The 72,089-nt window shown below is 45.6% G+C and overlaps 1 protein-coding gene across 2 annotated transcripts; it reads left to right on the top strand.

The window, feature by feature from the left end:
• The first annotated feature begins 21,904 nt into the window (after positions 1–21,904).
• On the top strand, positions 21,905–32,517 carry LOC117848459 (uncharacterized). Of its 2 annotated transcripts, none has more exons than XM_034729890.2 (13): positions 21,905–22,418; positions 22,533–22,630; positions 22,704–22,790; positions 22,887–23,031; positions 23,128–23,505; positions 26,112–26,251; positions 26,329–26,520; positions 26,806–26,896; positions 26,977–27,124; positions 28,205–28,321; positions 28,425–28,515; positions 31,286–31,362; positions 32,162–32,517. In XM_034729890.2, the coding sequence occupies exons 1-12, from the start codon at positions 22,239–22,241 to the stop codon at positions 31,320–31,322; spliced, it is 1,704 nt and encodes a 567-aa protein (XP_034585781.1). In that variant the 5' UTR covers positions 21,905–22,238; the 3' UTR covers positions 31,323–31,362; positions 32,162–32,517. The 2 variants fall into 2 exon arrangements, with proteins under 2 accessions (XP_034585781.1, XP_034585774.1); XM_034729883.2 differs by having other exon boundaries at positions 23,122–23,505.
• Positions 32,518–72,089: the final 39,572 nt, after the last annotated feature.

Here is a 72,089-nt window from a genome sequence, read left to right as displayed (position 1 = left end):
ACTCAATATCGAATATGAAGAGATTCTGAAGACAAGAAGATGGGCGGCTGATCCAGCACGCGTGCTTACAAGCAAGTAGCGAAAGCTAAACTTGATCTAAACAAAACCCGAGTGTTCCTAGTGGTGGCTAAGGGGTATAAGAACGTGGAAGGATGACCACAAGGGTGTTGGGGTCGTGCTCCAACCCTAGGATGTGTCCCTAATGGACCCAAACTTGATACAGGGCCCATTGGGTTAAAATAAGGCGACGCAGCACCTTGGATAGGAAAACCTCTTGGTAGTAATTTGATCATTACGGCCGCCTCATAATAGATACGGACAAGAGTTCAGATCCATATGAAAATATACTTCATAAGGATTCCATGAAGTACTTGAACGCCCTAATCCAAGTTCGTACGCGATCATGGTGACCATCACAAATTGGTGTTGTTCTGCAGTCTGAATCGAGCCTGCGCGAATCCTTTTCCCTTTCGATCTTCTCCCTAGTTCCTAAGCAAAACAAGAGTGCACGTGTCTCCATGATCTAAATATGATGGAGATGATCTCAAGAGTGTACTCACCTGATGGTTGAGTTGACGAGCACGAGCATGAGTAATGGGACTAGAAATTGGTACTTGTGTCAGCGTGGATGTATCGTTGGTGTTGATGTCCTCATCATACAGAGCTTTCTACTACACAACAATGTCATTTAGGTTGAAAAACGCAGGCGCCACATACCAACAGGCAATCCAGGAGTGCTTCAAGAAACAGCTACACCGCAATGTCGAAGCGTATGTGGATGACATGGTCGTAAAAACCAGAAATCCCGACAACTTGATCGTTGACCTAGAAGAGACCTTCGCCAGCCAGCGAGAATTCTGGTGGAAGCTGAACCCGACAAAGTTTGTCTTCGGAGTGCCATCTGGAAAACTACTCGGTTCAATCATCAGTCACTAAGGAATCGAGGCGAATCCGGAGAAGATTACCGCCATCACCGATATGCATGCTCCGTCAAGCATCAAGGGCGTCCAGAAGGTGACTAGATGCTTGGCGGCCCTCAACAAATTCATATCAACGCTTGGAGAATAGGGCCTACCCTTCTTCAAACTACTCAAGGGGCAAGATAAGTTCCAGTGGACCGAGGATACAGACAAAGATCTACAACAACTGAAGGACTTCCTGTCAAAGCCACCGGTTCTCACTACCCCAACCCCAAATGAAGACTTACTGCTTTACATCACCACGACTACTCACGTCGTCAGCACGGCGATCGTGATTGAGAGACTACAACTAGACCATGTATTTAAAGTACAATAGCCTATCTACTTCGTTAGTGAGGTGCTGTCAGATTCCAAGACTAGATATTCGTCGGTCCAGAAATTGCTATACACAATACTACTCACCTTGTGGAAGTTAAGACATTACTTCCAGGAGCACAAGATCTCCATCATCACAAATTTCCCTCTCGAAGAAATCCTCCACAATCAGGATGCAATAGGTAGAATATCTAAGTGGGCGGTAGAACTCGGAGCATTATCCCTGGAATTTAAGTCGAAAACTGCAATCAAGTCCCACGCCCTAGTCGATTTCATGGCAGAGTGGCGGGAGAATCAACTACCAACACCAGCGGAGTGTCCAGAGCATTGGGTCATATACTTAGATGGAACACTCAAGCTCGAAGGCGCCGATGCAGGAGTACTCTTGATATCCCCCAACGGCGAACAACTCAAGTACATCCTGCAAATCTTTTGGGAGGTGTCTAACAACGAAGCTGAATATGAAATGCTTTTGCACGGGCTCTGCCTGGCAGTCTCACTAGGAATCAAGCATTTGTTGGTCTACGGCGACTCATTGGTGGTGATCAATCAAGTCAACGATGAGTGGGATCTCCACAAGAAAAAAATGGATGTGTACTGTCTGGAAGTACGCAAGTTAGAGAATAAATTCATTGGCTTAGAATTCCACAATGTAGTCTGAGACAATAATGTTGCTGCAGATGTTTTGTCGAAGCTCGAATCTACCCAAGCTCAAGTACCAGCAGGGGTCTTCATCCATGAACTACACAAGCCATCCATAACAGAGCTGGCACCATCACCAACCACTGATCAAGGTGTTACTACACCATATCAGGAGGTCCTAACGATTGACATAGACTGGACAGCGCCCTTCACTGACTACATTAAAGAGCACAAGCTACCTCCTGACAAGAAGGAAGCAGAACAAGTCTTACGGCATAGCAAGAACTATGTTGTAGTTGAAGACAAGCTATATAGAAGAGGCGCATCATCAGGAGTGCTCATGAAGTGCGTCTCAAGGCAAGACGATAATGACATACTGGAGGACATCTACAAAGGCATCTGTGGCAACCACGCGTCCTCACGCACAATCGTGGGTAAAGCTTTCAGATCAGGGTTCTATTGGCCTACAGCTCTCGCTAACACCGAGGAACTAGTCCGTCGATGTTAGAGGTGCCAATTCTTTGCCAAGCAGCAACACGTCCCTGCCTACAAGTTGATCACCATACCACCCTCTTGGCATTTCGCATGTTGGGGGCTCGACATGATCGGCCCATTACCAACAGCGCCGAGAGGGTTTAACCAAGTTCTGGTGGCAATCGACAAGTTCACGAAATGGATCAAGGTCAAGCTAATAACCTGCCCCAAGGCAGACCGAGTACTCGACTTCCTCGACGAAATTGTCCACCGTTACGGCTTCCCCAATTGCATCATCACAGACCTAGGCTCCAATTTCAACAATCACGAGTTCTAAGAGTACTGCGAGAATAGTGGGATCAATGTTCAATATGTCTCCGTAGCTCACCCGTGGGCCAATGGCCAGGTTGAGCGCACCAACGGGGTGATTTTGGATGCCCTCAAGAAAAGGTTGCATGACATATCAAACACCAAAGGAGGCAAGTGGCTCAAAGAACTACGCGATGTCCTTTGGGGCTCCGTACTCAGTCATGCAAGCCTACAGGGCATTCACCCTACTTCCTGGTCTATGGATTAGAAGCTATCCTACCCGCCAATGTCATGTGGAAATCTCCAACAGTTGAGCAGTATGAGGAAGGCGCAGTAGAAAAGATAAGGCATCAAGATTTAGACAGCCTTGAAGAAGCCTGCTGTGCAGCACTCATCCAGTATGCAAGGTACCTTGAAGGGATCCGTCTGTCGGTGTTTTAGACCGGCAACCCGCCTAGGGGGTACCCTAGGTGGTCTTTTATGCGGTAAGGGTCGTCGAGAATCAAGGAATCAATGGTGACGCAAGGAACACGATTTAGACAGGTTCGGGCCGCTAGATCGCTTAATACCCTATGTCCTGTGTGTTGGTTTGTATTGACGTATGTTCTGGTCCTGAGGATTGTGTTTGAGGGGGTCCCTGCCTAGCCTTATATACCCAGGAGGGCAGGGTTACAAGTCTGAGTCCTAGTCGGGTACTATTACAGAGTTCTACTCGGTATCGGCCCGAGTAGTTTTCCATAAACATACAAGACTAGTCCAAGAAGGATATGCCTATCCTTGTTCTGATCATGTCTTGGGCACTGCAGGCACTACCCGAGTAGTTTTGCAGACTGAAGTGCTCGAGTACTGTCGCGTGGCTGGAAGGTACTCTTTCTACAGCTTCGAGTTGTCTCTGTTCCTGAGTAATTTTATATGGTAGTGCGATGTCAATCGCACTCCATATGGAGTAGCCCCTGAGCCTTAGGTTGAGTCGAAGAATCAGGCTTAGGGTCAAACCAGCTTTTGCCTATTTTACCCTCGGAGATCTTGAAAAAGGAAAAACTGACCAACGGGTACGGTACCCGCAGCCCCCGAGCACTTAGGCGATTCTTGTTGTTGAAGTGGTCAGCAATCCGTTGAATGCAGTAGCCGTTGGGTGTTTATTGCGATTAATACACGATTAATCTATCCGTTGCGCAACTGACGCGTCGAAACCGGAGCTGGCGGAGATAAATCTGGAAAGACCCTTTTCGGTTGCTGTGACACCGCAGGGGCATTAGATCTGTTCTTCCTCCTCCTCTACGCCTTCGCTCGCTGTTTCGCCGCCACCAGTGCTGCCGCCTCCACCATTGCCGCTTTTTGAGATAGATCCGAGTGGAAACCTCTTCCTTAACTTGAGGTTGAGTCCATCAAATGCACTCCAAGAAGATGGGCAAGAAACCCGAGAAGATCCAAGGTAAGGCTCTGGCGATGGGCAAGGTCAAATCCAAGAAGAGGAAGGAGTTGGTGCTGCCGGCGCCGAAGGTGGGGCCGACGAACCAGACTGCTCCGCCGCCACCTGGGGTAACTTGGCAACACTCGGTGATGAAGGAGGAAGCAATCCAAGCGCTAGTTGATGCCAAGCTCCTTTAGCCCAAGGAAATCCTTGAGTGGCGGCCCGCGTTTCCTAATGCGTGGCAGTTTAAGGAACATCCTGCCGAGACGGTGATGCTTGCCCATTTTGTGGAAAGAGGACTGGCCGTGCCCACCTCCGACTTCTTTAGAGGTATTCTCGAGTACTACAATTTTTAGCTCGTCCACTTGAATCCCAATGGAGTACTGCACATGTCTATATTTGTACATCTGAGCGAAGTTTTTCTGGGAGTACCTCCAAGTCTCAAGTTGTTTAGGAAGCTGTTCCGTTGCAAGCCTCAGCCGAGTGCCCAGCAGACGAAAGTCTTTGGAGGCGCCGGGTTCCAACTCAGGAACTCAAATGCGTATATTGAGTATAATCTGACGGACTCCCACAGGGATTGGAAGAAAAGGTGGTTCTACATCGGGAACCATGATCCTCGCTTGCCTGTGGTGACTGGTCACGCGCCCAAGCATGCAGAAAACTAGGTAAGCGAGCCCGAGGATACCCCTGAGCTTGATCTCCTGATGCAGCAGATCACCGAGTTGAAGGTACTCGGTTTGACTGGGATCAACGTGGCAGCCACCTTCCTGAAGAGAAGGGTCCAGCCACTTCAAAAACGCGCTCACTCGGGAAGTGAGTACTCAGGTCTGAAGGATCCATCGCGTATGTCTGATGAGGACATATCTGATGATGACATAGAGACGCTGCTGGCTAAGTTTTTTAGGAACTATCAGGGACTACCGGTAATCCCTGCAGCCCTTTGCCAGTATGAATCCTGGTACGAGCCAGAAGTGGTAAGTATTTTCCTCCTGACTTGTTCTTCTTTGACTTGTGATTCTTGTTGCTGACACTGATTTGGTGTTTGAAGTCCCGAGTTCTCGCCGGCTACGTGGCACAGTCGGAAGAAGAGTCGGAAGCCATCGTCGAGAAGTCGGAGGACGAGCCTTCTCCTCCTATCAAGAGACGCAGAGTAGTCCGCAAGATGGCTGCGGCTAAGTCTGCTTCAACCACTGAAAAGTCTCGGGGTACCAAGGTATGTAGTCGATAACTTGTGTATTACTGATGATCTTGAAATTTGTTATTGATGTGATGAATCTTGTGTTTTGGTTCATAAAGGTTGCTGATGAGGCCGTTTCTGAAGAAATGGCCGTGTCCGACCCTGAAGTCGGTGATGCGGCTGTTGACATGGTGCCGAAGAGGGTACCATCAACAGAAACTTTGGTAGCCCCCGGGTTAACCACGCCAACTCTGTCGGCTGCCATGCCGCCCGTTGCTGACCAGGCGGTCCTGGGGCTGCCCGCTCGAGTAGCGGGTACGGCGAAGGAGGTGTCACCAGTATTTGCTACTGGTACCTTGTTGTCCAATGTGATCGCCAGTGGTAAGCGTTGTTCCTTCCGATAGTAGTCATTTGAGTAGTACTGTAGTCTTGACTTTGGTTTTCTAGGTCTTGGTGAGAAGACAGTGCCGGCGGCTATTCCCGCGGCTCCTAGTACTCGGCCGCCTGTCGTCGAGAAGAAGCGTGTGTGACTGCCGCCGCATTCAACCCGGTGAGCCTCCTTGTCTTGTTGGATGTCGTTGGATTGTCTTAAAATCATGTAGTGACACTTTGTCGGTGCAGGGATGCAGAGGAGACTATCCCTGTAGAGACAGGGATAGTGCTGAAACTTTTGACTACAACCTCTATTCCTCTGGAGGACTTCATTGTTGAAGAGATACCCGAGGTTGACGCCGGCCGTCTTGAAGCTACTATGTCGATTCTTCAAGACGTGATTCGCTCAGTGGAGGTTCCTGCTACTGCATCAGGCTCGGGGAGTGCCGGCCTACCATCATCTTCTGGTGGAGTGCTGGCTGTTGTTGAGAAATCCAAACAAACGACTGCTCCAGGTAAGTGCCTGTAATTTGTTATTGTAGTCGTAGTCGGTAGCTGATATGGTAAATGTTGTAGGTGCTTCTCTGGGTACGATTCCTCATCTTGTGGAGAGTACCCAAAGGCTAGTGCTCAGTCTGCCTTCTGACTTGGAGTTCCAGAGGGCCATTGATGTTTTCCGGGGCTTCCAGGTAGATATCCCTGTTGATGTTGTTGCATGACCCGAGTTGCTATAAGGCTTTAAGACTCACCATACCCGACTTGGATGTTTTCAGGAAAGAAGCCATCAGTTGGAGCAGGAATGCGCCCGACTGATAGAAGCTCTTCGGGTTCATGAAGTCAGGGCAAAGTCCTTTGCCATGGAATGCGCGGATCACGCCGTTCTGCAGGAGAAACTGGAGAGCCGCTACAAATCCTTGAACAAGAAGTATCAAGGTAAGCATTGTGACTACTTTGGGTGTGTCCAACTGTAGTTGGGTGTGGCCTGAGTTCTTTTGCTTTGTAGAGCTCAAGAAGCAGAAGGCGGCTGCAAGGAGCCAAGTTATTGATTGGAGGAACGCTCATGACCGAGTGGCAGATGAAGCCGAACATCTTCGGGCCGCGCTCACGGAAGCACAGGCTGCTTGCAAGCATTAGCGAGACCGAAAGATGCAAAATGGCGTGATGCTTGCCATGGCCATGGTGGCATGTAGAGATCATGCCCAGACCTTGGGAAGACTTCGGGGTGAACTCAAAGAGTTGTCTGGAGCAGCCGAAGATTTGGTGAATGCCATAGCCCCGGTGGAGGAAGGTGCAGGACTGCAATCGCTAGTAGAGCGACTAAGAGCTGCCCCGAGTAAAGTAGCGGGACTTTGCAAGACTGTTTGCAAACAGGTTCTTGCAGTTGTGAAGTCCTACTACCCGAGGGCAGACTTGGCGGCAGCTGGTGATGGCGTGGCTCGCAACTGCACAGAGGAGGCTTGTGCGCGGTATCTCGAGGAGGCGGAGCCCATTGCGTCCAAGATGTCGGAGTTTGTCTCCTTAGAAGAGTTTTGAGCTGTTTGTATACTCTTGTATTCGAGTACATTTGATATTTTGAAATGTCGAGCCATTTGGATTTGTTGTGTCGTCATCTTGCAAAGAGTAGTTTTTACTCCAATTCGTTGAAACTTGAAGTATTGCAACTCTTCTGTGCCCGACCCTCTAGGGAGGGGATTCGTCTCGCTCGACCTTGAGGTTTGGGGTCGGCTTCGCCCGACCCTGAGTCCTGGGGTCGGTTGAGCCCGACCCTCTGGAAGGGCAGCTCCGCCTCGTCCGACCCCGAGTGAGACTCCGCTTCGCCCGACCCTGAGTCCTGGGGTCGGCGGAGCCTGACCCTTTGGAAGGGCAGCTCTGCCTCGCCCGACCCTGAGTGAGACTCCGCCTCGCCCGACCCTGAGGTCGGAGTAGTCGAAGTCCCCGACGCGGGCTATGCTTGGCTTGTAGTAGTCCCAAGTGTCGGGTAGTCGTAATGCTGTTTGAGTACTCATCTTTTTGGGGGACACGGGTGTACTGTACTCGTCTGTCCTTTGCGAATGTACGGGTGTACTGTGCTCCTTTGTCCTTTGCGGATGCACGGGTGTACTGTGCTCCTTTGTCCATTGCGGCATGAGTGCAGTCACATGGGTAGAGTCAGGAGTCGTCAGACTCATTGATCACGGGTGCATAGTAACTCTTGAGCAGGTGGTAGTTGGAGCTTCCGGCTATAAATAGGGCCATCTGCTGGTCGAACCAACTCAAGCTCCTAAGTAGCGATGGATTGCCTGCGGTTGCTTCTGTTTGAGTGTAGAGAGCCATCAAAGAGTGCACCAGTGCTAGAAGATTCCTCATAGATTAAGGCCACCTTCCCTCCACAGATTCCTGCGCTCGTAGGGATAGCCGCGATGCTAGAAGAATCCTTGTAGGAGGGTTCATCGCACGCCTCATCTTGCAGCTCGTGATCTAGTGGAGTACGCGCTGGAACTCGCGAGTGATAGGTGACGAGTGTCGCGGTCTTCATCCCGCTCTGAAAGAGGTGGAGGTGCGGCCGTAGAGTAGATGGGCTTCGCAAGGCTAGCAAAAGAGCAGCCTTGGTTCCCTCTAGGCGCGTCTTGCCGGATTTGGCGTTGCCGCTGTCCAGGCGATGGCGGTGATGGAGTACTTTGTAGTGACTTGGGTAGGATACCTGGGCGTGGCTGCGTTTTATGCAGCTACCTTGCGTGTGGGCCCTTCCTGCGGTCGGCAGACCTGAGTGGCCTTGTGATATAGTAAAAGCCTGAGGCTTAAATGCAGCCCGCCAGTAGGCAGTTGCTTGTAGTCTTCGTGTGAGTCGAGTCCTTGTACTCGTATGTAACTTGATGTACGCTTGTTTCAGTAAAGATTGATATGAAGATTTTGTACTAGGGCAAGGATCCTTGTTGTACTGATACCTCGTCAGAGCTGACACCCCTTGAAGTCGGTAGTCGAGTAGTCGTCCCGAGTAGTTGCCTTGAAGTGAGTACTCGAGTGCTGCTATGGGTAGTAGCGACAGAGGTGTTATATATTCTAGGAGTTTGGCACCTGTTTTCCTGAAATTTCTTGGAGTCTGTAAGATCTGGGTCCTGTAACTTTTGATACGATGTAAGGACCTTCCCACGGTGAATTGAGTTTATGCAATCCTGACGTGTCTTGAATATGCTTAAGGACCATATCGCCCGAGTTGAAAGATCTTTCCTTGACGTTGCGGTCGTGATAACGCCTTAAACAGTCAAGGTATCTGGCAGATTGCACTAGTGTTGCGCATCTTGTTTCTTCCAAACTATCTATATCCGTTCGCCGCGTTTCTATTGCAAGCTCTTCGTCGTATTGTTCAACGGATGGTGATTGCCACATGATGTCGGCGGGTAGTATGGCTTCTGAGCCATATACCAGAAAATAGGGTGATAGTCCCGTAGTCTTGCATGGTTGGGTACGCAGGCCCCACAAGGCATTGGGTAACTCTTTGAGCCATCAGCCACCTTTGGTGTTACCGATGTCATGTAGTCGTTTCTTCAGAGCATCGAGTATCATGCCATTAGCACGCTCGACTTGACCGTTGGCTCGCGGATGAGCAACTGAGACATAGCGGATGTTGATGCCACTGTTCTCGCAATATTCCCAAAAGTCGTGATTATTGAAGTTTGACCCGAGATCTGTGATAATCCTGTTGGGAAAACCATAGCGATGTACGATTTCATCCAAGAAGTCGAGAACTCGGTCTGCTTTAGGGCAAGTGACCGGTTTGACCTCAATCCATTTGGTGAACTTGTCAATTGCCACGAGTACTCTGTTGAATCCTCCTGGCGCAGTTGGTAACGGGCCAATCATGTCGAGCCCCCAGCAGGCAAATGGCCATGTTGGAGGTATTGTGACTAGCTTGTAAGCCGGCACATGTTGCTATTTTGTGAAGAATTGACAACCTTTGCATTTCTGGACTAGTTGCTTGGCGTCGGCCAGAGCCATTGGCCAGTAGAACCCTGCTCTGAAAGCCTTGCCAACTAGTGTCCTCGAAGAGGTGTGGTTGCCGCAGATTCCTCTGTGAATCTCTTCTAGGATTTCTTGGCCATCTTCTCTGGTGACGCACTTCATGAGTACTCTAGATGATGCACCTTTCCTGTAGAGCTTGTCTCCGACTAGAACGTAATTCTTTACTCGTCGGGAGATTTGCTCAGCTTTATTCTTGTCGGATGGTAGCTGGTGATCTTTGATGTAGTCGATGAAGGGTGTCCTCCAGTCGACTTCTATCATCATGATTTCTCAGGAGACGTCAGTAGTCGGGACTACTGGCGGCGTGACCTGTTCAGTACTTCGCTAACGAAGTAGACAGGTCGTTGGACCTTGTAAGCGTGGCCCGGTTCAGACCGTTCGACTACTATTGCCGTGCTGACGACATGAGTAGTAGCGGAGATGTATAGGAGCAAGTCTTCGTTCGGTGAGGGAGCGGTGAGTATAGGAGGCTTTGACAGAAAGTCTTTGAGTTGTGTGAAAGCCTTATCTGCCTCTTCCGTCCATTTGAACTTGTCCTGGCGTTTGAGAAGCTTGAAGAAGGGTAGTCCCCGTTCTCCAAGTCTCGAGATAAACCGGTTGAGAGCGGCCATGCAGCCTGTGAGTTTTTGGACATCCTTAATGCTGGCTGGTGCCTGCATGTTTGTGATGGAAGATATCTTCTCCGGGTTGGCCTCAATGCCGTGATGGCTAATGATGAACCCGAGTAGTTTGCCGGAAGGTACTCCGAAGACGCACTTAGTAGGATTGAGTTTCCATCGGAAAGCGCGGAGACTGGAGAAAGTTTCCTCCAAGTTGGCAATGAGTTCCTCCCGGTGTCTTGTTTTGATGACGACGTCGTCACCATAAGCTTCGACATTGCAATGAAGCTACTTTTCGAAGCACATCTGTATGGCCCTTTGGTAAGTTACTCCTGCGTTCTTTAATCCGAAGGACATTGTTTTGTAGCAGAAAGCTCCAAAGGGCGTGATGAACGCTGTTTTGACTTGATCTTCCTCTTTGAGGCTTATCTGATGATAGCCGGAGTAGCAATCGAGGAAGCATAGCAAGGCGCATCCGGCGGTGGAGTCAACCACTTGATCAATCCTGGGTAGCCCAAAAGGATCTTTCGGGCAGTGTTTGTTGAGGTCGGTGTAGTTGACACACATTCTCCATTCGTTGTTTTTCTTATGAACAAGCACAGGATTGGCGAGCCAATCAGGATGGAAGACTTCCTTGATGAATCCTGCCGCGAGTAGCTTGGCTAACTCTTTTTTGATGGCTTCGCATCTGTCCTGAGCGAACCGGTGTAGTCGTTGCCATTTTGGAGTAGCTTTGGGATCGATGTTGAGGGAATGCTCGATCGGTTCCTTGGGCACACCTAGCATGTCGGCCGGCTTCCAAGCGAAGATATTGTGGTTAGCCCGAAGGAAACTGATGAGCGCGAATTCCTATTTAGGGTCTAGCCCTGTTCCGATCAGGGCTGTCTTGGAAGGATCACCGGTCTGAAGGTCGATTGATTTGAAATCTTGCTCACTAGCGGGTTTCACCTTTGTGGAGCCCGACTTGTTTTCCAGGATCTCAAGTTCGGTGGGATGGAGTTTCTTTGAAGCTATGAAAACTTGCTGCATGGGACTAGGAGATTGAGTAGTCGCAGCAATTTCTACGGCTTCAGTGTTGCACTCGTAGGATCTCCGGAGATCTCCTCGTAGCATGAGCTCTCCTTTGGGACCTGGCATCTTGAGTACCAGGTAGACATAATGTGGTGTGGTCATAAACTTGGCTAGTGTTGGTCGTCCGAGTATGGCGTGATAAGATGTCTCGAAGTCGGCGACCTCGAATCTGATGTACTCGGTGCGGTAATGTTCCTTAGTGCCGAAGGTGACTAGAAGGACAACTTGTCCCAATGGTATGGCCGCGTTTCCGGGCACAATACCGTAGAAAGGTGAATCCGTTGGAGTAAGCATTTCAGTGACGTCGAGGCACATTTTCCTTAATGTTTTGGCGAAGATAATGTTGAGGCCGCTCCCGCCGTCGATGGGTACTTTGGTTAACTTTGAACCTGCCACGACTGGATCCAGGACTAGTGGAAAATGGCCTGGTTCTGAAAATTTTGTCCATTGATCTTTTCTGCTGAAATAAATTGGAACTTTCGACCACTTCAGCAGTGTGGGGTCCGTCGGCTCGATGGCCATGATCTCTCTGAGTGCGAGTTTGTTGGCTCGCTTGGATGCTGTGCCAGGGATGCCACCAAAAATGACGTTGACGGTTTTTGAGGCTGGTTTGAAATCGCCGTCCTCATCTTCGTCGTTGCGGGCTTTGTTTTTACCCTTGTCTCTGTTTTTGGCGTACTCTTCAGGAGTTGGTGGTGCGGGTAAGTCTTGCATGACTCGGCGCATGCTGTAACAGTCCAGTGTGGAGTGCTTGCTAGTCGGGTGCCATGGGCACTGCTTTTTGAGTAGCTCCGTGAAGGTTGGTCCGTCGTCGTTTCTGCGATGTCCCTTTTTCCCGGAGCTGCTCATGGAAGCAACAGTGTTGTCGGGCTTCCTTTTGCGATTATGGTTACCTGGATAGGAATTCCGAGCATCGTTATGCCGAGTTTTATCTGTGTCATTGTTGTGGATGTTGTCGCGTTCGCGGTTACGGTGGGAACCGAACCGTTCTCGTTCTTTGTCTTCTTCATCGGCCCACTGTTGCACCATGATTTTGAGTTCTTTGACATCGGCTGGTCGTCGGCAACCAAAGTCTTGGTATGTTCGTTGATCATAGAGTCCATTTTGGAATCACTCGATGACGTCTGCTTTGGAGATGTCTACTATGGTAGCCTTCTTTTCGAAGAACCGTCGCAGATAGTCGCGCAGGGTCTCGCCCTCTTTCTGCTTAATTTGTTGTAAGTCGATCTTGTGGACTGGTCTAGCCATGGAGCCGGTGAAGTTGTTGGTAAAAGCCTTTGTCAAGTCTGCCCAAGAGTCGATGGACTTGGGTTTGAGTGACTCGAGCTAGGTCAGTGGTGCGGGTTCCATGCATATGGGGAAATGAATGACTTTGGTGTCGTTGTTACCCCCGGCTACTTGGACGGCTAGCGAGTAACAGCGTAGCCATTGAACTGGGTCTTGCTTGCCATCGTACTTGGTAATGCCGGTCGGTTTGAACTTTTTGGGTAATTTTGTTTTCATTACCCAGTTTGTGAAAGCAGGAAAGTGGTTGTAGCTGTCGACTTCTCATTCGCGCCGACTATTGAGGATCTCTCGTAGATCGCTGAAGTTGGACATCTCGCGGATCTTCCGAGTAGGGTGAATACTTTTAACCGAGTTGGTGCAGCTGGCTTCACCCACATCCTTTTGTTGAGTAGGAGCTTTATGCTTGCTTGGACCTTGGCTGTGTTGACGGGGTTGGTTGACTGCATTATCGTTTCGTGGGGCAACATTTTTATCTGCAGCCCCCCTGCTTCCGTCTTGATGTGATGTAATGCGAGGAACGGACGGGATTGGTGATTTTTTTGTCAAGCAGCTTGTAAGCTTGCTCCGCGAGTTGTGCAATTAGTCCGTTGCCACTCTGCACGAGTTGAGCTGCGGCTGCATTATCATTATCTTGAGGCATCAGTGTCGTCAAAAGGTTGATTGAAGCGATAGCCGCGAGTGGAGTATTGTGCTCCTGAGCCTGGACCGCGTTGAAAGCCCGTTCAAGATTTGTAATAGGAATATTTGTAGCCATCGACTGTCGTCGCTCAGCTCGAGTGGCATTGCACGCCCTTTGTTGGTTGCGCTGTTCGGGAGTTTCATTGTCGGCTGTAGACTCATCCTCAGAGATGTTGTCGACTTGTGCTAGTCGCCTGGGGGTTCTATTCTGGCTAGTACCTGGGTTGTTATTCTGAGTAATAACAAGTATCTCCCTATCCGGGTAGTAGCTTCCGGAACTTGATGTAGCAATCTTTGTATAGCTTTCTTCATGGTTGGACGTAAGTGGAACGCCTTCTTGATACGGCAGGTTGTCTATATGGGCGACGAGGCGCGAGTCATAGTCACGGTCGAGAAAAGATGGTCGCAATCCCGGCCAGTGGACGAATCTGCCTTGTGGTGTCGAAGTTATTATCAACCCTTGGGCTGGGCCAGATAATGGTATCTCTGGTGAGTAGGATGAGTCGGAGTCAACATCCTCGTCCTGCCCGAGTTCAACTCGGGTTCGAGCAAGAAAACCTTGGTAGATTTTTGTCGCGTTGCGGAGTCCGTGCGGGAACCGCTTTGAAGTCGAAACTGATTTGGATGCTGACTGGGGCCGCCGAATCCGAAGCGAGTCCGACCCTGAGTCCAGGGGTCGGCTGAGCCCGACCCTTTGAGGGAGTAGCTCCGTCTCGCCCGACCCTGAGTGGAATTCCGCCTCGCCCGACCCCGAGTCCTGGGGTCGGGAGCGCCGGACCCTTCGGAGGAGTAGTTCCGCCTCGCCCGACCCCGAGTCCTGGGGTCGGGAGAGCCTAACCCCTGATCGAGACTCCGCCTCGCCCGACCCCGAGTCCTGGGGTCGGGAGAGCCTGACCCCTGAGCGAGACTCCGCCTCGCCCGACCCTGAGTCCTGGGGTCGGCGGAGCCCGACCTTTTGGAAGGGGAGCTCCGCCTCGCCCGACCCCGAGTCCTGGGGTCGGCGGAGCCCGACCCTTTAGAAGGGGAGCTCCGCCTCGCTCGACCCCGAGTCCTGGGGTCGGCGGAGCCCGACCCTTTGGAAGGGGAGCTCCGCCTCACCCGACCCATTCTGGGGTCGGGAGAGCCAGACCCCTGAGCGAGACGTTGGAGTAGTCCGAGGCGAAGTCGAATCCGACGCGTAGTCGAACTCGAACTCGTTGACTTTGAAATCTTGATTTTTTCTGGTCAAATCTTCTGGTTTCTTCTCATGAATGTCGACGATCTGGCGCCGGAACGATCCCGAGCCTTCCGCGACGCAGAGCCAGGATGCAAAAATGAAGGTGGCGTCGGCCTCGATGATGAAGACGGGCCTGATGATGACTTTCGCCATTGAGTTCGCGCTGAGAAACTCGACGAGTTCCCCTACCTGGCGCGCCAGCTGTCGGTGTTTTAGACCGGCAACCCTCCTAGGGGTTACCCTAGGTGGTCTTTTATGCGGTAAGGGTCGTCGAGAATCAAGGAATCAATGGTGACGCAAGGAACACGATTTAGATAGGTTCGGGCCGCTAGATCGCGTAATACCCTACGTCATGTGTGTTAGTTTGTATTGACGTATGTTCTGGTCCTGAGGATTGTATTTGAGGGGGGTCCCTGCCCGGCCTTATATACCCGGGAGGGCAGGGTTACAAGTCTGAGTCCTAGTCGGGTACTATTACAGAGTTCTACTCGGTATCGGCCCGAGTAGTTTTCCATAAACATACAAGACTAGTCCGAGAAGGATGCGCCTATCCTTGTTCTGATCATGTCCGAGTACGTCCCTTAGTGGGCCGTCCAAGGCCTACTCGTGGGTCTGGGGAGTATGCCCGACACCGTCGATATCACAATCACAATGTCAAAGAACATTCGTTCAATATAGGCGATATGGTCCTGAAACATGTCCAAAGGGCTGCACAAGCTAAACTCACCACGGGAGGGACCGTTTGTCATCTCCAAGGTCACTGGACCTGGGTCGTATAGGCCCCAGTATCTCTCTAGTGAAGATGTTGACAACTCGTGGAACATCGAGCATTTCTACCATTTTTATCCATAGATTAGATTTACATATTATGTAATCGGCCATTGGCCTTAGTTATATTTATAATTTAATAAAGCAGTATGTTTTTGGCATAATTCGACTACTTATTCTTTGCTCCATCGCGGCTTGCAAAGCAAGTTTGCAGTAGCCATCATGAGTTATTGAACTCACTGGGCATAATTGTCCCATCGCAGCTTGCAAAGCAAGTCTACAGAACCCTTCATGAGTCATTTAACTCATGCGACAAAAACGCATTTGTGCGACTTGCAAAGCAGGTCTGCAGCAGCTCAAGAGTTATTCAACTGCCTAAATGACTACTTATCAGACAAATTTGTCTAGTCGCGACTTGTAATAATAAGCTTGCAGTTCTAGGATTTTTAGAGTACACATCAATACAACTCAGAGAAGTTGTAAAGATAGGATCTAGTTACTGAAATCCTAAAGAGACTACTCGCTCAGAGGTCTGATATCCATGTAGCTCGAGTACTCGCAATCCAAAAAAGGAAAGACGCGATCTCAAGTACTCAACATTAGCATCTGATGAGGCTCACAAGAGAAGCCTTGTGTGCAGATACTTATATTAATCGCACGAGCAAAAATTAGGTTTTATTGTAAGGAGCACTAAAGACAAACAAGTCACAAAAGCAAAAATAAACTGCGCAAAAGACTAATATATGTTACACATTTAGCATTCATAATTGTTTTGTTTACAACACTAATGTCTGCTTGATACAGATCTACTCAAGGTCCAGTTGGGTGGCTACTTCTTGAGCAATGGGATCCATCTCCCGCATAATCACCTTGAAGCGCTCATCCGAGCAGTCTGACGCCATCCCTTCAGTAATGGGTTCCAGATTAACCCAGGGGTAGAAGGACTTTACAAAGCTCAAGACCTACTAGGAGATAGATTTTCCCATCTTCTAAATATAACCGGAAATTTTCTCTAGCGCATCCTTGAGTATTTCTCCACACCTTCCACTGGGGGCTTTATCCCATGCGCAATCGGCTGAGTAGCTTCACATATCTTATTCAGCATGAATGTGGCAAACTCAGCCTCAGCCTCGCAATCCTAGATGGTCTTCATGGCACTAACCAAGTCGACTTCACCATCTTCGCGCAATTTCTTCTCTTTCTCCAGATGATGTTCAATCGTTCATACTTCAACACAAGTTTGTCATGCTGGTCCATCACATGATTAAAAAACATTAGTCCAATCAGTGGCTTCTTCCTGGAGTTCTTTATTTAACTTCTTAAGAGCTGCACATTAAGGCAATGAAGGGTTAGTATCACAAGCAGAATAAATATTCGGAAAGCATCAAGGATAACAAGTACCTTTGATCCGTTGGTTCAATGACTTGTTGCGCCCACTGAGGTGGTCCTTCTCTTCTTCAAGTTGTAGGATGCGGTTCCGATACTCAGCGGTAGCTCCATCATACTTCATTAGTAGTCGGGAGGAGTACTCCCTCTCCTTGGCGAGTTCTTCTCAAGGGCCTCAGCACGAAGTACTGTGTCCCCATAGCCTTCAAGCATCTGAGACTTACGGTGAGAGCATTTGATAACATCCTACATCACAAGATAAGTACTCAGATTACCACACAGCTACCAATTATAAGCCATATATCACCAGATTAGGTCAGAAAAGGCGTACCTCTGCATAATTGCCGATACAGTGGTGCATCTTCGTCATCCCTGCCACCACGTCCATGTCCAGCAACTGGTCATCGATCAATCGGACTTCGTCAAGATGTATCCTTCTAGCTAGTTGTGCCTTGTGGAACCATGGCAAAATTAGCCAATGGACCAAGCTCGGAAGATACATGTGTGGCCATCATCTCCAAAGTCGTGGCCGCCTCGGCCTCCACTGCTGGCTCAGGGGCTACGATAGTAGCCACATCGGTAGCCACAAGAATAGTCGCATCATTAGCAGCAGCCGCCACCACTTTAGGTACTTGTCGCTCGGGGGCTGGCAGCACAACATCTGTTGAAGATGTCAATACCTCATGTATAAGGGCTGCCACAGTGGATGTAGCCCTCGGAGTAGAAGACTTTTCCACAGTTTGCTCCTACAGCGGAAGAACTGCCTAGGTGTGGGCAACATCTTGAGTTGAGCGGCCGTCGCCATCAGCTGAAGCTACAAAGCCAGGTCTTGACAAATCAACGTTCGAGGATTTCCCGAACAAGATCAGTTTTCATTAAGCAGAAAGCCAACTTCGAGTTTGGATAAGTACTCGACAAAGAAGCAGGACCTACCTTGTGGATCGCCTCAACTTCAAAGAAGGTTCTCCAGTCAGGCACAAAGGTTTGATGTCTTGAGGTGGTGCCTTAGGCGTGGCTGGGACGGTCGCAGAAAGATCCTTGCCAGCCTTAGCCACTGCTTCCGTTGTTCGGGTTGTTGTTGCCCTAGCGGAGTCCACCATTACTCCCAATGTGTTACTATCAATAGCAACAGTAGGCTCTAGTTCATCTTCAATATTAATCACCTTCTCGATGATCGGCGATCTGTCTTGAGCAGCCATAGCAATAGCATTTTCAGCATCCATCGCCAGCTCGAGTACCTATAGACCACCAGTGTCATCCAAAGTAGACATGATGGTGACATTGGAAACATCCCTTGGAAGTATATGATATTCAAGATCTTGTCCCTCCTCATAGGTAATTACCTTAGGAGGTACATCATCAACGGAGACAGACTTCTTCACAACCCGATTCGCAACAACGGTGCATTTCTTATTTGGCGGCGGAGGGATTGTGGCTTCGAGCTCATCTGTAGCTGAGCACTTCCTCGTCCTGGAGGAGGATCCAACCTTTGCAAAAGGTCAGACCTTGACTTCATATCGCTCCGCGGCATCATAACTAGTGTCGCTGGAGGACTCGACTACCTCCTCCTCCTCCTGGTCATCACCTCTCATAACTTCCCGTGTGAACACGCGAGGAGCGGATTCACATGCATCTTCAGATCCGGGAGAAGGAGGAGCGGAGAAATATAAGGCGACATCTTCCTGCACAAAAAGACAAGTCAGCAGATCAATAAACTTCAAATAGGTACTCGGGGGCTATGGCCATAGGTACTTACAGGCTTTGGTGTATGTCAGGCGCTGAATTCCCGTACAATCGTTGGGATCCTGCCCACATTCTTGAATATCCATTTGAGCCTAACTATGATTTCATCCGTGTTGATTTCATCTGGAGAGAATCTGGATGGATCATTAAGACCGGTATACTCATAGCCGTAGTGGCATCGCTGCTGTAGAGGCTGGATGCGACGCTTCATAAAGCTAAAAGCTACTCCAATTCCAGTAAGTCCTTCCTGTTTCAACTTGGCAATTCTACTAATCAGCTCGAGTAATTGCAGGCAATCGTCATGCTTTGGCTCATCAAGCCATCGGTTGTTCCAGGAGGGGTGGTGTCCTGTCAGTTTGGGTAGTTTTTGGATCATGGTTGCCAATATAGCACCATTTTTCTTTCCACCTGGCATTGGAGTCTATCAGTTCGTAATCAAAATACTGGCTGCTCATGATTTCTCACATCTGAATCCTGGCGCCTCCAACTAAGGGGGTGTGATCCCTTGAAGGCTGCAGCTTGACACGGAAAAACTTCCGAAACAGTCGAAAATGAGGCTTGATTCACAGAAAAGCTTCTCAGAAATGCACAAAGATAGTGGTGTGAAAGATGCCATTGGGATTCAGATGGACTAACTCCAACTTGTCGTAATCAAGAAGGCCTTGGAAAAAATCACAGGTCAACAATCCAAGACCTCGCTCGATGAAGTGTAGAAAGGTTACCATCTCGTTTGGATATGATTCCAACGGGCAGGCGTTTTCGGGGGCAGGTCTCCACTGAATAAAGCACTGGTCTTGCAATAGCTTTGCGATGACAAGGGCCTTGATATCATCCTCAGTTGCTTTCGACTCCTTCCAGGCACACACAATGTTGGGTGGCGCGGTCTGATTGGTCTTAGTTGGTATGTTTAACGATCACGAATAAATCCGCAAGCGCATGGATATACTGTTATAGCATTTCACCCAAGAGTATTCCCAAGGGCATCGTATTTCCCAAAGGAAGTTGGGTAGGTCAAAAGAGTTTACTATGATATGAGTATACCATAGATAGATAGAGACAATACTCAAGGCAGGGATAAGATAGATAGATAGATAGATAGATAGATAGATAGATAGATAGTGTGACACACACAGGAATCATCTCAAGATAACTATGCTTGGGAGAAGGATTAAGAGTTAGCTCTAGGTTCATATGTACTTCCTATATACTGCACAGATCATACAAGCATAACATACATACACATTGTATAGAACTCAGGCCAATGCACCCAAGCACACATGAGGAGATAGTATCCGTACTGGTTTCGCCCAGCACAATTACTGCTAATTTCCGAACTCCGATAGCATACCCGAACGTGGGGATTACGAAGGACCAACAGGGCTGTCACCACCTGCGGCCTACCCCTAGCAACCCGAGCTATTGTGACAAGGGCTGTCACCACCTGAGGCTAAGCAATCCAAGCACCATACTTGCATTGTTAACAACACTCCAGCCGACCCGAGCTATTGTGACAAGGGCTGAAGCCGTCATAGAAATGTCCATTGAATCGATGCCTTAGCATAGATCAGCTAAGCTATACAAGGTATATACGCACACAGAGTATATACTGAAGCATGGTCTCAAGGCATACATGGATGTATATAAACCTATACTACGATAGCAAGGGTATACGACTAGCATACGAGCGTATAAGACTAGCACATCAACATAGCAAGGGTATATATCTAACTCATGCATACAAGAACCAAACACAATACTATATAAAAAAGATGTATACTTTGAATTGAATAAAGTCAACCTAGGAATAAAAGATACAAGAGCCATACCCTAGACTCCAAGGAGACCTGGAACATAAAGTAGAGCTACTCTAGCCTAACTCCACTAACATGGAAACTAAGAGGGAGAGAGCGAATCACTAGTTGTGTGTGTCCTAGAATGGAGCCCCTTCCCTCACATTTATATGCTCCAAGAGACGTTTATGTGAGGGAATCTTCGAAGAATATCCCTTAACCGACCTATATGCTCCATGAGATACACACTTGGCAACCTCCCATTGGTCAGAAGCGTGTTTTTTTGATCCTTAGAGGGTGCTTTCTCCATCATTTTGTGCTTATTCACTTGCAACCAAATATTATCTAAGGATAAGTGGAAATACATTATTCGGAACCAAATATGCGTGTAAAAAATGCCAATCCTCCTTTTTTCTTGAATATATTGATGGTCATATTTGGTACTTAATGACCGTTAATAGTCTTACCGTATTTAGGCGCCGGCAACTGAGGATCCTTCCCCATGCTGGATCTTTTTCTTCTTCTTCTCGCCCTCGGCGGGCTTGGATGCAGAGGTCTTCCTTCCCATCCTTGATGTCACAAGCGTCTTCAGTCGCACATGCTCGGGGGCTCGGAGCGATGGGAGACGACAATGCAAGCGCTCGGAGATCAAGCAGCGGCAGCGGCGCTAGGGCTACAATGCGGAAGTTGGAAGAGCAAATGGCAAAGATAAAATAGAAGGGATAATTTCCTCCGTTATTTATAACAACGGCATAGTAAAATTGGGCAAGTGAATGGTTTTCGATTTAAAGGATTTCCAAAATTCAGAAACCTGATTGGTGGTTACTTTTATTTTGGAAAAAGGTATGAATATTCCAAATGATAGTCACGTTGACCAAGTTTGACCCTTGTACCTACCAAACTAGTCGACTAAAGGCTCGGGGGACGTGTGCCACGTGTCCATCGAAAAAAAGTTTTTTCTCCGGGTTTTAAGTGAAAAGTGATACAAATTACAGATTGACCCTCAGCCTAATTCTTCGATTCAACCTAAGGCTCGGGGGCTACTCCGTATGGAGTGCGACTTTCGTCGCACTTTCAAATAAAATTCAAGGTTGAAGGATACAAGACTAAGTTAAATAAGGCTTGAACACATTCTAGCCGCATGACAGTTTTTGGGCACCTTTGAACATTCAACCGGATCAAGTACTTGAAGAACACCAGAAGTAGTTGGTGAAGGTATACAAAAATACTCGAAACTACTACATTTGACTAAAAAGTAGTCGGGGCTTGTCGTACATACATCTATGGGCCTACCAGAAGGTTTGGACAGTTCCAAATATGGATTTCCAGGAACATTATTATTACAAAATCAAGTCGCCAGGCACATTATTAAATACCAATTCCAACTTATTGAATTGAGTTTCAATGGAGGTAGTGAAGATATGGAGGTCATCGACGCTGAGCATGAGCGATGAAAAGGGCATCTGAGAGGTGCATAGGGAGGAATAACATATGTATAGAATTCACCATATAATGATGGGCAAAAATATATTTTTATGTAGACTTAACAGCTAACAAAAAAAATTTCGATGTTAAATAAGGAAGATAAAATTTATAGTGTCATATGGGAACCCGATTTTTATCCGGTGCTGGAATTTTCTAGAAAAAAACTGTTGCCGTAGACCGCCCCTGTGAGCTGCTCGTACACTCTACGGAACAGGTGTGGGCGAGGAAAAAATTGGCGAAGGCGGGGGCGGGGATAATAGAGCGGCGTCACGCGAGAGGGAAGATTCAAAATTTCGGGGGAAATTTGGTGGCGCCGCCGGCGCGCGGGCGCCATGATTTTCCCCTCCCGTTTGTGCTGCCAAATTTTCCGCATTAAACAGCTTCCTTGACTCGAGAGCCACCCAGAAACGAGAAATCCCCGCACAAGCCTTTCACACCAGAGCGGTTCGGCACTCCGTTTCATTTCGAATCTTAGAGCCGCCGCAACCTAGATTCCCCCTTTCCCACTCCCAGCTCGTCGTCGGCCACTTGGGATGGCCGCATCACCGGAGAGGAACGGCTACCTCGGCAAGGAGAGCGTCGAGGTGCTGGAACCGCAGCCGCTGGAGGTGATAGTGCCGGAGGTTAAGGCCAAGAAGCGCAACCCGGCGCCCGGAGTCCGGGTTGTTGGTCGCCGGATCTACGATCCCGAGAACGGCAAGACCTGCCACCAGGTGAGCTAAGCACCCTCCCTCCCCCCCCCCCCCCCCCCCCCCCCCCCCCCCCCGGGCTTCCGCTTGACTTCTTATCTGAGGTGCGTATCTCCGCTCTACTCTCCTCTTCGGCAGTGCCGCCAGAAGACAACGGACTTCGCGGCGGCGTGCAAGCAGGTTAAGAAGAAGGGCCCGTGCCCAATTAAGTACTGCCGCAAGTGCCTCCTCAACAGGTAAATAGTCATCCTGCATTTCTTCTCAACAGGCAATTTCTTTCTCAGGTTTAGGCTGGTCCGATTTCCTTAGGTACGGCGAGAATGCCGAAGAGGTGGCAGAGAAGGAGGACTGGATCTGCCCCAAGTGCAGGGGCATCTGTAACTGCAGCTTCTGCAGGTGAGCGTGCATAGATGATTTGGGGTGATGGTTCTCGATTCAATTGTCATGGTGGGGAATCTAGATTTCTTATTTGTCCTGCTGCCCTTCCATCAGAAAGAAGAAGGGCGAGATGCCAACAGGGATAATGGCCCACATCGCCAAGGCTTCGGGATGTACTTCTGTCCATGATCTCCTTGAAAAGGGGTCAGACGTGGTGGCTGCTGCGCAAGCGATACTCAAGGTGAATGGTAGTGACAAGGTATTGCTATTTTATTCTGTATTCATTGTTGTACAATGCAATCCTGCATTCTGGTTGATATGCTTTGCTGACACAACTGTTACAAATAAGCATCAGGGCACAAAGAGGTCCCGAGATTCAGATGCTGCTGATGAGGTGGCTGCTGAACGGGATGAAAGTGCTGGCATTGATCTCAATACATTTCCAGGAGATGAAGGGGATGAAAATATAGGCGTTGATCTCAATGCACGTCCTTCTGTCTGTGTCAAGAAAGGGCGGAAGCTCCAGCACAGTGTAAAGAAGAATTCTGCTGATGAAAGGTCCCATGATGGAGACAGTGGTGAACCATTGCTGAGGGATAAGAGCCCAGTTCTCAATAATAACATTGCACTACCCAGGGGTACTCCGGTCACTAACATTGCAGGTGCACAGCTTGATGATGAGGATATTGGGGCTGCAATTCAGTTTCTAGAATTCTGCCGCACATTCGCTGAGGTAGTCAAAGGCAAGAAAGAATGAACTTTCCTTTATAATTATAATGGTGCATGCCTTGTTTTCATAACACCTGGATAGCATATGCAAGACATAATGGTCAAATCTGTGTTCAGATATCTGAAAATTTGATGAATTATGTAGTTTGGCCTTTTATGTGATCAATTCTTTAGCTGATTTTGCATGTTTGCCTTTTGTTGCTAAGCACAATCATAGTAAACATCGGAATTTGCTATAAGAATTGATGCACTAATCATGCCATCGATGTTTTGTGGGTATGCAAACCATGAAGGGAATGTGATATTTGGATTGGCAAGTGGTTATGGAGCTTGTGAGTGATGAGGCAAGATGTGAGAGAAACATCAGAATCTTTTCTTGAACTTACCTCTGATCTTAAAGAGATAGGGAGGTCCTTGTGCTGGAGTGCTGGTCCAGGAACCAGGGATCACATTGTGTTGCATTGATGCATTGATTCCTTGCCTCTGAATTTCGTTTGGAATAACTCATGCATAGCTTGTTGAAGTGCAGCTGTCACACATATCTGACCATGCTTATTAGGCTTAATTTCTTGCTATAAGTGAGCAGTTCTTTTCATGGCTTGACATCTCCATCCTTATTAGGAGCTTAGCCCCTGAATAGGGCAGACAAGTATTCTAGGTTTAGATGCAGATCTTTTTGGATATCCTGTTTAAGTTCATTTAAATAAAAAACTTGGCTGGTGGGGGAAGATGGCCCCAGTGGTATGTAACTGAGAAGGAACCTCAGCCAAGCTGGCAGAGAAAACACCTGAACCTTGGCTTCACCCTATAGGGCTGCATCATAACTTGGGCCTACCACGACCCAGTGGGCTGGCTACCAATGCAACTACATAGCAGGGCCCGAGCCAAACATAGGTGTCATAGGGTGCCTGGGGGCTGGGGCCTTGCCACTATTTTTTTGGGTTGCCAGCGAGGGGATTTTTATTTTGCGCCACCAGGATTTGGATATCCTGTTTTAAGTTCATTAATGAGGAAAAAGAATGACAACAATCTATATTTCTGTTTGTTCGGTGCTAATTTTGTAGTTTGAGAATACACTCAAGTGTTTTAATTTGGAAACGCGTAGTACATATATAAATGTTGGTGCTTCTGTTTTAAGTCTACCATATTTGTGGTGTCCACGTAGCTCTGCATTTAATGTCTTCATTCAAGTTTCAAGAGTCACTAAACATAGTGATTCACAAAGATATAATTTGGTCGAAGACACGCCATAACTTAGTTCATTTGAAAATCGATAATCATTTAAAAGGTGATGAAAATGCACTAGGAAAAGGCACATATTAGTACACAATAAATGGTGGAAGTGCCATGGTATGTGAATCTGATTTTGATGCTGTGCTATTATTTCCTTTATTTCAATCTTGGATACAAAACTATTCGCGGTGCAGGGTTTCAATGGGGTTTTTTAAGAGGATAAAGTATAGTGGCAAATTTGTGGCTTCAACATTCTTGTCTATATTTTTATTACATCTGCAGCATAAATATATTTTAATGCAAAAATAAGATATGAGCATTTTTTATGGGTAATTAATCACCAGATGATGAAGCTGATGAATGGAAGTCATGCATGCTCATTCTTCTTTTTGTTCATGTTGACAATAGTTTGACATTGCATTTTTCTTAATGTTTTTTTTACAAGCATACCTTGTGTTAGAACTTGTTCATCCATCTCAGAACTTACAAGAAAGAATCCGAGCTAAAACAAGGGTGGCATTTGTCATATGAAGCTTAAAATGTCTTGTACTGATGAGTTGCTGCACACAACTTTGTAGATTTAGCTGGTTACTGTACCCAAGGTTGTCAGGATCCCAATCCGGATATTAGGATCTTACGATAGTATGATCCTACTGAGCCAAAGCGATCCTGATCCCACCTGGTATCCTAATTTTCATAGTATTTTGATTCTACGTAAGAGTTCTATACGATTCTGTAGAATCTTGGTAGGTTTCCGATCCTACGATTCCACATGATGCTATGTTTAAATTCATCAATCAGAACTATTAGCTGAAGGGTGTGCTTTTTTCAACAAAAATCACTCTATTTATATGCCATGACATTATTATTGCTCTATTTTCTTATAGAATAGCAACATATAAATATATGATTGGTAAATGTAGTTTTATATAATGTAAAATTTAAAACAAAAGCTCATAAGATCCTGATTCTACGATCCGTTCCTACGATCTCATCCTGTTCGGAGAAAAACGATCCTACCTAGGATCCAGATCCTAAAAACCTTGACTGTACCTCACCATTGTGTGTGGGCATAAGTATTTTCGTAGCTGCGACCTGCTACAGCATGACATGTTTTTGGCTAACAATTAGAAATACAGTGACATTATTTTTAGAACTGATGTTATTATGACATTCTTTATAGCAGTAGCAATACGACCTTAGTGTTAATTATTTTTCTGCATATAAGCAAAATGCAGAAATCAAACATTTATTATTGTGGTGGAATCATTGTATTTGTTTATTCTTTCCATTCAACATTTTATTTTGCTCTAGCATGTATACATGCTTTTATGACATTAAATTATGTAATATAATAAAAAATGGTCTTTCACACAGATTTTTCAAATAAGGAAAGGACAATCAGAAAGAATTCTTCAAGATGTAGTTGGAGGTCGTGAACTTCGGTTGGTATCCTCAGTTGTTGCTGAGTTTCACATGAATTTGTTATCTGTCATTCAAGAAGGAAAGGGGAAGAAGTAAGAACATTCCAAGTTGATATCTCCTTGCAATTTTGTTTGAATGTAGTCAATAAAAAATGTTATTTTGTTCCCAGGCCTCTGGCTTATACAAGAGATGGAGATGCATGGGTAATTGATGTTGGCAAATATATCAGTGAATCGGCATTTATATCAAAAGAATTGCCTCTCGACTGTTTAAATCAGGGAGTATCAGGATATAAAAATTTGAGCCCTTCTTGTAAGCTGCGTGTTCTGAATTTTCTGTGTGATGAGACCCTCTCCACAGAGTAAGTAATGTTTACTAAACTTACCAAAATTAATTCACTTCACTGCCACTTTTTTTAATGTTTTAGAAGTAAAAAATGTTCTTTTATTATTCAATGTTATAGAACATAAGAACTATGATTATTCTCTTATAGCATATCACTGCCTAACTGAATGTGCATCGGTAATGGGGGAAAAATAAAACTTAATTTAATATGGTAGCACAAATCTATAACATTATAAATGACAGAATGGTGGGAGTATATTGTTTGTTATTATTCTATTAATGATTTCTTAACTTTGTCTAGCAAGTTGAGGAACTGGATTGACATGCAAAATGATGTAGCTGCTGAACCAATGAATGCTGCCAGAGAAAAAGCCCGCGCCGCAAAAGAAAAGGTATTGAGCTTGGAGAACCTTTTTCTCTTTATAAAACCATGATCTTAAAGCATTCTATAAAACCTTTTTGTGTTTCATAGGAAAAAGAGCTAAAGGAAAGGCTAAAGGGCAACATGGATAAAACAATGCTTTCATCCAATGAAGCAGCAGCCCTTAGCAGTGAAGAAAATAAGGACCTTATTTCCCAAATAAAGGAGGCACAGGAAGTCAAGCGTACAGCCATAAATTGTCAGAACAATATGACTGGATATATCGAGATCTTTCCACTTCAAGTTTTATCTTAGCTTTATGCGTTTTCTTGGTTCTCCATTTGTTTGAGTAGTTGAACTTTTTTACTTTATGGGTTTTCATGCCACGTTTCCTTTAGCTTTCTGCATTTTTCAATCTTGAGCTGAAAATTCAAGAAATGTTGTTGGATTATTTATACTTATTCCAGTACCTGTTAACATAATATTTTTTTTAGTTACAGTGTTGGGCATAAAACCAGCCATGCCATTTTGCCAATGCTTAAGTGTGTTATGGGCTTCCTGTAGATTTATGCTGTGCTGAGTGAGCACATTTCACTAGGATTAAATCAAGCATCAAGTAACCGAACTATGGGCCTGACAGCCTGTGCCATCAATAGAGGATTCCATGTAGGTTTGAGGCAGATAAATACTGCTAAAGTGGGAGCTCAGGGCCACTAAATGCAGATCCAGTGGTCATAATTTGTCATGTGAAATGGATGGAAAATGCAACTTGTTTCAATAGAACTACCTTTTATATTATCAGGGAAAAAATGCCATGAGAAACAGCAAACCTGAGTGCATATCGAGAAGGATTGATTTGAATTTCATTTTTGTTTGCTACGACTTTAAATTCCTTTCTAAGTCAGAACTTCCATAGTAGTCTGATTCTACGGGCAATAGAACAGAATTGAATCAAGCATGGGCACCCCTTTACTTGGATCTCATTTGGTGTTTCATTCAAGACATTTAGTAAAAGCAGTTAACCCAGGAAGGTGTGCGGTGTGATAATATATGAATCATGAGTAGTATCATCTGCCTATGATACATTGTGTTCTTATTTTGTTCTAACATTACTTGCATTTATTGGAATCATTTAGCCTGATAGTTAGCAGAAGAGTGCTGACTAACTGGGAAACACTTTCTCAGCTTAAATTTACTAAATAGACTGTCTTGACTTTTCAAGCAAAACGTTTTTGGGCAGTACGTCATTATTTCCCACACTTTTTGTTTATCTTATTCTGTAATGTGTAAACAAATTGAGCTAGTTGTTAAGTATTATTTTTCATCTTTTGCTTCTCAGATATGGCGGCAATGGAGAAGCAGGGAAGTCTTTGGACCAAGCCTCTGATGGTAGAGAAAGGGTTAGGCTATTGGAAGCTAGATGGCTACTGTAATAGCACAACAATATTACTTCAAGGTTTTGTTTGAAGTTATTGTGCAATAACATTTAATTTACTTGTTCTAGCATCTGCAATGTTACATTACTGACTTGTAATATCACGTTTATGTAATTATGTCAGAGTATGGTGATCATGAGTTAATGGCAAATAAAGACAAGTGGTTTATGTTTACTGAAGATGAAGAGAAAGTAATAGAAGAACATATAGCAAGGTAAGGAGTTTGTCTCGCCAAATTTGGATGTATCTTTATATTTTTAATGACGGTAAACTCTCTTTTGTTGCTTGTATATCACAAAAGTTACTTGATGGAAACCCCATCTGTATTTATCTTGCTGTAGATCTTACAGTTATGCTAGCAAAAAATCATTTTTATGTAGTGTCATGATGATTAGACAGTCTCAAACTAGCATCTTAACAAATGTTTATACATGTGCTGTATCTCTCATAAGTTGCAGTTTTATGATGCCATCTCGAGTTCAAATGTTGACTGATTCATTCCAATATTCTTGAAACTAGCGTGATCAAATAAAGTTTAACATGTATCAAATGATTGGTGAAGTATTATGGCAACCATTCCTTCTACAAACATCTGTTTTCAAATATTTTTTTCTTGGAGCTTTGTAGTGGGCAACTTCATTTTTGCTGGACACTAGGTCGACAACATAATTACCCTTTTTAAAAAATGCATCAAACTTGATGCCTCGACCTGTTCATATAACTTCTGGGTTAAGAGCTACCTACTTCAGCTCAGGCTGAAGATTGTCATTGCTACAAGTACTTGTATTATTTTTGGTTTATACTTACTGTGAGAGCTGATTATTCGTATCCGTATTACAGTTGTCTCCACCATATTACAGTTGTCTCCACCACGCATGTATTATGGGTTTTGTGGAAATGAAGAGGCCATAGTAAATTAGGATGGGATTCAGATCGATGATACTGTGAGCCAAGTCCAAATTAATTGCAAGGCTATATCTTCATGCCAAACGGACTACAATACTCCATGTGTATAGGGCTCCCTGATAGCTAATTTAACAATTGAACCCAATCTTAACCAATAAAATTTTATCCCTAACAACCATGTTTCCACTCCATATATAGGCCCTGTTTGGCATGGCTCCAACTCCGGGTGGAGCTGCTCCACTCCAGAACTCTACATGGAGCTAGCTCCGCTTCAAAACTCTAGAACAAAAATGGGGTGTTTGGCTAGATGGGTGCTCTCAGCTCCAAAAAAGATCGATTTCAGTGTGGATTGCCATTGTTCCCCCCTAATTAAGGCCCCACTTGTCATCCTCTCTATCCCATCTTCTTCTTCCCCTTTTTCCACTGCACTGTGCCGCACATGGGAGACCCTCCACGGGCGGCGGGGTGGGCGGTGGCAGGGGCGGCCTTGGGCGGCGGGGCAGCTTGGGCGGCGGCGGGGGGCGACGGGCGCGGCGGCGGGGCGGCGGGGCAGCTTGGGCGATGACGGGCGGCGGGGCCGGCTGGCCACGGGGGTGGCAACGGGCGGGGCTCTGGCGGCGAGTGGGGCTCGGGAGAATAGAAGGGAGAATAGAATGAAACGTTTTTTTTTGTAACCAATGGCATTGGTGGGTAATTACCCACCAACTCCACGAGGAGGTTCAAAAGAGAGGTTTCTGGAGCAGCAAAAGAGGTGCTCCAAAACTTCACCTCCATTTGCACTACAGCTCCATGGAGTTGGCAACTCCATGGAGTTTTGGAGTTGGGGTGTTTGGCTGAATTTTTTGATGGAGTTGCTGGAGTTTAGGAGTGGAGCCGTGCCAAACAGGGCTATATTATATGTAGTGAAGCATTTCCCAACATATATACATCTCTAAAAATTTATCATCTAGCTATAAGGGTGTCCAAAACTCCAAGTTAGATCTTTTCTTATACGGAGTAGAAAATAATTCAAGAGAGAATATGCTACTATTGTATTCTAGTTCGTTGCAGTTGGTATTCTGTTATTAAACTAGGGTTTATGTTATCATCTCACAGGATGAAGTGACACTACATTATTCTGTGGTATACATTAGGCATTTCAAAGCCTCATTTCATCAATAATATCTGCTGGTCAGATCTATGAGGATTTTGGAACCTTATTTGTGCTTCCATTCTTCTAAACTAAACCTTGTAGCTGCTGCAGTTTCCAATAGCTTAGGCTTTCATAGGATTAACGCTATGTTGTCGAAAACTGAAAATATGGATATAGGAGTGAATCCTTGGTTGGGAAAAATAGAGGGCTGGGATGTAACAAAATGTAACAAAACGGATCAAGCTATTACAAGAAAAGGAAGAAGAATAGATTTACATGGACGATTTAATTTAGGAACAGAATATTAGAATAGTTTATATTTATTTAATGTACTGGAAGATACTGAAGTCCCTGTTGATTCCCTAACAAAAAGGTCTAGTCATAACAGATGAAACATTGACAATCTGAAGTATAATGTTCCCCATACTGCAATATAGGATGTTCGTACCTACTAGTTTATGTAATTATATCCAGAAATATTAAAAAAGCAATAATTTGACCCAAGAAGTTCAGGTGTGTGTTCATCCATATACATATGAACAAAAGACAATGGGTGCGCAGATCAAAACAATCGTCTTTTGCTTAATATTGTACCAGTCAATGTATTTGTAAATTATACATTATTCTTTAATACCCTCGTGAAGTGATCTGTCTGATTTTCAGTCTGATATTTGTTTCTTTATCATCTTTTGTTCTGCACGCATTTTGTGAAATCCACAATTCCACATGCACCCATGCTGACGTGAAATCATAAAACATAGGCTGAGTTACAAAATAGGCTAAATGGTCCTTGCATTTATTTATAACTTGGCATTGCTTTCATCCCTTGACAATGTCATACTACTTAACCTTGTGTTTTTTGACCTTCACATAGAGCTAAGAAAATTACTCTTGTCTACACATTTTTGTCACTAATCTGAAATTTGGTTGTAACTGGTTACTGTAGGTCCAGACATCAGATGAGAAAGCGTATCCGGGTATAATGTACTGATTTCAGTCTCTGGCCTGTTCAACGTGCTGAAGGTATTTATGTTATCCTTTCTAAGCATTTTTTTTATTCAGTTGGAATATATTTCCAAAAGGATAACTTTTCATGGTGCTACATCTCTCCCACATTATTTCTGTATTTATCCATCCTTTGTAATATAGTCAGTGTGAGGAGATACAATGACAATGCTTTTATTCTTGGAAACTCCCAGATATTTAATTGGAAGTTGTCCAACCAGTCAATTCAACTTCAGCATTGTTTTTCTGTCGTAGCTCTAACATACCAGTACATTTCTTCTACCTATATTGCCATTATTTCTACCTTGGCAGTACTTCCCTGTGTTTTGACTTGACTGCTGAAGTTACCTTTTCTGCATTATAGTGGTTTGTCCGCACTACCTGTAACTCATGCACACCATATACCAACTTCACACTAGTCTCCATGACTCAGTGGTCAACAGAGATTTGATTAGAAAGGAAGCTATGTATCATCTATTGACAAGCAATGATTACATTCTGTATTCGGAAAAGTATTTTTTCCTGCTTTCTACACGCAGTTACTAGCTTGTTTAAAGGAACCAGTTAGGTTTTCTTCACCAATGTTTGGCCTCTTGGCCGAGGAACTGGTTATAAACAAAAGGAGTTTCTAAATAAAATGATGAGAACTATTTTGCTTCTTCCTTTGTGCAACCCTACCTCATGCATGTGCATGGAGCATAGTAAACCTTTTTTTTGTGGCTGTTATTCACAATTGTTGACTAACATTTTGTGTTGTGTATACTATGCCATGATTATGTTAACTAACATTGATCTTGTTGAAACTGTTGATTGCTAGGTGGATGGGCTATGCCTGCCTTAGTTGAAGCCTGCCGCCTTGATCATAAATCGATGGTTTTTTTTTCCATAGAAAGGTTGTACAGGTAGACAGGAACCAAGAATTTGAAATCAGACTTGGAATCATACTTTTGGAGGATGAGAACAAAGGGATGCTTTGATATGCAGTTCGACTTAGAAGCTTTGCAGAGTGCTGCTTTAAGCTAAAATGCAGCATCGTAACTTGAATGTGGCAACAATTACACCTGTAATTAGTTGTCTTCTAATATGTAGCAACAACTGATGACCGATATGGATTTTTGTCTTTATTTTCTTAATAGGTAAACTCATATCTGCAATTCATGTTTGCTAATTTTAGATACTCCGTCCATCACTGAAAAAGGTTATTGTGATTTAAAATTTATCCTATAATTCTTATCATTGTTACCCCTATCAAGTGCGTGCATGTGTATTAACTGTTAGTGTCAAATATTGACTAATAAATAGGGCAATGAAGGTCATTTTACACTTCCAAATTGTTAATTTGTTTGAATTTTCTTTAATGATTTTTTAGAGATGGAGGCAGTAGTCAAAAAGTAGGTTTGTGTTCACATCTCAATTAAGAGCAACTCTATCATGGCCCTAGATTTGAGAGCCTCAAAGTCGTGGTAAGAAAATGAGGTGTAACACAGGGAGCCATATTATAGCTCTTCGGGTACCCCCAAATTTCCCCATAATGCGTTTGGTTAGTGGTAAAAGTGTGAGGATTGAAATATAGATACTTCAAATTTCCCCGTAAAGTGTTTAGTTAGTAGTAATAAGTGTGAGGGAATGAAATGGAGATACTACAGCTCGTTTGGGTCGGTCCCCAAATTTCCCTTCAAAGTGTGTTTGTTTGATGCTAATTGATACGAAGGAATGGAATTTTAGATACAAGAAGGGTGTGTTTGGATGTAGGGAAGTAGGGTGTGTTTGGATGTAGGGACCCTGGGATAGGGTCATCCCTCCTTGGGATAAGATGATCCCACTTTATGTTTGGTTGGAGGGATGGGGAGTTTAGGGCGTGCTTGGTGTCCTGCACCGGCGTGAGCCAGGCTCATCGCATGCACCCTCCTTTAGTTTGGTTGCCTGGTCGACCCTGTGAGCTAGGCCCTGCGCATGCAAAACACCCCCCGCGGCCAGGCTCCGCGGATACGAGGGGAGCGGTTGTTTCCGTCGAGCCTAGCTCCCGCGGTGCAACGGCGGGCGCGCGGGAGGCGAAAAGTTGGCCGGCGGGAGCTCGCGCCATTTCGCTAGGGTTACCTCCTCCTTTCGCGCTACTCACCGCAGATATATCCCTCTTCCTGCCGCCTCCGCTCCCCATCGGTCACCATTCGTCTTCTTCGCTAGATCTGAGGTGCTCCCCTATGCTCTATTCCTTTGGTTTTCGTTGATTCGGTTCATCGATTCGCGTTGTATTGATCCCCTCCCTCCTTCGTTGCTTCCTAGGTGCTCTGGATCTGAGTTCTTGCACAGGTAATCTGGTTTGCCTCCCCTTCCCACCCCTGTGTTCTTGATCTCCTAACCCTAGATGCATCTCTCACTGGTTCTTGTTCAAATCGATGCAGGGATCTCAGATCTGTGTTCCCCACTTGGTTCTAAGGTACGAATCCATGTTCTTGGTTAGGGTTATTTTTTCCTATTTATTTTTCTCATTTTCCTAAGGTATGAATCCATGTTGCTTAGGGTTATAAGGTATGAATCCATGTTGTTGGTGCCAGGTTGCAGATCTGCTGTCGGTTGTTTGTTCGTCTGCATCATTGTTTGGGTGGTTGCCGTCCTCGTTCGGTATAAGCAATCCTCCCCTCCCTCTCCACCATTTCTAATGAATGCGGGTGCTATCGATGCTGATTGAGTGCGCTACAGATATGATAATGCTATTTTTTCTGAGCTTATGTCAAAGTCAATGATGTTTTCTCTTTTAATCTGAGCATATGTCCATGTCAATGCTGATGCTTGTTTTAATCTGAGCACTTGTTCAATGCCAAGATGTTGTCTCATTATACCTTTAAATCTGAGCATGTGTTGAATGGCAATGATGTTTGTCACCGTTTTGCTGCTTTGTTAGTCATGGTAATTGTCTTGCTTGCTTAGATGGCTTTGGAGGACCAGCAACGCTTGCTGATTGCCCGAGCTGCTGCCCTTATCACGGCTATGTATGCATTCTTGTTCAGCAGGATAAGAATGCAACATAGTTCAAGGTCACAGATCAGTTATGGACCTTTGAGCACCATGGATGAGGAACGCTAAAAGAACCTGGACAAAATTTACAATTGTAATGATATAGAGTGTGTTGCTATGCTTCGCATGAGAAAAGCACCTTTTTTTGCACTATGCAACTTGCTTAGGGAAAGGAATTTGCTGACAGATAGTCTTCATAGTTGTGTTGAAGAGCAACTAGTAATGTTTCTCCATATTGTTGGCCACAACCAATGCTTTAGAGTTATTCACCAACATTGGAGGAGGTCAATAGAAACAATGCATAGATATTTCAAGGAGGTCTTGTATGCTATTGGGGAACTTAGGTAAGAAATGATTAGAGCTCCATTTAATGAGACACCAGTTAAGATAAGCAATAGCCCAAGATGGTACCCATATTTCAAGGTAATAAATTTTTCATGTAGTTTGTAGGTTATTGCTGCATACTTGGGTGCATATCATGTAACAAGCATGTATTGGGTTTTCATGTAGGACTGTGTTGGGGCAATAGATGGGACTCATGTATATGCTAGAGTGCCAGCCAAGATGCAAGCAGCATTTAGGGCAAGGAAGCACTACCCCACACAAAATGTTCTTGCTGTTGTTGACTTTGATCTGAAATTTACTTATGTCTTAGCTTGTTGGGAAGGGTCTGCTCATGATGTTCTTGCTGATGCACTAGAGAGGGAGGATGGGTTGAGGGTTCCACCAGGTAATTAGCTGAATTGGGTACCTAAATAAAAACTGTAACTTCATAACAATGGACTTAATGCATTTCTGTACTTGTTATAGGAACATTCTACTTAGTAGATGCTGGATATGCTTGTCATTCTGGATTCCTTCCTCTTTACTATGGCACTAGGTACCATATGAAAGAGTAAGGTGGTAGGAACTACCCAACCAACCCAAGAGAGTTGTTTAATTTGAGGCATTCAAGTTTGAGTGTTTCTGTTGAAAGGGCTTTTGGTGCTTTGAAGAACTGTTTTCGTATCATTGATAATAAACCATTTCATCCCTACAAGACACAAGTGAAGTTAGTACTTGCTTGCTGCATATTGCATAATTGGATAATTGGGTATGGGGTTGATGAGGTAGTTCCTGCTGAGTTCTCATGGGTGCCCAACAATAATGTAAGTCCTGGACATGGGGTTCAGATGGATGACAATGCTGTTTGGGCTTAAAGTAGGGATGAATGGGCTAATCACATGTGATCCAATAGGGGCAACTCTCACATCTAAGATGTATCTGTTTTGTATTCTATCTATGTTGAACACTGTTGTTTATTTGTGTTTTGAGGCATTGAACAATTGCAATAATGATTTTACTTATTTCATTACATAATATAGCTAAGGCATTGAACATGTGCAATGATGTTACACCAATTTTGATACTACACTAGACCTGAGGCTTGAGACATTTGCAGTGATGATTTTATTTTTCCTGATACTTCTTTAGAACTGAGGCATGAGACATGTGCAGTGATGAATTTTTATTCATATTTTTCTCCGGAGTGCAATGCATATTGATGACATAGGTCAGATGACACATGCAATGATGTTTCACCAACTATGTTGTTCCTATTTCTGAGTGGGGGTGTGGCAACTGGAAATAGGAATGGCTGAGGAGATGAATGCTGAGATCCTTGCTGCTGATGAGCTTGTGTTCCCTGGTGGGGCTGTTGGGGCTGATGGGGTTGTTGGGGTTGTTCCTGGTGGTGCTCAGCAGAGACCTGCTATGAGGTGGACAGATATGATGTCTGGATTTATTCTTCGCCGCATGTGCCAGCTGATTTCAACCGGTGTCAGGACTGATAAAGGTTTCAAAGAAGTCAACCTCAACCAGGTTGCCAAGGATTTGCATGAGTTCAGTGGCTATGAAGTCACTAGCACACAGGTGTATAACCACTTGAGGAAGTGGAGGTTAAGTGGGTTAAAATCTCAAAGCTGAGAGAGCTGAGTGGAGCTTTGTGGGATGGGGACAATTCCATGATTGTACTTGAGGAGGAGCACTACAATGGCCACATCAAGGTATGTACTAATGTTGCTATTATCTTTCTTCAATGTTCAGCAGTTTAAGTATCTAACTTAAGTTGTTGTAATGGCAGGCACACCCCAATTCATCACTACCAGAAGATGATGGTCATCTTTGGTAATGGTCAGACAACAGGTAAGTATGCTATGGGGTCAAATGAGGCTCTTGGTAGTCCTTCTGATTTTGCTGAGAGCCCAATGAAGCATGACCTGCCTGAGGAGCTTAAGAGTGGCAAGATTAAGGCAGCTTATGTCTCCAAGTCAGAACCACCTGTTGGAAGCAAGAGAAAGAGGTCCATACTGTCAGATGAGGATGTCCTTGTGTTCACTGGCATGACTGATGCAGTGAACAATGTTGCAGATGCTATACATTCTACCAAGGTTGAGGATTCCCACCCTGACTTGTATGGTGCACTGATGTACATGCCAGGGTTTAGTGAGGAAGCTCTAATGGTTGCATATGGTCACCTGCTTGACAATATGGCCCAGGGATCTGCTTTTGTGAAGATGTCTGACTCACACCGTGTTCTTTGGCTGAGTACCTACTTGGCTAAAAACTACTACATGTGAGGGCCTAGGCATGGTGGTTGAGCTGGTCTGGTTGTGCAGTGATACTCTTTTGGATGATCTGGTGCAGTTGTGGCTTCTTTTGTGCATACCTGTTGGCTGATCTGGTGGTCTTTTGTGCAGCTGACATGACCCTGCATTCTTTTGGATAGTTGACTTGATCCTGTCTCCTAACTATATGGTTAACAGTAGCATATAGTTGCCTGACTTAGATTGTCCTACTATGAAGTCATGTTATTATGTTGTTGTGAGATCTTAAACTGAGCATGTGTCTATTGTGCCTATTGTGTCTGTCTGAGCACATGTCCATGCCAATGATGATATGCTTCTTCTTCTTGATTCCTTGCTGTCGATATGCTTCTTCTTCTTGATTCCTTGCTGTTGATATGCTTCTAGTTTTTGATTCCTTGCTCATGATATGCTTCCTGTCTGATTCATATGTTGCCTGTTCCTGATCCTGTCTGTTCATGGTTCCTGCTTGCTGATTCTTGTCTGTTCCTGATCCTTTCTGTCTGTCTGAGCACATGTCCATGCCAATTGGTATGTTTTTTGAACCTGAATTCATATGCTGTGGCCCTTTCTAACCTTATGATGTGGTCCTTTGTAACCTTGATATCATATGCATCTTTATATTTATATACGTTACTAATATTTCATGAATTATAGACATCTATGGCCTGGTATATTGTTCATGTTGGCCGACAACCTAGAGTTTACTCCAATCGGGTTGATGCCCATGCTCAGGTCAGCGGCTACAAGGGTGCTTGCTACAAGAAGTACAAGTCAAGTGAAGAAGCATTTGCAGCCTTCTACGGTCTTCAAAATAAAGAGGTCAAGCCAACTGCATCACATGAACCTGTTGTACTTGATCCGAAGAAGATGGAATTATGGAATGTTAAAGATGTAATTATAGTTGTTCAGTTTGTAATCATTGACTTTTTGGTTTGCAAGTTGCTGTAATGTCGATCACGTTTGCAAGTTCCTGTCATTTTAGTTATAGTTACCTCCTTGTGCTGAACAAGGCAGTGGTATTCTTACCACTGCATGCAGGGGGTAACCTCAACTTGTTGCATGCGACTAACCAAACACCATTCCCTGCATCTAGTTTTTCAAATTTGGAATATATCCAGGCAACCAAACACCGTCTCTGATGAGCTTGGCTCATTGCACGCAGTCAACCAAACAAGGAGGTCTTGCATGCGCTCGACCTGGCTCCGGGGAGCCTGGCTGGCTGGTACGAGCCAAGCTACCCTCGTCCAGGCAACCAAACATGCCCTTAGTGTTTGGTTGGAGGGATAGGTGAGGGATGAGATAGACGACGTTTTTGTGACGTTAACTATGGGTCCTAATTGTCATTCACTCAAAAACTGCAGGGCCCATTGTCAGCTGCTCCGCCGCTACCGCTGCTCAGCCTCAGCCTATCCCGGCATGCTCCCCTGCTCCATCCGCCCTGACCTTGCTCCGCCGCTGCCCCGACCTTGCGCGAGACGGCGTTAGCGCCATCCGCGAGGGACGGATCGGTTCAACCTTTTTAGTGACGGATCCATCCCACTTTTTTGAGGAATATTCTATTTTGATGCCGTCCTCGTCCTCCTGTCGCTCCAACCAAACACATGTAAAAGTGGGATGACCCCATCCCATCCCGTCCCATCCCTCCATCTAAACACACTTTAGAATTGTTGAGAACATATCACGTGTTGCGGCCTTTCGTGTGCTACCATATTACGGAGCAACAGCAATCGTTGGATCAAAACCGACGAACACGATGCAAGTGGAACAAAACCCTCCTCAACACTTTGTACGAAGACCCCTAGAATAAATCCATTAATCCTATGCAGGTACAGATTTGGAGGAAATGTTCTGTTTAGCGGGAAAATAAAAGGTGCCGCCGGGAGCGGATCCGCCGGATATATGGACGCTTACCGACGCTCCCGTATGAGCAACTTCTTTTCGAGATTAGTGAACCGACGTTGATTTTCCTTTCCCTGTTACTCCATATACAGCAGTTTTTAAAATCAGAATACACCATCATATGGCCCCACCAGGATGATGCACAACACACGTGCTTCTAATTTACAACTGTGTGTGAAATAGGTCTTGTATCATGTACAACACTATAGGGCTGCATATTCCGGATATCACGAGTCCTTGTGCAAAAAGTACTTAAATTAATTCACTGCGGCCAACACGTACTCACCTTAACCGAACTTCCTATATAAATCACGTTTATGTGTAATACCATTACCCATGCATAATTTTATATTAAATTTAGGCTAAAAAAAGCGCCGTGCACAAAGGTTTGTGCATCCTTAACCATGTGCAAGAACGTAATCTTCGGTTAAAGTACTCCTTTTTCCTCATTGTACTTAGTATACCTCATTCCGGTTGAGTTTAGCTAACCCATGAACTGGATATCCGGTTGAACTCCTTTTGAATGTTAAGAAAATGTGCATCCTAATTTGTTATAATGGATAGATTATTTTAGTGTAAAAGTATTTACATCTATTGGGGGCTGCATTGGATGATTATATTGTGCGATTTTTTATGCAACAAGTATATGCACCGTCATATATCTTCCTTGATAGCTATTTCAACATTTTTTTAAGTTTTCCTGCTTTAGTAGGTGCACTCGTAAGTTTCACATATACTTCCATGCACAAATATCTATGCATCCTCTTCGAAAAATAATAATAATCAGTGCATCCTTTTTTTTAACTATCTAATGCATTCTTATGCATTAGAAATATGTATACAATCATGCACTGAAAAGTTTTGTCCTTGCACTAACCCAGGCAACCATCTACGAATGATACACCATCTACGAATAATATAGGAGAAGTAAATCCAAAAAGAATAATCGTGTGCATCTGGTTCATGTCCGCTTTGAGATTTGAGAAATAAACTACTCTTTCCGTTTCGAATTATAAGTTATTAAAAAAAATAAAACGACAGCAGTCCCTTGCAATCAGCTGCAGCATACACGTGTCCCTGCAGCTTTTTCTCAAAAAATCTAGTACCTTCTGCCTCGTGCACTGTTATTTATTTGTGCATCAACAAATATACGATCGCTGGACTGTTGTTTAATACGAGGAGGGTAGACGCACTCATCAATCTCAACTGATCGTGTCCGTCCAGATTTCCTGCCCGGCCGGCCCCGGCGCACCAAATCCTGTCCCTTTTGTTTAGCCCCTGGATCGTTTCGCCTTCTCATTTTAGCTCCGATCCCAATCTGGAGCTCACTGGACCTTTCGTGCCCAGCGGCAGGCGACGGCGAGGCATCCTTGCCAAGCATCTCCATCGCAGCTGAAAATCAACATGACGCGGAGCGCTGAGCATCCTGGTACACCTCTCTCTGTTGTTCGTGTCCCAGTGCATCGCTTTCAAGCTTCTCCACTAGGAATTTCTATGATGATTGGTTTCCAATTTACGCCGCCGATATGCATGGCTGTTTCAGTTGTTTTTATTTTCAGATAATAAAGTAGATCTGATATATTCCTCTTAAATTAGCCGCGGCAGCAAACATTCTTATTTAGCGTGCACATCTTTCTGTTCCTTTCTTGACAGGAATTACAACACTTATGTTGTGAAATATTAGAGTAACTCCAACAGATTGAACTTCCCTTTTCCCCTTTATCCCTTTACAGGGAATCCCCTTTCACAATTTCAGTATATCAGAGAGAGGTGCTGCAGTAGATCCCCTTTCCCCTTTACTTCTTTTTTCTTCCTCTACTATTATCTTTTACATATACAAATCTATTTTAAACATTATTTCAACACAACAATAATTCAAACTTTTGTGATTTAAGTATCTAACCATAAACAATTCAACAACATTTCAAATCCATAATTTGAAAATTCAAATTCAAATTCAGAATTCAAACACAATATAGGTCCAAATGCACCAAGGGATCCACATAAATATGAGAAAATATAGATAAATCTATTGCCCATGGATTTGCCACAAATGCTCAACAATATCATCACAAAGTTGATCATGTGCCTCGTGGTCTTCGATCTTTCAATGCATTTCAAGGAATTTGCAGATTCGGTCTTCATCTTGCTCGTGCTTCACAGGTGTCCCCACATGGTCATACACAAAGTCTTCCGACTGACCCCTCTCATCCTCTATTATCATGTTGTGCATGATGACACATGCTGTCATGATATGCCACAAGGTCTGTTGATCCCAGAATCGAGTAGGTCCATGGATAATTGAAAATCGAGACTGCAACACCCCAAATGCTCTCTCAACGTCCTTTCTTGCAATTTCTTGTGCCTCGGCAAAGTATGCTGTCTTGTTACTTGTAAGATTTCTTATTGTCTTGACAAAGGTAGACCATGAGGGATATATGCCATCCGCAAGATAGTAGCCCATCGTGTACACATAGCCATTGACTTCAAAGTTCACAGCTAGTCTTGCAAAGCCTCATTTCATCAATAATATCTGCTGGTCAGATCTATGAGGATTTTGGAACCTTATTTGTTCCATTCTTCTAAACTAAACCTTGTAGCTGCTGCAGTTTCCAATAGCTTAGGCTTTCATAGGATTAACGCTATGTTGTCAAAAACTGAAAATATGGATATAGGAGTGAATCCTTGGTTAGGAAAAATAGAGGGCTGGGATGTAACAAAATGGATCAAGCTATTACAGGAAAAGGAAAGATTTACATGGACGATTTAATTTAGGAACAGAATATTAGAATAGTTTATATTTATTTAATGTACTGGAAGATACTGAAGTCCCTGTTGATTCCCTAACAAAAAGGTCTAGTCATAACAGATGAAACATTGACAATCTGAAGTATAATGTTCCCATACTACAATATTTGGAAATCCGTCGGGCGAGGACTCCTCTGCGGCACCTGTTGTTGATTTGACAAGTGAAGACCCAGCGCAATCTGGTGACACAGGTGCAGTGACTCTCGGTCACCATACTGTGGGATGTAATCAGCTTGCTTGAGGATCTGGTGCCGCCAGCCGCCGAGGTTGTTAAGGACAATCTTCCCCCTGCAACCGAGATTGTAGCGACTACAACAGTGGCGAATATCAAAGAGGAGGTTGTAGTAGTCGCACAGAATGTTGAGGCATCTGGGGAGAAGGTTGCGTCACCTGCTGTGCTTGAGTAAGCGGCTAGCAAGGATGTTTCTGACGCTAGAGCTTCCTTTTCTCAGCAGTTAATCCTTACGCCAAGTGTGAAGGTTGCTGTGGCGGCCAATGCTCCAGGGTTGTCGCAGAAAGTTGACATTTTTGAGAGTCTCCTGGAGGAGCTGCCGCTAATATCAGACTTTGTGAACTTGAATCAGCAGTTGATGGCTTATGCCCAGGTGAGTCCATAATACTGCGTTTGAGTACTTATTGTTGTAGCCTAGCATCATTTGCACTCGTGAAGAGTACTAATTGTTTGATTGTGCAAGATTTGTATGAAAAATCTCGCAAGAATATCCAAGTTGTCCAAGAGTAGAGTGAGGCTGCACACCGTGTAGCTCAATTGGAGAAGGACATGATTGAGAAGTGCCGTTGCACTGCCAACTTCTTGAAAAAGTATCAAGATGCTGTGGAGTCCTTTCGAGTTGAAAGGCACGTCTTTGAAGTGGAGATGAGCCGGATGACAACGCGTAATAAGTCATTGCAGCAAAATCTAGAGGGTGAGTACTTATACTCTTAGCTTGTGAATCATAATGCTGTATTCTATCAGTTCCTGATTGGTTTTACTGTTGCTTCTTGGGGAGCTCAAAGGTCGGGAAACCAAGCTCAGCAACCAAGTGCTAGATTGGAGAAATGCTCACAGTCGTGCCGCCAACGAGGTTGAGCAGCTCAAGGCTCAATTTGCGGAGGCAAAGGAAGATCGTGAGAAACAGAGGAGTATGTGTCGAGACTTCGAGGTTGTGTTGGCCGATGCTATGCTTGCTGTCGGAAATCATGGAGCCTCTTTGGAGAGGAAAGAGAGAGATCTCAAGGAATTATTCGGCGTAGCGCAGGCACTGGTTGACGTGATCGAACCTCTTGAGGAGGGAGTGGAGTCTTGTCTATTACTAGCGCGCTTGAAAGATGCATCGGCCCAAATCAAGAATATGGCTAAGTCCGTATGCAGGCAAGTGCTGGCCATCATGAAGTCATTTTATCCAAGGGCCGATCTATCTATGGTCGCTGATGGCATGGCTGGAGATTGTACCGATGATGCATATATCCAATATCAAGAGGAGTTGGATCTGATAGCCGAGAGAGTAGCAGAGTTTGTTGATCTTGAGTAATCGTAGTCAGCTGCCTTTTTGTAACTTGTTGAAAAACTTTGATGTACCTGAACAAGTATCTTTTGTTTGATTTGAGGTGCTGATCATCATATATGCGATGAGTACTTGCTTGCCGATTTACAATGAGTAGTCTTGCGAGTAGTCATTGAGGTGGCGGTAGTCTGCATCGTGGAGCCCAGTTATTGCAGTTTGTTTGTAGAGGACGCGCATGTGAGTACTGTGTCCTTTGCATTATTGCTTTGTACTGGTGAGGGCACACGGGAGTACTGTGCAAGATTTTTTGTTTGTAGTCAGAGTGAACCACATGTGAGCTTTGATTCCGCGCAGACAGACTTTCACGTGAAGGTTGTCCTTGCTTAGGACGAGTCGAATTACTGTGTAGTTATGGGTGCGCTATGTTGCCTAGCTGTTCGCTTTATAAATAGAGCCCCCAGCTGCCGTTGCTGAAACATGGATCAGATTATAGCGATGGTTGGCCTTAGGTTGCTTTTTTTTGACAGTAGCAAGTTTCCAATGAGCGTCCCGGTGCTAGAAGATTCCTCGTAGTGAGGTTTCACATTCCCTCCATAGATCTTTGAGCTGAGTATGGTGGAAGCGATGCTAGAAGAATCCTCGTAGGAGGAAACATCGAGTGCCCCGGCCTTTCCTTTGCTTTCTGGATGAATCGATGCTGGAGCTCGTTGGCGGAGAAAGGCGAGCGTCCCATGTAGGGATACGAGGTAGGCTACGCTAGCGCAAAAATTAAATTTTTCTACCATGTAAACCAGGAAAACTGCCGTATATGGATCACGAGATTACCACTCGATGCACTGGTGCGGAAGATGTAGAATCGCGTCGGGGTAGCGAAGTCGATTAGCATAGTCAAACACGTAGTCGATCACGTCGACGTCGAGCAGTTCCTCAGCAGCTCATCCACGTGTAGCAAGATCATCCTCGTGCCGCGGCTCGTCGTCGGCTCGTCGTGGCTCATCCAAGTGCTGCAGGTGCAACACCTCTAAGGTATCCATACGTGCAGGGAGGAAGCGTCGCAAGCCGGACTGCTAGGTCTGCGAGTTGCAACAGGATGAGGGTGTGGGAGGCGCGACAGATGTGTTTTTTAGGCAAAGGGATGAAACCCTAGGGCACCCCACCCCTCTATTTATAGAGGTTCCTGACGGGCCTTTGGGTCCGAGGCCCATTAGTACTTATAAACCTGATCCAACTTGGATCATATCCGAATTGGGCTTCCAGCCCCTTAAGTGTGTGACCTTATGGGTTCGGATAGGTATAGACGTGGCCCGAGTACTCCTACTTAGCCCAATAGTCGGTAGCGGCCTCTAGCAAGACGTGCCAACTCCTATACGCACATGAAGATCATATCAGACGAACCGTCACAACATCATGTACATGCTATTCCCTTTGCCTCATGATATTTGGTCTAGCTTCAAGCCGACCACTCTTTTTCGATCCTGGGATTCGGAATCCCTTTGTAGGTTAACTCTTAACCGTACGTAGCATGGCCATGCATTTCTAGATTCGATCACTCGAGGGGCCCAGAGATATCACTCTCAATCAGAGAGGGGCAAATCACATCTTGATTGACCATTCCTCACAGCATGCTTCCTGACAAACCCAAAAGCTACCTTTTTAACTACCCTGTTACGGTGTAGCGTTTGATAGCCCCTAAGTAAGTTGATCCACATCTTGAGTACATGCGACAATCTCAGGTCTAAGGACAAAGCATACATATTGTGTAAAGAGAGAACTACTTCTCGCGTTGGGTCAGTCCTAGCACATGTTTCTACATATGCCTACATTATTAGTTTGACATCTCCATGTCCATGACTTGTGAAACATAGTCATCAACTAATACATGTACTAGTCTAATATTCATGTGTGTCCACACATGAACTCCGACTAGGGACAACTTTTAGAATAACCATACAAGTTAAGAGTTCCACATACAATTCACATAATTGTAGATCAATTCAAGTAGCCTTTAATGGATATTCAATGAACACAATATACAAATCATGAATACAATCAGATATCATCGTCTCTATGATTGCCTGTAGGGCATACCTCCAACATCCCGGTCTTTATCCAGCTATCTGGTTGAGGACGGTGGTGTGGTTCCAACTGTGCCCTCTTTCCGCAGTTTCTCCGAGCAAGACTCAAGTACACGATATGTGCCCATAGTCCTGTACTGGGTTTTGTGGAAGAGAGGCCCGAGATGATGCTGGATGAGAGGACAGGGGTGTTGTATTCTCCGATCATCATCTAGGTCACCGTCGAGGGGAGGAGAAGGGCACAACTGCTTAGAGCGTAGCTTCCTTGCATGCACTTCCCGTCTCTTAGTGTTTCTTGCTCTTGATCTACGAGTAGTCGCCACGCTCAAGTGTATCCTTGTGATATAATAAAAGCCTGGGACTTCTGTTGTGACTGCAAGTAGGCAGTTGCTTGCAGTCGTTGTTGAGCACTTATGTTGTACTCTGATTGCTTTAACTTCTTAGAGTGGAGTTGTCGTGTTGTAATCCTGCAAAGTTTCGTTAATATGAAAGAATGCATATATGAAATGAGATGAGTGACTTTGAGTACTCTTTGATTGTTTGTTGTGGCAGACTTGGGCCTTGGAGAGCGCATGACTAGCTCGGTAGTCGTGACTTGCTTTTACAAATCGCAAATAGAGCGCTAGGGCTCAGAGAGCTGGGTAGCTCGAGTTGCAGCTTTGTAAGCTGCTAAACTTGTTACGATAAGTTGAAAATAGAGCGCAAATGCTTGTAGAGCTGAATAGCTCGAATTACAGCTGACTTGCCTTTGCAAGCTACTAGACTAGTTATTACAAGTTGAAGAGAGAGCGCAGAGGCTCGTAGAGCTGAATAGCTCGAGTTGCAGCTGACTTGCCTTTGCAAGCCGCTAGACTTGTTATTACAATTCGAAGAGAGAGCGTAGAGGCTCATAGAGCTGAATAGCTCAAGTTGCAACTGACTTGCCTTTCCAAGCCGCTAGACTGGAGGCAAAGAGGAGTAGTCGATAGTTGCCGAAAAGGAAGTTCATTAATCAAAAGAGTAGCGAGCGGTGGCCCGAGTACAATGCCACTTAGTCTGTTGACTATGGGTAGTAGCGACATAGGTGTTCTATGTTCCAGAAGTTTGCGACTTCTTCACCGGAGAGTTGTTGTAGCCTGTAGGATCCTAGTCCTGTGATTTTGGATATAACATAAGGCCCTTCCCACGGTGAGTTGAGTTTGTGCAGCCCCGTTGTGTCTTGAATGCGCTTGAGGACCATGTCACCAATGTTGAAAGAACGTTCTTTAACATTGGGATCGTGGTAACGGCATAGTCCTTCTAGGCTAACTGTACGAGTGCTGCACAACATGATTCTTCCAAGCTGTCGAGGTCCAAGCGTCGTGTTTCCTCTGCTGCTCCTTCATCGTATTATTCGATTGCAGGGGATCTCCACATGATGTCAGCAGGGAGTATGGCTTCTGACCTATAGATGAGGAAGTAGGGCGAGTGCCCAGTAGGCTTGCACGGTTGAGTACGTAGCCTCTAGAGAACATTGGGTAGTTCCTTGAGCCACTTGCCTCCTTTGGTGTTACCTTTTCTTGCAGCCTTTTCTTGAGAGTTTCGAGTAACATGCTGTTGGCGCGTTCAACCTGGCTATTTGCTCTTGGGTGAGTGATGGAGACGTAGCGAACGTCAATTCCACTATTTTCGCAGTATTCACAAAATTCGTGATTGTTGAAATTTGAACCCAGGTCTGTGATAATTCTATTCAGGAATCCATAGTGGTGTACAATTTTGCCCAGGAAGTCGAGAACTCTATCAGCCTTGGGACAAGTGACGGGTTCGACCTCAATCCATTTGGTGAACTTGTCGATGGTGACGAGGACTCGATTGAATCCTCCTGGAGCTGTTGGGAGTAGTCCGATCATGTCGAGCCCCCAACATACGAAAGGCCTTGTTGGAGGTATTGTGATGAGTTTGTAGGTAGGGACATGCTGCTGCTTGGTGAAAAATTAGTAGCCTTGACATCTGCGGGCTAGTTCCTTCGCATCTGCCATTGTAGTTGGCCAATAAAATCTTTTTCTGAAGGCTTTGCCCACTATTGTTCTTGAGGATGCGTGATTCCCGCAGATTCCTTTATGTATTTCCTTCAAGATGTCCTTGCCGTCCTCGTGAGTGACGCACTTCATGAGTACTCCCGATGATGCACCTCTTTTGTAGAGTTTATCTCCAACTAGAACGTAGCTTTTGCCTCGCCGTGAGACTTGTTCTGCTTGCGTCTTGTCGGAAGGTAGCTTGTGCTCTTTAATGTAGTCGATGAAAGGAGTTCTCCAGTCGACCTCGATCATCATGATCTCCCGGTCAGGTTCTGGTGGATCCTTACTGGTGATTGCTGGAGTTGCTTGTTCCATTATAGACGGCTTGCGATGTTCATGAAAAAAGATGCCTGCTGGACTTCCGCGCGTGTTGAACCCATTTTGGATAATACTTCGGTAGCAACGTTGTTGTCGTGGCAATGTGATGAAACTCAAGGCCTGAGAATTTGTTCTCTAGCTTGTGTACTTCCTTGCAGTATGCGTCCATGTTTTCTTTGTTGCGGTCCCATTCGTCATTGACTTGATTGATGACTACTAGTGAGTCACCGTAGACTAGTAACCTTTTGATGCCCAGTGAGACTGCCAGGCGGAGACCGTGTAGTAATGCTTCGTACTCAGCTTCATTGTTTGATGCTTCCCAAAAGATCTGGAGAACATATTTGAGTTGCTCGCCTTTTGGGGATATTAAGAGTACTCTTGCACTGGCCCCTTGAGTTTGAGTGATCCGTCGAAGTACATGACCCAATGTTTAGGGTATGCTACCGGTGTAGGCAATTGATTTTCCCTCCACTCAGTCATGAATCGACTAGAACTTGGGACTTAATTGTTGTTCTATGTTTGAATTGCAAGGACAATGCTCCGAGTTCCACTGCCTATTTTGATATTCTTCCCATGGCATCCCAATTGTGGAGGATTTCGCCGAGCGAGAAGTCAGTGATGACGGATATGCTGTGTTCTTGGAAATAATGTCGCAGTTTCCGCGAAGTGAGTAGTATAGCGTAGAGTAGCTTTTGGACCAGTGGGTACCGGGTCTTGGAGTATGAGAGTACTTCACTAACGAAGTATACTGGTCTCTGAACTTTGTAGACGTGACCTGGTTCGGACCTTTCAACCACTATTGCAGTGTTGACAATGTGAGTAGCTGCGGCAATGTACAAGAGCAAGTCTTCATTTGGTGTTGGAGCAGTGAGGATTGGTGGCTTTGACAGGAAGTCTTTCAATTATAATAGAGCCTTGTCCGCCTCCTCTGTCCATTGAAACTTTTCTTGTTGCTTGAGTAGTTTGAAGAAAGGTAGACCCCGTTCTCCAAGTCTTGAGATGAAACTATTTAGGGCCGCCATGCAGCCTGTAAGCTTCTGCACATCTCTTATGCCTGATGGGGCCTACATATTCGTGATGGTAGAGATTTTTTCAGGGTTTGCCTCGATGCCACGATGGCTGATGATGAATCCAAGTAGTTTCCCTGACGGTACGCCAAAAACACACTTGGTAGGATTGAGTTTTCATCGGAATGCTCGCAGGCTTGTAAAAGTTTTCTTCTAAATCTGCAATTAGATTGTCTGGATTCCTGGTTTTGACTACTACATCATCCACATAGGCTTCTACGTTGCGGTGTAGTTATTTCTCAAAGCACATTTGGATGATGCGTTGATAAGTTACACCTGCGTTCTTTAGCCCAAAGATATTGTCTTGTAGCAGAATGCTTCGAATGGGGTGATGAATGCGGTCTTGGCTTAATCTTCTTCCTTGAGTGCTATCTGGTGATATCCTGAGTAGCAATCAAGGAAAAAGAGTAGTGCGCATCCAGCTGTGGAGTCGACTACTTGGTCGATTCTGGAGAGCCCAAAGGGATCTTTGGGACAATGCTTGTTGAGGTCTATGTAGTCAACGCACATCCTCCACTCGTTATTGTTCTTCTTTTGAACTAAAACTGGGTTGGCTAGCCAAATTACTCAATGGCTAGCTCTTTCTTGATCACATCTCTTCTATCTTGAGAGAATCTTTGTAGTCGCTGTCTTTTTGGAGTAGCTTTAGGATCGACATTGAGTGAGTGCTCGATCAGTTCCTTGGGCACACTTGGCATATCGGCCGGTTTCCACACAAAGATGTCTCGGTTTGCCCAAAAGAAACTGATAAGCGTGCTTTCCTATTTAGGGTCTAGCCCTGTTCTAATCAGGGCTGTTTTGGATGAATCGCCAGTCTTGAGGTCAATGGCTCTGAAGTCCTTGTCATTTGCTAGCTTGACTTTCGTGGCTCCTGACTTGTTCTCTAGAATTTCGAGTTCTACCGGGGTGAGCTTCTTTGACGCAGTGAAGACTTGTTGCATGTAGCTGGGTGCTTGAGTAGTTGCGGCTATCTCAACAGTTTCTGTGTCGCATTCATAGGATCATCTCAGGTCTCCGCGAAGAGACAGTTGTGGCGGAACCGTCCAACTTAAACTGGTTTAAATGCGTCTAATTGCTGCCGACGCAACAATTATCCGAAACGCACTTAAAATAATATAAGTCCGGTCGTCCGTCGAGTGTCCCTAGGACTCCTCGAAAGATCCATGTTGTGTCTCATAGCCATACATCAGGATAGTATCCGCGATGGGATAGCATCAACAAATATTACACTTTTACATACATACAAGAGGTACGAGTTATTACAAGACTTAGTTTGAAGCAAACTTAATAGTGTAGTGTTAGACGGAGTTCTAGGACTTAAAACATAAACGGTTCAGGTGGAGATGAGCATTTGAAAACTTCTTCTAAGGGAATTGTGAGACTCATAACAATACCCTAGGACTTCGGGGTTTCCTCCTCAGTAGACTCCTGCGGTGCTTCTGAAAAGATAGCCACAAGGGATAACCCTGAGTACGGGGTACTCAGCAAGTCTTACCCAACTAACCAATATAATAGTTTTTCTTGGAAGTATATGATAGCTTTTGGTGTACTTGGCTGATCCATTTTTGCCGAAAAGCTTACTACAAGTGATGCCTTAGTTTTACCTTTTATTTGGGTTAAGTCATTACCTAACCATTCTCGACGATGAGAAGAAAGTAAATGCAACAATAAGGTATTAAGCCATACATCAAATATTATCAGAAAGATATGTCATTCATGAATTTATACTACGATGCTCAACAGTGATCAAGTGCATTCATAACCGAGAATTGCGGCGATCCGGATCATATTACATCCTGCAGGAGAGTACCCTGATCACCAGTTATATACGACTGTCCAGGTCGTACTTAACGACCTTTTGATTAGCAAAATCAATGATTGGGAATAAGACTACCCGGACCCAGGGACGCACCCCCACATGGGACCCCACGTCTGGCCCGATCACCATGTGAGTTTCAGGCTACGCCCCTGCCAATCTCCAGCACGTCAAGCGCGGGTACGAAGTATTCCTGATCAGAGAGTTTACTAACCTACTGGGCTTTACTGGTCCCATACCCAGTAAGTGATCAGATGATTATCACTTTATCAAAGGTTAAGACAACGAATCGGGCCTTAACCAAATTAATCTAGCAGACAGAACTACATCCCTAGCTTCTGTCCGCTTCTAATTTCCATGCCATCTTTCCATAATTAGAGGTATGACTCAAAAGTTTTCCCTAAGGTTGGTAAACCAAGTATTTAAGTAACTAAGCAATTCTAGACTTGGGTTATCTACTAAAGGTTTGAACAAGTGGCAAAGATGTCCTTAAAACAAGGTATGATCATGCACAAGAATAGGTTTCAAGCAACTCCTAGACTTAGTGCATACATATAGCAAATAACCAATAATTGGACACATGAAATATTGACTCCAAAATAAATAGGTATAAATGCACCGGGGCTTGCCTTGTTCACTTAAAAAGTTAGTACTGTCCGAAGGGTTGGCCTCGCAGGGGACCAATTCAAAGACTTCTTCAAACTCCGAAGATCCTTCTGAAAATTCCAAGTAATCTCCTTCTGGCGCTTCGAGGTCTATAGCACAACACATGCAGGGGTTAGGAATGCAACTTTTTGAATAAAAGACTATACAACTTTCCTTCTTGATAAAGTTGCAAGCCAACAAGGACTATACAATTTATCATGATAAAGTTGCAAGCCAACACACAAAACCCGAAAAGATTAGCCCACAATTTTTATTTTCTTACCTAACCTTACTTAAGGCCTTTCTTTTATTTTTAGAAAAGGTTATAATTATTTTCTAACTTGAAAACCTAATTTCCTATGAGTTGAGAATAATTTGTGATTATGAAAATGTTATTCCATATTTTATGCATTTTATAAAGATTAAGTATTTATTTAATTACCTTAAAAGAAAGGCATCAAATAAATACCCAAATTTTTATTATTTTTCTAGGGTGTAAAAATTTTAATGCATAAAGGAAAATAAAACAAGCCTAACAAAATTGGTTTCACTAATTTTGGACACTCCTAGAAATTTCTGTGATTTAAATGGTGAAATTCCGATTTAAACTAATTATTCTATAAAGGAAATCTAAATTTTCCCGAAAAACACCCCCGGCGACTTTTCTCACGCGGCTCGACTCTACCCCCTCTCACTTGCACTGGGCCCGTGGCGCGGACTCACCCCTTCTCCTATTCCTTCTACCCGTCGGCCTACTTCTCCCCCGGCCGGGCCTTACTGGGCCGATTCCTCTTTCTCCTTCTTTTCTTTTTACCCGCGACGGCCCAACGGCCCACTTTTCTTTTTCTTCTTTTTCCGCAGCGCCGGCCTGCTGGCTCCTCTGGGCCTCCGGCCTTCCTCTCCCACTGGCCGGCCGACACCGGCTTCCTAGGCCTCTGGAGTGCCGGCCCAACAGACGCCCGCGCCCGGCCTTTCTTCTTCTCCTCCTTCTTTTCCCCTCTGACGCACGGGCCCGCGGCTCCAGACTCTTCTTCCTCCTCTCGCCAAAACTCGCGCGCGACAGGGGGCGGTGCGGCTCGCCGGCCGGTGCCCTACCGGCGGCGGAACTAGGTCAGGACAGCACCTCCGTGCCCTCACACACCCGTGCGTGGCAACAGCTCCTCGGGAGATGGCCGGAGCCATTCCCTCCACGGCGGCGGGCGGCGGCACCTACGGCCGGTCGCGACCACGCACGACGACGGCGCAACCTACCCCAACGACTACTACTACACCATCCTAGCATCCTAAGGACCTACCTAAGGCTACCCAAGAAGGAAGAGAACAAGCGCAAGGGGGTGCTCACCATGAGCGGGAGGCGCGGCGACGGCGGACAAAAACGGCGGCGGTTTAAGGCGTGCCGGCGGAGAGGCTGGACAACAAACTGCTAGGGTTGCTGGTGGGGTGTGGGTGGAGGTGTGGACGAAGGGAATCGACGGGAGCTGTGGTGTGGTGGGAGTATTTTGCTCGGCGGCGGTGGCTTGGACAGAAAAGATGGCGGCGGTAAAAAGGACAGCGGTAGAAGCGGCGGCGCGGGAGCGGTAAATATACAAAAGACTTACCGCGCGCATGGTTGCCACCGTGGTCTACCCATAGGCTTGCGTGGTGAAGAGGTGGCGTAGCTGTTGCGCTAGCGAGCGACCGACGACGGTGGCAGCGACACGTCCTGCCTGCTCTGTCATCCTTCCCCCCCATTTCTTCTGACGCTCGAAACTTCAGAGCTCCACCACGGCCGATTCCAAATCCGACGGTCCCCAAGTCGCTTAAACAAAGTTGTAGATAAACTTGAATCCTTCAACTTTTATTTTGGCTCTACCCCGAGATAAACATCCAAGCACAGTGAAATTTGAATTTTTCTTTGTGCTTCAACTGAATTTCGCTGAACTCAAAGTTCAGTTCGTCAGTTACCTGACAGTGCTATTTACCTCACTTTTTGATCGAGTTCAGTGATCCAAATCCTTTCCTTGTAGTCCAACTTCTTCCCATTTGTGTTCTACCATCTCCCATGTTTCCATTTTGCTCAAGAACACCTACTCCTTTTGATCTACATTTCTCTGAAATCCCATCCAAAGTCGGTCATATGCTGCTGTTTTCAGACTTAGCCATTTTCAGTGATGCCATTTACTGTGACAAGATGCTGACTTTAGGCCTTCATTTGAAATAGCTCCCTCTGCTATTCTTGATCAACAACACCCAAATCTAGTAGTCCAAAGTCCACACTTTAATATGGTGTAGTTGTTTTGATTCACTTGTTTGAGAAATTCATCAGAAATCAATTTTGAAAATGGACTCTGCTGCTGTTTTTCTGAATTTTCCTATTGTCAGATGGTGAATAGTGCATTTCGGTTTTACTTTCTTTCTTTGATTCTTTTGAGATATCTAGGACCAATTCTGTTCCAATTTCTTGATCCTCAAGTTCTAATCACCCTTACACCTTCATTCCATATTTTTGCCGAATTTTTCTGAATTTCAAATTCAAAATTCAAATTTCGGTCAAATTTGACCCGAATTTGATTTTTGGCCAATTTCTTTTTCTTTTCTTCTCGAATTGCTTCCAATTCTTCAAAGTCACTTTGGTGACTAAAATGGCAAGGTATTACAACAGTTCTCCTTTTGGTCCTGGCATCTTGAATAACAGGTACACGTAATGTGGGATGGCCATGAATTTCGCTAGGGCTGGATTACCGAGGATGGCGCGATAAGAAGTCTCGAAGTCAGCCACCTCAAACTTGATGTACTCTGTGCAGTAAAGCTCTTTGGTACCGAAGGTGATTGGTAGGATGACTTGTCCTAGTGGAATAGCTGCTTTGCCTGGGAAGATTCCGTAGAAGGGAGAGTTCATTGGAGTAAGCATCTCAATGACGTTGAGGCCCATCTTGCTTAGGGTCTTGGTGAAAATGACGTTGAGTCCACTGCCGCCGTCGATGAGTACCTTGGTTAGTCTTGAGCCTGTGACAACTGGGTCTAGTACTAGAGGGAAACGTCCTAGTTCTGAGAAAAGTTGGTCCATTGATCCTTTCTGCTACAGGTAATGGGTACCTCAGACCATTTGAGAGGTATGGGGGTGGCTAGTTCAATAGCCATGATTTATCTGAGTACCAATTTGTTGGATCCCTTGGAGGTAGTGCCTAGAATTCCGCCAAAAATGAGATTGACAGTTTTGGATGCTGTCTGGAACTTGTCTTCACCATCTTTAGTTTCATCCATCTTGTCCTTGCCTTTGTCCTTGTTGTTGTTATTACTATTGTTGTTGGCGGGAGGCTCTGGCAACTCTTGCATTACTCTGTGAAGGCTGTAGCAGTCTATAGCATCATGCTTGCTGTGTGGGTGCCATGAGCAATTCTTTTTGAGTAGTTCGTTGAATGAAGGGCCATCGTTTCATTTGTTTGGTCCTTTCTTGCTTGAGTGTGACATTGCTGCAACGGTGTTGTCTGGTTTGCGCTTGCGATTCTGATTGCCCGAGTAGTTGTTTCGGTGATCGCTGTTTTGGTTTCTGTCTTGTTCTTGGTGGTTACCTTGGTTGTTGTTGTCACGCCCACGATTGCGGTGTGAATCGAACCTTTCTCGTTCCTTATCTTCTTCATCTGCCCATGACTGAGCCATAATTTTGAGCTCTTTGACATCTGCTGGACGGTGTCTGCCAAAATCTTAAAACATGCGTCGGTCCTAGAGGTCATATTGAAAGCATTCTATCACGTCTGCCTCTGAGATGTCGACAATTGTAGCCTTTTTGTCGAAAAAATGGCGTAGGTAGCTGCATAGGGATTCATCCTTTCCCTGCTTAACCTAAGCCAAGTCAATTCTATTGCCAGGGAGCTGCATAGCTCCCGTGAAGTTGCTTGTAAAAGCTCAGACCATGAGTCAATAGAGTTAGGCTTCAATGATTCGAGCCAGGTTAGTGGTGCGGGTTCCATGCATACAAGGAAGTGGAGGCCTTTCGTGTCATCGCTTCAGCCTGCAGCTTGGACTTCTAGTGAATAGTGTTGGAGGTATGCCCTAGAGGCAATCATAGAGATGATGATATTCCATTTGTATCCATGATTTATATTGTGTTCCTTGAATATCCATTAAAGGCTACTTGAATTGATTTGCAATTATGTGAATTGTATATGAAACTATGTACTTCTATGGTTATTCTAAAGATGTCCCTAGTCGGAGTTCATATGAGCACACACTTGAATATTAGACTATCACATGTATTAGTTGATGACTATGTTTCACGAGTCATGGACATGGAGATGTTGAACTAATAATGTGGGCACATGTGGAGACACGTGCTAGGACTGACCCAACACGAGTAATTCTCTCTTTACACAACATATACGCTTTGTTCTTAGACCTGAGATTGTCGCATGTACTCAAGATGTGGATCGACTTACTTAGGGGCTATCAAACTCTACGCCGTAACAGGGTAGTCATAAAGGTAGCTTTTGGGTCTGTCAAGAAGCATGCTATGAGACATGGTCAATCAAGATGGGATTTGCCCCTCTCTGATTGAGAGTGATATCTCTGGGCCCCTCGAGTGATCGGATCCGAAAATGCATGGCCATGCTACGTATGGTTAAGAGTTGACCTACAAAGGGATTCCGAATCATAGGATCGAGAAAGAGCGGTCGGCTTGAAGCTAGACCAAATATCATGAGGCAAAGGGAATAGCATGTATATAATGTTGTGATGGTTCGTCTGATATGATCTTCGTGTGCGTATAGGAGTTGGCACGTCTTGCTAGAGGCCGCTACCGACTATTGGGCTAAGTAGGAGTACTCGGGCAATGTCTATACGTATCCGAACCCATAGGGTCACACTCTTAAGGGGCTGGAAGGCCAATTCGGATGTGATTCGAGTTGGATTAGGTTTAGAAGTACTAATGGGCCTCGGACCCAGAGGCCCGTTAGGAACCTCTATAAATAGAGGGGTGGGGGCGCCCTAGGGTTTACACCTTTTGGCGAAACACATCTGCTGCGCCTCCCATGCTCTCGCCTGTTGCAACTCACGGACCTAGCAGTACGGCTTGCGACGCTTCCTCCCTGCATGTGTGGATACCTTGGAGGTGTTGCGCTTGCAGCACTTGGATGAGCCACCGACGAGCTATGACGAGCCGCCGATGAGCCATGACGAGCCGCCGACGAGCCACGATGAGCCGCGGCACGAGGGCGATCTTGCTGCACGTGGACGAGCTGCTGAGAAGCTGCTGGATGTCGACGTGATCGACTACGTACGACTACACTGATCGACTTCGCTGCATCGACGCGAATCTACATCTTCCGCATCAGTGCGTCAAGTGGTCATCCCGTGATCGTTATAAGGCAGTTTTCCTGGTTTACGCGGTAGAGAATTTTGATTTGCGCTAGTGTAGCCTACCTTGTATCCCAACAGTGGTATCAGAGCCGTAGCTGTTTAGTTTTGGATTCGGGATGTGTGCATATGGAGATATGCAAGTTTTCAGTTTGATCTATGTCCTAGTTTCATATTCTTGCTGCAATGGTTGTGTAACGACATAGTCCTACCGGTCGGATTTCCGCCATCGAAGTTAAGTGATACATGTAATGCCAGTTGTAGCGAGCGAAGATCAATGTGATTAGTTGATTCGAAATCCAGGTTCATACGCCAGGTGCATGAGATGTGCAATAGTAGATTGGATCTACTACCGGGTCGGGATTTTTCCATGTGCATGTGCTTCGATAAATTAGCCGTAACTTTTCGGTACGATCTCGGATCGGGGTGAATTTTATATGAAAATTGATCTACAGAAAAAGTTACACATGAAATTCAACCACTTTGTTGTTTTTGGCGAAATTAGATTTCCAAAATTTGTCTTGGAAGATGGAGTTTCGAGCCTCCGAAGTTTGGAACGTTAGAACGCCTAACTCTGTTTTGCAGGATGTATGTATCTTGTGATCAGTATGACCACTTTGTGTATGTGATGCATGTGTGTAACTCATTCGTGACCTGCGTGTCGCGCATACAGCAACACAGCTGGAGCCATATGTGTTTTCACTTTAATGTATTAAATGGTCTGCGTACCAATCTGTGATGATCCAAGCAACTATATAATCTTCATTACTAGCTTCTTTACTAGCTATTAGGCATAATAGCATGTTCTAGTTCTTGGAAGACTCATCACCAGGAGGATGGCGCACATGGAACATGGAGATGGAGATCATCATGGTGAACAGGTTCTTTGGAGATGTAGATCACCATAAGGAAACGGGCCATACTGTGTCACAACTGTGTGAATGCTATTCTATTTATGTTTTACTTTCTGTATGCTGTGATGTTAGAAGTAGAACGATCCCTCACAAAGTTTAAGTTAGTATGCCCTCCCAACTAAAACTTGCACCGTCTCATGTCTTGTACAATTAGTGGTGGGTCTATGAAATTAGGGTGCCACTAGTTTTCCTTGACTAGACGGGTTTGTGTCGGACACTTACATGCATAAGGGTTGGTTTGCTTAACAAGGTTATCTTAACAGTTAAGGACCTTGGGGCATAAAGGTTGGGCGCCGAGACATGGAGATGTCACCCAACAGCAGGAGTCATATGTGATATGATTAGCAAGAAGTTGCTTACCGATCTACCTTGTTTGCTAGCGGTGATGCTAAAGCTCACTAGAAGACTTGTTAGTTGTGGATCCTAAATCACTAAGTATCAATAGAGGGATATTGATTTTAGTGGGAGTAGATTCTGTTAAAATAGTTTAATGTGGTTTGCTCTATCATGGATACATTTGTCTTAGTGTATTTTGCATTACTTCGTTGAAGAATGGCGGAAGTAAGAGTACTTGCATCTCAGGTACGCTTGTTATTAATGTTATAGACAACATATTTCTCGCTGATACAATTATTAATTCTTTGGTATTTGATACCGAATCGGTTGCTCATATTTGCAATTCGATGCAGGGAATGATAAGAAGTAGAAGCGTGAAAAGAGGAGAAGTTGATTTCCGCGTGGGCAATAATGCAAGAGTTGCTGCGTTGACCGTCGGGACGATGCAACTCCACCTCCCGTCAGGATTTATTATGGAGTTGAATAATTGTTATTTCGTTCCTAGTTTAAGTCAAAACATTTTGTCTCCTTCATGCTTGATGAAGGATGGTTATTCATTTGCGAGTGAAAACAATGGTTGTGTGATCTCTAAGAATGATATGTTTATGGCTTTTGCACCCATTGTGAATGGATTGTTTGTTTTAAATCTTGATGGTTCACCTAACTGTAACGTAAGTGCTAAAAGGCCTCGGCCTAATGATTTGAGTCCTACCTACTTGTGGCATTGTCGTTTGGGTCATATAAGTGAAAAACGCATGAAGAAGCTCCATTCTGATGGACTTCTAACTTCGTTTGATTTTGAATCATACGTGACATGTGAGGCTTGCTTGCTAGGCAAGATGACCAAAACGTCTTTCACAGGTTTTCCTGAGAGAGCAGTAGACTTGTTGGAACTCGTACATAGCAATGTATGCGGACCAATGAGCACGATGACTAGAGGAGGATTCCAATATTTCATAACTTTCGCTGATGATTTTAATAGATATTGCTATGTCTACTTGATGAGGCACAAGTCTGAAACCTTTGAAAAGTTCAAGGAATTTCAGAATGAAGTTGAAAATCAGCGTGGCAAGAAAATTAAGGCCTTACGATCTGATCGTGGAGGCGAGTATTTGAGCCACGAGTTTAGCAATCATCTAAAGAGTTGCGGAATTGTTTCACAACTTACACCGCCTGGAACACCTCAGAGAAACGGTGTGTCCGAGCGACGTAATCGAACTTTGTTAGACATGGTTCGATCAATTATGAGCCAGTCGGACCTACCATTGTCATTTTGGGGATACGCTCTAGAAACAGCAGCTTTCACACTTAATAGGGTACCATCTAAATCCGTAGTTAAGACACCATATGAGATATGGACTGGAAAGGTTCCTAGTTTGTCTTTTCTAAAGATTTGGGGATGTGAAGTGTTTGTCAAGCGACTTCAGTCGGACAAGATCACACCAAAGTTGGATAAGTGCATTTTCGTGGGATATCCAAAGGAAACTTTGGGATATTATTTCTACAACCGATCAGAAGGCAAAGTATTTGTCGCTCGGAACGGGGTTTTCCTAGAGAAAGAGTTTCTCAAAGGAGAAAAGAGTGGAAAGACACACTCATCTTGAAGAAGTTCAAGATGAGCCGATCGGGCAAGAATCAATGAGTGATGCTAACATAGCAGAACAAGTTGAGATACCCATGGCAAGAGAAGCACCACCACAACCACGAAGGTCGGCAAGGCTCCGCGAAATGCGGGAAATATTATTTTTCGACAATGATGAGCCTGCGACATATGCAGAAGCAATGATGGACCCAGACTCCGAAAAATGGCAGAATGCCATGCAATCCGAAATAGAGTCCATGGGAGACAATCAAGTTTGGAACTTGGTTGACCCGCCTGATGGTGTTAAAGCCATAGAGTGCAAGTGGATCTATAAGAAGAAAAATGACATGGATGGAAATGTTCACATCTATAAAGCACGACTTGTCGCAAAAGGTTTTCGACAAGTTCAAGGAGTTGACTACGACGAGACCTTCTCGCCCGTAGTGATGCTTAAGTCCATTCGGATTATTCTAGCTATAGCTGCATATTTCGATTATGAGATATGGCAGATGGATGTCAAGACAGCTTTCCTGAATGGAAACCTAACTGATGATGTGTATATGATACAGCCCGAGGGTTTTGTCGATCCGAAAAATGCTGGAAAGGTATGCAAGCTTCAGAGATCCATTTATGGATTGAAGCAAGCATCTAGGAGTTGGAACATTCGTTTTGATGAAGTGGTCAAAGGGTTTGACTTCACCAAGAACGAAGAAGAGTCTTGTGTTTACAAGAAGGTTAGTGGGAGCTCTGTAGTATTTCTAATCTTATATGTGGATGACATATTACTGATTGGAAATAACATTCCTATGCTTGAGTCCGTAAAGACTTCACTGAAAAATAGTTTTTCGATGAAGGACTTAGGGGAAGCGGCATATATTCTGGGCATTAAGATCTATAGAGATAGATCGAGAAGGCTTATAGGTTTAAGCCAAGATACTTACATTGACAAAGTGTTGAAGTGGTTCAGCATGGAAGAGACAAAGAAAGGGTTCTTGCCTATGTCACATGGCATACATCTAAGCAAGACTCAATGTCCTTCGACTGCTGATGAGCGGGATCGCATGAGTAGAGTGCCATATGCCTCGGCTATTGGATCTATCATGTATGCAATGATAAGTACTCGCCCAGATGTTTCATATGCGCTAAGTATGACAAGCAGACACTAATCTGATCCAGGTGAGAGTCACTGGACAGCGGTGAAAATTTTTTAAGTACTTGAGAAGGACTAAAGATATGTTCCTCGTCTATCGAGGTGAGGAGGAGCTCTTTGTAACAGGTTACACCGATGCTAGTTTCCAAACCGACAGAGATGATTCAAAGTCACAATCAGGATTTGTGTTCACGCTAAATGGTGGTGCTGTTAGTTGGAAGAGTTCCAAGCAGGAGACGGTGGCCGATTGTACGACAGAAGCCGAGTACATCGCGGCTTCGGAAGCCGCGAAGGAAGGTGTTTGGATAAGGAATTTCCTCATTGAGCTTGGTGTGTTCCCGAATGCGTCCAGCCCATTGAATCTCTACTGTGATAACAATGGGGCAATTGCGCAAGCAAAGGAGCCAAGGAACCACCAGAAAAACAAACACGTAATGCGGCGATTTCATCTCATTCGAGACTTCGTTAACAGGGGTGAGATCAAGATATGCAAAATACACACGGATCTGAATATTTCTGATCCGTTGACAAAACCACTCCCGCAGGCTAAGCATGATGCGCATGTAAGAGCTATGGGTATTAGGTACCTTCTAGATTGACTCTAGTGCAAGTGGGAGACTGTTGGAGGTATGCCCTAGAGGCAATCATAGAGATGATGATATTCCATTTGTATCCATGATTTGTATGTTGTGTTCATTGAATATCCATTGAAGGCTACTTGAATTGATTTGCAATTATGTGAATTGTATGTGAAACTCTTTACTTGTATGGTTATTCTAAAGTTGTCCCTAGTCGGAGTTCATGTGAGGACACACATGAATATTAGACTAGCACATGTATTAGTTGATGACTATGTTTCACAAGTCATGGACATGGAGATGTTGAACTAATAATGTTGACACATGTGGAAACATGTGCTAGGACTGACCCAACAAGAGAAGTAGTTCTCTCTTTAAACAACATATACGCTTTGTCCTTAGACCTGAGATTGTCGCATGTATTCTAGATGTGGATCGACCTACTTAGGGGCTATCAAACGCTACGCCGTAACAGGGTAGTTATAAAGGTAGTTTTCGGGTTTGTCAAGAAGCATGCTATGAGACATGGTCAATCAAGATGGGATTTGCCCCTCTCTGATTGAGAGTGATATCTCTGGGCCCCTCGAGTGATCGGATCCGAAAATGCATGGCCATGCTACGTACGGTTAAGAGTTAACCTACAAAGGGATTCCGAATCACAGGATCGAGAAAGAGCGGTCGGCTTGAAGCTAGACCAAATATCGTGAGGCAAAGGGAATAGCATGTATATTATGTTGTGATGGTTCGTCTGATATGATCTTCGTGTGCGTATAGGAGTTGGCACGTCTTGCTAGAGGCCGCTACCGACTATTGGGCCGAGTAGGAGTATTCGGGTCATGACTATACGTATCCGAACCCATAGGGTCACACACTTAAGGGGCTAGAAGCCCAATTCGGATCTGATCCAAGTTGGATTAGGTTTAGAAGTACTAATGGGCCTCGGATCCAGAGGCCCGTCAGGAACCTCTATAAATAGAGGGGTGGGGGCGCCCTAGGGTTTACACCCTTTTGGCGAAACACACCTGCCGCGCCTCCCACACCCTCGCCTGTTGCAACTCGCGGATCTAGTAGTCCGGCTTGCGACGCTTCCTCCCTGCACGTGTGGCTACCTTGGAGGTGTTGCGCCTACAGCACTTGGACGAGCCGCCGACGAGCCACGACGAGCCGACGACGAGCCGCGGTACCGGAGGCGATCTTGCTGCATGTGGACGAGCTGCTGAGGAGCTACTGGACGTGATCGACAAGTTGATCGACTACGTACGACTACGTGATCGTCATCACTGCATCGACGCATATGTACATCTTCCGCACCAGTAGTGCGTCGAGTGGTAATCCCGTGATCCTTATACGGCAGTTCTTCCTGGTTATACGCGGTAGAATTTTTGAATTGCCTTAGTGTAGCCTACCTCGTATCTCTACAGATTACTCACGTGTCAAAATCTGGCGTCAACAGCGCCACTGGACGTCGCGTGCCTGTTGACGCGCTCCACCTTCGTTGCGTGCTTGTTGACGCGTGCTCGACCTCCTGATCGGGCGCCGCGCACGCCTTCGGCGGACGAGGTCGCTCCGGGACCCTGGCGAGGGCTCCGGTTGTAGCTGCGGCGCGTGGCGGGGGAGTGCCTTGCCTCCCTTCGGCGCCATTGTTGTTGGACCCCGCGGAGTGCGCGTCTGCCATGAAGCACTCACGCGAGGGGTGGTGGCTCCCGTTGTCGAAACCAGCGTTGGAGGTCATTCCCATTACGCCCACGAACTCGTTGTTCACAGGTGGCATGATCATGAATCATGCCAGGAGACGACCATAAGTCTCCACGGCACTGTGCAGGCCAAAGGGCCACTCCCCCAAAGGAGGCCCCATGGTGCGCGCCCGGCCACTCACCACCATTCCGGCGACGGAGCCGGAGGCGATGGGGTGAGCAGGGAGGACGAGGAGAGGAATCAGCTCGATTCCCTCCTGTGGCAAGGAAGTCCAGGCTCCCGTAGCGAACGTGGGAGTCAGGAGTGAAGCCGATGTCATGGTTGGCCATCCGAAGCTAGTGATGATCGTCGTACGCACAAAGGTCCCCTACCTGGCATGCCAACTGTCGTTGTCAAGAATCATGGGTCAAGACTACGGCAAGTGAATTTGTTTTCTATGCGCGTAAGGCTCCGATGGTTGCACGAGAGGACACGGGGTTTATACTGGTTCAGGCAGGAATAGCCCTACATCTAGTGTGGAAGGTTGCTCATGTTACTCGTGCGGAGTTTGCGGTAGGGGTTACAAACGGGCGAGAGAGGGAAGCTGGTCCCAAGTCTCTGTGGGTGTGCATTGATGCTCGTATGGAAGGGTTGTGAGTTGGGCACTCGGTTTGCTTGAGAGTTGCCCCTGTCTTGGGCCTCCTGGTCCTCCTTTTATAGCATAAGGAGGGCACAGGAGTTACAATTGAGCCAGGAGCAGAAGGGGAGCGAAGGAGGTAAGCAGGGAAGCCATAGCGCAGGGAGAAGGACGGAGCCCCCGGGGTTGGCGCCTTCCCTTCCGATCTCTGTCTCCTGTCAGCATGACCACCGGAGGGGGAGGGTTGTCGTTGGGCCCCATCGACGACCCTCTTGGTCAAATTTCACGAGTTTGCGAGGAAGTGTATTTCAAGTTAAATAAACGTTGTAAGGGCAATGACCCTAGACACTTAGACAACAATAAACTTTATATACTATGCGAGTAATTTCGTGTTTTAAACCTCAGGTGTATTTTAATGACTTTGACTTCACAAAAGAGGGGTGGGGTCACTCTAGGGTTCCTCAAGGTTCATTTGGAAAGTTATCCAGTTTCTGAATGTTTTCTTTACCTCTTCCAAATTACCATTTTACCCTTCGCATTAACTACTTATTTTTATTCCTTTTTCTTGGTTTAAATTCCATAAATGTTTTTGGTAGCTTCTGATAAGATACGGTAATGAAAATTTTACAGAGGCTTCCGAATCACATCAGTGAGCCACTATGAAATTTTGGGATGAATTGAACTCCTACAAAATTAATTAAAATTAAAACAGTACCCTATAACAGATTATAGGGATCTATTTTTAACTCAAGTTATAGCAGCATTTTGGCTTTGGTATTTTTACAGGATGTTACACTAGTGTGCCAGAGGCTTTTGTGATTTTTCCATGATTTTTGATGAAGGAAATCTATTATCCATATTTTTCCTTCAGTTAAACTTGTATAAAAGTTTAAGCATGTTTCATCCAGTTTCATACAGTGACCCTTATATTTCCTAGTGAGTGTTTTTCATCCATGATCTAACCAAAGTGGTTTCATATTTTTCTCTATCTTATTCCATTTATTATGCAAAACGTAAGATTCCACCTAAGGTTTCAAAGTTTATTCTCAAATAGGGTGTTAAACATCTAACTAGGGTCACAACTATTTTATTTAACACAAGCTCGGAGTAACAAGGCTAGCAGAGGTGGTTTTGCTATTTTACCATTTTTGGGTGATTTCCAAGCATTTAAAGGCCTAGACAAGAAATAAATACTAGAGCAACATTCGCAACAATGACATGTCCAAAAGTATTTTTTTTGTGAAACTACTCATCTCATGGATTCATACAAAAGTGGTTTGGTATTTATTTCTACAATTAGTTATGCATTTTCAAAGTTCAGGCCATTTAATCCAATTTAAGACAGAAAACCCCTCGCGGTGTTTGGCAGTTTGCGGCATGCTAGGGAAAATAAACGGCTCGGGTGCGTAGGGTAGCTCACCTTGAGCAGGTTTGGTGAAGAAAGGGGCGGCAAAGAGGGCTCGATGGTGGCGAACAGCAAAGAGGGCGAGACGGCGGCAGGGCATCTCTATTCCGGTGCTAGCGAAGGCTCTGGTGGGCTAGGGATGGCTCGGGGAGCTCTAGTGGGGCACGCGTGGTTCACTGATGGGCTTGGGAGGTGGCGGCACTGTGTGGGAGGGAGCTATCCTCGGCGAGGTCTCATGGCGGAGCTAAAGCAGAGCAATGGGTGATGGGGAACTTGCTGTTTCATGAGCTTCACGGTGGGATGTCCTTGGCGATAGCTCGAGAGGCAGCAGTGAGGTACGGGAGGCTCGTTGGTGGCTCGGGAAGGCCGCGGCACTGAGCGGAGAGGGGGTCTCCATGGTGGGCTTGTGCGGCGGCGTGTGTGCGGAGCTCGGGCACTTGTGGGCGGGGAGCTTTGGCGAGGCATTGGTGCCTTTTATAGGGCGGGGGAGGTACGGAGGGGCGAGGCAGAGCAAAGGGGCATGCAGGACGTGGCCGGAGGGAAGGGAGGGAGGAAGTGGGGTGGAGGCGCACTGGGCGACGGCGATGCGAGCTCGTGGGCAATCCCTCGGCCATTTGTCGGGCAAGATAGGGAGCGTGCGGAAGCTGCTTTGTCGGGCAGAGCGATTGGGTAAGCTTCGGGCGTGAGTTGTCCCATCGGTGCAGAGATTGGGTGGAGAAGCAGAGCCGGTAGGCGGGAACGCCATGGTGGAGTGCGGGTGGCGTGCGTGTGTCCCGCGATAGGGTGGCAGGTGATAGAGGCGGAGTGCCCGATCTTTCAGTGAGTGGAGATAATTTCGATTTGGTGGAAGTAGACCCTCACGATCCGACTATGACGAGCGAACCCAAAGCGCCAATGCAATCGCTGAACCAACTCCTGATGGTTACCAACCTCGCCGGTGCGAGATCAGCCTGATCACGAAGATCGTTTCCTGCACGCAATCGAAAAATGAACAAGAAAAAGACGCGAGCAATCTCAATATCACTCGAAGGTGGAGTTCTGAATCACATGAGGACAGCGCGTATTTGCGCGTGTTCGAGAGTAGCTAAAGCTAGATGTAAAACAAAACTCAAGTTGTAAACAAAAGGGACTCCGACTAAATAAAGGGGGCGCAGCCCCTGGAGTCCGGAGGAGGCGCCACAGCAGGAGGGGGGGGCGCGCGCGACCAGGGGGAGGGCCGTGGCTCCCAACCCTAGGCGCCCCACCTGGGCTTCCATGGGAATAACATCACAATCGACAAAATCAGAATAAGCACCCATGGAGAAAGGAACACGGACCGATCGAGTAATTCTAATTTTCCCACCATCATTAAGCCATTGAATGTGATATAGATTTGGATGCTTACGAGTGGGTAAAGACAACTTTTCAACCAGCGCGGTACTCGCCAAATTGTTGCAGCTACCGTTGTCGATGATGATGCGAATCGACCGCTCCTGCACAACGCCCTTGGTATGGAAAAGATTATGTCGCTGATTCTTCTCGGGCAGAGCGACCTGTGTACTAAGAACACGCTGCACAACAAGACTTTCATGCCTATCGGCGTCGCTCGGGTTGACATGTACTTCCGCTTTTGCTGCATGGTCAGTGGCAAGCATAGCATGTTGAATATCTTCAGAATCACTAGCGGAAGAATACTCACCATCATCACGAATGAGCAAGGTACGCTTGTTCGGACAATCCTGAAACACGTGGCCAAATCCTCTGCAATGATGGCACTGAATATCCCGTGTGCGGCCTGTGGAAGGCGCTGCGCCTGTGGATGGGGGAGCACCTGCAGAAGTGGCTGCCTGCTCACGCGGTGTAGTGGCAGGCGTGGACTGTGCAGGGGGCGCGGGTGCTGAACCGGATGTCGAGCTTCGTCCTGCAAAAGAGTTAGAATATGGCTTCGAGCGGCATCCCTGCACTTCACGTTCAGCTTTGCAAGCAAATTCAAATAATGTAGTCATATCATAATACTCCTTATAGTCAAGTATATCCTGAATTTCACGGTTGAAACCACCACAAAAATGTGCCATAGCAGCGTCAGTTTCCTCAACTAACCCACAATGAATCATGCCTTTTTGCAATTCCTGGTAATAGTCCTCTACAGATTGTGAACCTTGCTAAAAACGTTGCATTTTATTAAGCAAATCGCAGGCATAATAAGAAGGTACAAATCTGTGTCGCATAGCAGCTTTTAGTTGATCCCATGTGGTTGGAGCTGTAGTGGGATGTTTTTGTTTATATTCGCGCCACCAAATTAAAGCAAAATCAGTAAATTCACTAATAGCAGCTGTAACTTGAGAACTAGTAGGAATATCATGGCATGTAAATTTCTGTTCGACTTCTTATTCCCAATCAAGATATGTAGCAGGATCATATTTGCGAGTAAAAGATGTAATTTTAAATTTATCTTAGCAAAAGAATCATTACCGGGATGGCGTGGCACACAGTGAGCACGGCCTTGACGGTCACCACCATCCTGCTCCGTGTCACCACCGTAATCCTTCTGGAAATCTGTGACCATCGTGTTCAACGCATCGAGGCGTGACACGATGGTGTCGAGCATGGTCTTGGTGGCTGTCTGCGCGAGGTCGAGCTGATCGAACCGCTCGTTTGCCGTAGTGACCGTGGAATCCATCTATTCATGCATCGTCTTGATGTCTGCGGCAAGTCCATCAAGCTGTGTCCGCATGTCCTGCAGCTGTTCATCCTGCTTGTCGTCCTCACCTACCATGGTTAGCACAAACACAAAACCAACACCAAACTAGGGGTGTAACGGCTCACAAGGCGCTCACACTAGTGCTATTATCAATGTCTTATCCATTCTTACCTAGCACACAGGGGCGACCCGCAGCCGACCGGAGGAACTCTCGAAAGATTGGAGCAGCGATTGCCTGGAAACAAAGTCAGCTCATCGTAGAACTATGTGGTGTTCTGGGTAGGCTGCACTCAAGTCAAGGATTAGCACAATCAAACAATAATGCAAAGTTGAATTATAGGGCTAAACACGAAACAAACGCTGCTGGAAACAAGTGCGAAAGTGGAACAAGGAAGGTGGCAAAGGTGTAGAGGGCGCAACAAAAAGTTGTTTTTCAGATTTTTTTTTTGATTTTTTTTTTGTTTCTTCAGGAGTCCTCAAAACCGATAATATGAACATAGAGGATCTCAAATAGCAAATTGCGGCACACACTTTTCCCGAAAGTACAGGGGTATTCCAGTAAAAAGAAAGGGGAACCTCAGAAAAATGTACCAAGAAAGAGAGATACGGATATGAAAAGCTGGCACGGGGTGCGTGGGGAAGGGCGCGGTATGCGTGGGGAGGGGGGGTGGAGTTGCCCCGGAGGGTCGCGACCCAGGGGGGTTCACGGCGCGCGCAAGGGGAGTTTCCACCAAACCAAACCAGATCACCTTCCTTCTCCCTGTTGGTGTTTTTTTTGCTTCTTTCCTTTTTTTTGCACTTTTGTTTTCTTTTATTGCTTTCTATCTTTTTTTTGATAGGGGAGGGGGCGATCGGAGGGGTGGGATGGCGCGGCGCGGTTGTCTGGTAGGATTGGCGAGCAGCGGAACGGCGGCGGCGAAAACTAGGGTTAGAAGAAAAACGAGAAACAAGAGATTAAACACAAGTAACCAGCAACAATTGAACGAGTAAGCACACAAATTCAACAAAGACACTTATTGAAAGAATGTGCGAGGCTAAACGGTTGCTGGGACAAGGATCTAACCTGAAAAAAAAATTTGGTTTTTGTGGACTGTAGGAAGGGAAAAGCACTCGTTAAAACTCACCGATTAACCTGGAAAGCTGATACCACTTGATAGAGGCGGAGTGCCCGATCTTTCGGTGAGTGGAGATAATTTTGATTTGGTGGAAGTAGACCCTCACGATCCGACTATGACGAGCGAACCCGAAGTGCCAATGCAATCGCTGAACCAACTCCCGATGGTTACCAACCTCGCCGGTGCGAGATCAGCCTGATCACGAAGATCGTTTCCTGCACGCAATCGAAAAACGAACAAGAAAAAGACGCGAGCAATCTCAATATCACTCGAAGGTGGAGTTCTGAATCACACGAGGACAACGCGTATTTGCGCGTGTTCGAGAGTAGCTAAAGCTAGATGTAAGACAAAACTCAAGTTGTAAACAAAAGGGACTCCGACTAAATAAAGGGGGCGCAGCCCCTGGAGTCCGGAGGAGGCGCCACAGCAGGAGGAGGGCGCGCGCGCGACCAGGGGGAGGGCCGCGGCTCCCAACCCTAGGCGCCCCACCTAGGCTGCCCTGTTGGGCCATCTTCTTATTCTGCTGGGCCTTCGTTCCTTAATAGCATGATGAAGTTTAATTCTCTCGCATGGACCCAAGTGATTGGCCCAACTGGATGATCAACTGTAGGTGCCTGAGGTGGAGGAGCAACTGGAGGTGCCTGAGGTGCTGCTGGTGTAGATGTACTCGTGGTGTCCTCATCAGCAATGATGCGTGTCAGGGGTGGAGATAAGCGCGGGCAGTCACTGGGTAGCGAGGACGAGTCGTGTTGTCACTTTACGCCAGTGATAGGGTGAAGGCAGCTCGCCAGTGCAGCGGCACCACGGGGCAGGCGGCGACGAGCTGGGCGCGATCCGGTGATCTGTGCGCACATGGTCGGGCGAGGGGCCAGTTTTGAATGAAATTTGCGCAAACTTTCGAATTCAAACACATGAAAAACTGAAACTAGAACTTGCAGTCCTAATGTCAAGCTTCAAATCCTAGAAAGGACTTTGATTCAAATCTGTGCTCCCTTTGAAGTTATTTGAACTCAAATATCTCGGGAACGTCGAAAACTCAGACTTAGCTGATTTTCAGGTTTGGGCGGAATTTGTTGTTTTGGCCAACTTTGGGTCGAAATTTGAAAAGGTTCTGCCGAGTTTCGGGCCTAGGTCACATGAGTGAAGTTGTAGTACACATCTAGTACTCAAACATTTGTAAAAGGTTTAGCTCGAGTTTGGTTTCAAATTTAGGGGAAATCATCATGCCGAGTTGAAGACTTTCACTGTTTTAGACTTAGAGCTGAGGGGCTGAATTTGAGAATTATGCTGAGCTTAGCCTAGGATTTGAGCAGGTTCCAGATTTATTTAGTTCAAGCTCTAATTGTCAATCTGGGTCTTCAGAGTTTACTCTAAAACTTTGGTAAAAGCTCCAACTCAAGTCTAGGTCTAAAATTCGAAACAACTGGAGCTAAAGTACTCTACTCAACTATGTTTTCAGGACTTAGTAAAATTTGAATTGGGTTTGAAATTGAGATGATTTTGACTCGATTTCTGAAATGGTTCCACTACAAATTAGCAAAAGCTCAAATAATTAAAGTGTTTGTATTGAAAAGTTTTATAACTCTTACATTGGCAAATTTTGAAGTTGTTATATAAAATTTTAAAATTACAAATTGCTTCCAAATTAAGCTTTTAGAGGGCATTTCGGTCCATTTTAGTGCTGGATTAACTTCTAAACACTCTACTTAAGCTTTGAAAAGGTTAATTAAAAATAGGGTTATTACAGCCTGCCCCTTTAAGAGGAATCTCATCTCGAGATTCGAGTGAGGAAAACTGGTGTGGCTTGGCTTGCAGTCCATATTTACTGGCAAAATTTGTTCCAATGAAACTGTGGGAAGCGCCGCAATCAAATAATAGAAGGCAAGATGATGATGAATAGAAAATATACCCATCGTCACTGGAGTGCCTTCTGGAAGCTCTGCCAGATTGGTGAAGTTCACTCTGCCTTGACGAACTTACGGCATCGACCTTTTCCCTTTATTATTCCCGGGGTTACTCTGACCAGGCCTCTGATTCTTGTTCTGAGGGCAATCCTTCGCGAAATGACCGATGTTCCATCAAGTGAAACAAAGATTTCCATTACCAAGGCGCAGAGGTTGTGGAAGGTTTGGCCATGGTCCTTCTGGTTGAAATCCAGGGAAACGGGGTGTGGCCTGCTGTGACAGACGGGCAACCCATCTCCCAAGCTATGTAGGTTTGCGAGGCGCTGGTGGGGGAATCAACCGGAATTTCTGAGCTGGAGCACTAGATGATGGCATTGGAGCCTTCCTCTTCTTATCATCCTTGAGAGCCATCATACAGTCTTCCTGCGATATGGCTAAATTCACCAGCTCGTTGTATGTATCGACTTTTATGGGGTTCAGCCTCTCCTGGAGCTTAAGACTCAAGCCCCTATGGAATCGGTCTCACTTCTTTTGGTCCGAATCTGCATGATAACCCGCATACCTACACAGGTCATTGAAGGCCTGCGCATATTGCAATATGTTACGGGAGCCTTGGGAGAGCGTGAGGAACTCATTGAGCTTGCGCTCGAATAATCCCTTGGGGATTTGATGGCTCCTGAACGCCGTCTTGAATTCTTCCCAGCTGACTACATGGTCGGCCAGTAGCATTTCGTAATAGTGATCCCATCAGAGATGGGCGAAACCATGCAGTTGTTGTGCTGTGAATTTAGCCTTGTCTTCGTCAAGGCAGGGTGCAGTGAGGAGCGAGAACTTGGACTCAATGGTATGAATCCACTCATCTGCATCAAGAGGATCCTCTGTCTTGTGGAATAGAGGGGGCTGGGTGCTTAGGAGGTCCTCATATCTCACAACCTGAGGCTGGTGAGGGACTCTTCCATCATGTGGCTGCTGTTGTTGCCCCTGGACGATGTGTCACAGGACCTCTGTCTGCGTAGCCAAAATCACCTCCAGCGAAGGCGGGGGAGGCAGCGGCGGAGGTGCCTGCCTCGGCTCGCTATTGCTTGGTGCAATCCCGGAGGGTGTTTGGCGAGTTCCATGCACCATCTACAAGAGTGTACTTTTCCATTTGTCACATAATTTAGAAACTTGTTCAAGCACAAGAAAAATTATGTGCGGAATGTAAGTGTTCCTCTTGCTAGCAGCATTGCGATAAAAACAACAATATAACTCATTGAGTAGATGCATATCTCTTCTTCCTGATACCCATTGTTTCTCATCTTTGGTCAGCAGCTAGGAAATTTTATATGTGACAACTTTTGTATTACTCTTGCTGACCGAAACAAAAGGTGACAAGGGTGAAAATTAGTTTGACGCTTTGCTGTCTGGGCTGTTTTTCAGCAAGCTGAGTGGTGAAGTTTTTGTTCTAACTCGAGTTTGACAGATCCAAAGGAGCTGAAATTCTACGGGCAGTTGGAACAAAAGTTTTCCCACAACTTTGGTATTCAAACCTCAGCCGAAAAGTGATTGGAGACGTGGATAGAAACTGGGATAAAACAGTTGCTGAAATTCTGCCAAGTTCTCGGGAATTACATCACTGGACATGCCAA

Source organism: Setaria viridis, chromosome 1 (assembly GCF_005286985.2).
Source record: "Setaria viridis chromosome 1, Setaria_viridis_v4.0, whole genome shotgun sequence".
Lineage (NCBI taxonomy): Eukaryota > Viridiplantae > Streptophyta > Magnoliopsida > Poales > Poaceae > Setaria > Setaria viridis.
Note: the sequence above shows the minus strand (reverse complement) of the source record. Positions and strands in the feature narration are given on the sequence as shown.

Excerpts from the sequence above, each read along its gene's own strand:
- LOC117848459 (XM_034729883.2), top strand. The coding sequence starts at position 22,239 with ATGGCCGCATCACCGGAGAGGAACGGCTACCTCGGCAAGGAGAGCGTC. Across the intron at positions 22,631-22,703 it reads CGCAAGTGCCTCCTCAACAG|GTACGGCGAGAATGCCGAAG; the intron begins GTAAATAGTCAT and ends CGATTTCCTTAG. Across the intron at positions 28,516-31,285 it reads ATAGAAGAACATATAGCAAG|GTCCAGACATCAGATGAGAA; the intron begins GTAAGGAGTTTG and ends TGGTTACTGTAG.